Source organism: Populus trichocarpa, chromosome 7 (assembly GCF_000002775.5).
Source record: "Populus trichocarpa isolate Nisqually-1 chromosome 7, P.trichocarpa_v4.1, whole genome shotgun sequence".
NCBI lineage: Eukaryota > Viridiplantae > Streptophyta > Magnoliopsida > Malpighiales > Salicaceae > Populus > Populus trichocarpa.
In genome coordinates this window covers 3,393,897-3,465,985 of record NC_037291.2, presented here as the reverse complement: position 1 = coordinate 3,465,985, position 72,089 = coordinate 3,393,897, and the positions used below count along the sequence as shown (strand labels likewise).

At 32.1% G+C, this 72,089-nt stretch overlaps 3 protein-coding genes across 9 annotated transcripts; 2 read left to right on the top strand and 1 right to left on the bottom strand.

Annotated features, from left to right (window-relative positions):
• The first annotated feature begins 9,314 nt into the window (after positions 1-9,314).
• LOC7483128 (uncharacterized) lies at positions 9,315-16,918 on the top strand. 3 transcript variants are annotated; one of them, XM_024605509.2, is made up of 4 exons: positions 9,315-9,495; positions 10,234-12,088; positions 13,003-15,093; positions 16,472-16,918. In XM_024605509.2, exons 1-4 carry the CDS (start codon positions 9,422-9,424, stop codon positions 16,472-16,474), a joined length of 4,023 nt encoding a protein of 1,340 aa, XP_024461277.1. In that variant the 5' UTR covers positions 9,315-9,421; the 3' UTR covers positions 16,475-16,918. The 3 variants fall into 3 exon arrangements, with proteins under 3 accessions (XP_024461277.1, XP_024461275.1, XP_024461276.1); XM_024605507.2 differs by having other exon boundaries at positions 16,447-16,918; XM_024605508.2 differs by having other exon boundaries at positions 16,469-16,605.
• A 16,917-nt stretch (positions 16,919-33,835) lies between these two features.
• LOC7483129 (uncharacterized) lies at positions 33,836-38,288 on the top strand. 5 transcript variants are annotated; one of them, XM_052454532.1, is made up of 12 exons: positions 33,848-34,090; positions 34,385-34,461; positions 34,567-34,703; positions 35,105-35,209; positions 35,311-35,427; positions 35,581-36,117; positions 36,205-36,572; positions 36,649-36,748; positions 36,888-36,947; positions 37,311-37,394; positions 37,487-37,603; positions 37,789-38,288. In XM_052454532.1, exons 3-12 carry the CDS (start codon positions 34,638-34,640, stop codon positions 38,089-38,091), a joined length of 1,857 nt encoding a protein of 618 aa, XP_052310492.1. In that variant the 5' UTR covers positions 33,848-34,090; positions 34,385-34,461; positions 34,567-34,637; the 3' UTR covers positions 38,092-38,288. The 5 variants fall into 5 exon arrangements, with proteins under 5 accessions (XP_052310493.1, XP_052310492.1, XP_006380717.1 ...); XM_006380655.3 differs by having other exon boundaries at positions 33,849-34,090; positions 35,102-35,209; XM_006380654.3 differs by having other exon boundaries at positions 33,849-34,090; positions 34,379-34,461; positions 35,102-35,209.
• Positions 38,289-49,367: 11,079 nt separating this feature from the next.
• Positions 49,368-64,945, bottom strand: LOC18101185 (uncharacterized). The gene is made up of 24 exons (XM_006380657.3): positions 64,653-64,945; positions 64,443-64,552; positions 64,198-64,363; positions 64,010-64,110; positions 63,114-63,186; positions 62,875-63,010; positions 61,684-61,844; positions 60,994-61,118; positions 60,813-60,912; positions 58,203-58,299; positions 57,830-57,881; positions 57,184-57,285; positions 56,963-57,109; positions 56,662-56,824; positions 56,322-56,552; positions 56,082-56,236; positions 54,980-55,108; positions 54,756-54,873; positions 54,420-54,615; positions 54,115-54,226; positions 53,878-54,032; positions 51,106-52,525; positions 50,609-50,803; positions 49,368-50,211 (listed from the first exon to the last, which is right to left on the bottom strand). The coding sequence occupies exons 1-24, from the start codon at positions 64,786-64,788 to the stop codon at positions 49,741-49,743; spliced, it is 4,851 nt and encodes a 1,616-aa protein (XP_006380719.2). The 5' UTR covers positions 64,789-64,945; the 3' UTR covers positions 49,368-49,740.
• Positions 64,946-72,089: the final 7,144 nt, after the last annotated feature.

Sequence of the window (72,089 nt, the reverse complement as noted above, 5' to 3'; positions counted from 1 at the left end):
ATGACCCACTCTCAAGCTTTTACTAAGTTTCATAAAAAAATCATTTGGGAATGGGAAAGATATAAGAAAAATAAGGACAAAAAAAATTGGGTTCAAATTCTATAGCTAGTATTTAGAAAATATTATTAAAAAAAATAAATAAATGCTCTATATTAATAAGAATGTGCTTTTAAGATACGTTAGAAAAGAAAATTTATCTTGAATGATACGTAAAATGACCCAAGAATATTCTCTACAATCCAAACAAGAAAAAGAATACAAAAGTCATTGTTATTTGTGGCATATTAGTCAATGTATCTCAAATATCATTATATATATAAACTGGAATGTATGACAATTCATCCCAAATTAGATTAAATAACAAGATAATTCATCTTAAATAGGTTACCTTATGTAAGAACCCCATGGTCAAACCCACTTTGCCGATCTTGAAATTTTTTCATCTATGGGTCAAACCACTTGTTGGTAGCTCCGTTCTCAAAGCTATTACAGTCCTTGTTGTTACTGCTTGCTGCTGCAATTTCTTCAAGAGATGAATCAACCATGCATCACAACGACTTTTTTCATGCCGCTATTTGACTGATCATGCATCTGGTTTTCTAGAATCCCATAGTATGATCTAAAGAAATGAATGTTATTAAGTATATAAGTTTAGAGTTGATTAAGTCAACAAGTTTAGTTGTTGCAGATATAGTTTTAAAACTTAACCCAGTCTAGTGAGTTGATCTAGGATCTGGTTTGGTTTGGGACCGAAACCAAGCCGTTTAAAAAAAAAAATAGAGGAATGTCAGAATCTAGGTGACTTAGTCAAAAATCTAGGTTGACATGAAAAGACTCGGTCAAAAACCTAGTTACAATCCATTTATTATTTATTTTTTTAATAAAAATAACGTTATTTTATTTTATATAAAAGGAATCGGGAGTTGACCTGAGATAACCTAATAACCCAATCAAAACCTGCAACTCAAGTTTTGAGCTGGTTCAACCTTTAGCCGGATTTAGTTCCTGTTTATTTTTGCGTTTTAAAAATGTTTTTGAAAAAAATTAAAAAAAAATTATTTTTTTTTTAAATTAATATTTTTTTTAGAGTTTTTATATCATTTTGATAAATTGATGTTAAAAATAATTTTAATATATTTTTAAATTAAAAAATTCTTTAAAAAATAATTAGATAATCCAATAAAATACTGGGTTAGTAATCCAGTCCTGGTTTTAAGGATTACAAATCCATACACATAAATCCACGTGTCAAACCTACTGTGGAAAAGGAAAAACTTTTACAATTGGACATGCATAACAATTCTGAGCCGCTAGTCTAATCATGAAAGAAATAGGCATTTTTGGTCCTAATCAAATCTGTAGAAAAAGTAGGATAGATAACAACTTGAGATTAAAAGTTTGTTTTTTTTATAGTTTTAGGTTCGAGTTCTGTGGTTGCTCATATAATAATTACTGGAGATTTATATTGTTATTAACTTCAAGGCTGTCGCAAAATTTAAACAAATAAGAGACCATAAAGACCATTAACCATAAATATGTGATATGGAAAACAGCAAAGCATATATTTGTCGCCCTCTCTTACCAATATTCCACAAAATGAATCACTCCCTTTCTTAACAGGACTACTACTCATGGCCTTAACAAAAACATCTCAGCATTATAATCTGATAATGATTATTTTTTAAAGTATTTTTAAAAAATATATATTAAAAAAATATTTTTTATTTTAAAAAATTATTTTTAACATTAGCACATTAAAAACATCTAAAAATATCAAAAAATATAAATTTAAAACAAAAATAAATTAAATTTTTTTAAAATACAAAAAGAAACAAACCCCTCATATTATTGAATAAGCCGATGCCTCACATTGTTGATAAAAAGAATGTCACGCACCGTCCTTTTTCTTTCATCAACAAAATGGGTTGGCATCTTTGATGGAGGTTTATGGAATGAAATCAAAAGTAGAGGAGTAGGGGGATTCGATTCATTCTTCAATTAATTAAATGATCATAATACAGGGAAAATGTGTGTATTCCATCCCAAAATTAATTAAACTAATTATTTAACCTGCACTCCTGTAACGAGCTGTAAATATTTTTTAAAAAGAATCTGAATATACAACCTATTTTGATATATTTTTTACATGAAAAAATAATTAAAATATAAATTAAAAAATTTATACAAACATCTAATTAAATAAATCAATAATTATATATGTAAAAAAAATAAAAATAAAAAGTTTTTGCCAATAACTAAAAGAAAAACTAGAAAAATTAAGAGATGAATGTAGATCAAGATATTTGATCCTATAAAATGAGATATTTATTCGGTTGTGTCAGCTAAATTTTTTTATTAAAATCAATAAAAGATAATAAAAATAAAAACATACAAGAAATTGGTTGAATAAAATAAAAGGTAAAAAAAATATTAAACAATGCCCAATATATTAGAAATATTATTTGAAAATAACTATTTTAAAAAAATAAATTTCATCTGTATAAAATAAGAAAAAAATGTTCAAAAATAAAACACAAACACAATAATTTTTTAAAAAAACTTCTATTCAAAAAAGATTTGCAAAACATGTGACTAAGATAAACTGATATAAAAAAAATTAAAAATAAAAACAAAACCATTTTTTTAAAAAAATAAATAATGTAGAATGATAAAATCATATAAGAAAATAAGAGTGAACCGTATTAATTTTTCAAATCCTCTTGTTTGATTTAAATCATAGACTTAGTTGGGTAAACCATGAAAGATTAGATGAATAAAGAGTATGGAAAGTTTGATGGGTGTATTCTTGAATGTTTGGAGATGATGGGAAAGTCTAGGATGATTGGACCATTAAGTATAATATATGTATATATATATATATATATATATATATATGTATATATATATATATATATATATATATATATATATATATATATATATGGTTATTGATGTGAGATTGATTGATGATTATATTTGGATTGTTTAAAATACAAAAAAGACTCTGTTGAAATTTTAATAGAAATCTAAAATATAAAATGAGATAATGTGTGTGTACATAAAAAATTTCCTAAATTATGTTAACTTTAGAATTGAGATTAAGTTAAAATAGCTAATATTTTTATGAGATGTTGCAAGCCATATTTTTATGGGATGTTGCAAGAGGTAAATAAATAATTTTACTGTTTGATTTTTTTTAATGAATATGCTGTCTAATAATATTTTAAGTACTAATAAATCATTTGAAAAGACTAAAATGCTCAATCATTAAGGTTCTTGTTTTTTTTTTACTTAAGGATAGAATAATAATTTTATTATAACAATTTATGGTAAATTATATCCAGTGCTACAATAAAAGCCACATGCCTTATGTATCTTGTTAATTTAATTTATGTATGAATCCCCTCAATCTAGAATTGTAATAGTGTAGTATATGTGTTTAGTAACAAGATAAAGGTGTTTCATGAAAATATATTTGGATCGACGTTTTTCACGTGTTTTTTTTAAATATATTTTCAGCATTAATACCTTAAAATCATTCAAAAAAAATATTTTAAAAAAATCAAACACTGTATAATAGCAGGAAAAAGACGGAGATGAGGTGGGAGAAAAGAGGACTCTTTGTAAGTGGTCCATTTTCGTTCAACGGCTCCCTCTGCACTCCAAAGTGGGGTCACGTCTCTCCTAAGTCGTTAGATCTGATCAAAGCACTTTCGTCAGGTCCACCAAATGCCAAAAGGAGCGATCAAGACACAAGGGCAATATTATATAAAAATAAAAGGGAATGTGTGAGTGACTGTGAGGGTCATTCTCGATGCCCTTGGAATAGGTATTATTACGTGGCTGATGAGTTTCAAAATCCAACCGTGGATGATGAACATTTTCCAAATAGACGGCGCAAATTGTACGTCTTAGAATCTAGGGGACTATGACACCATCCCTAGGAAGAAGTGTCGTGTTTGTTGGTTGAAGTTGGCAGTTAAGTAGGCCATTGATTTTTTTAGCGTGCTTCGCGTTAGTTATTCAGTATTACGGCGATTTAAAATATATTTTTATTTAAAAATATATTTAAATAATTTTTTTTTATTTTTAAAAAATTATTTTTTACATCAACACATCAAAATATCAACACCTCAAAATACCTGAAATTACAATAAAATTAATTTTAAATAAAAATATAATTTTTAAAAAAATATAATTCCAACCGCATTTTCAAACACTGTGTTAATTATTTATAGTGGTGGTTTTTGTTTTCTCAATTTTTTTAATATATATTAAAATATATATATTTTTATATTTTTTAAAATTATTATAATAAAATAATTTGAAAATATAAAATAATAATAATAATAATAATAATTTAACCACAAAAGCAAACATCATATTTGTCAACGAGGAAAATTTTCTTGAAATGATTCACGTGCATCTTTATTTCCACCTGGCGGTAAGTGTGGGACACGTGTGGAGGCCTAGTAATGGGCATACAGCTTGTTACACATCCAACGATTTCTTCTGAACGATTTTACACGGCAGAAACAAAAGGTCCCCGTATTTCCAACTTTTGTTTAATTATTATTCACTATCCGTACAAATTTGTTTGGCAAAACTGTACTCATTTTTTAGTCAATTATTTATTTTTATTCTTAGATTCTTAATTTATCAATAGGCGCTCTGAAAATTCCAGTCACTATTGACACTCCCCTTAAATGTGTCTTTCTCCATAAGATAAAACCTTTATAGTTATTAAAATGACTTTGGCCTACAACATTATTTAAGATAGACCTCTTCTTCATTATATTAATGCAATTATCAATACCAGGTATTTAGCACTGGAATTCCCAACTCAGAAGAGAGTGGTCATAGTGTGAGAGAATCAAGTGACCTTAAGGTAATATGTCTCTATTTGCTTGAAGGGAAAAAAAAAAAAAAAAGGCTATGGTATTGGACCGACAATGGTCCTTTAATGAAAGTGAAGGTTAGAATTGAAGTTATAGAAGAATTAAGGATGTCCCTTTAGGAGAAAATGAGCAAGCCTTTACGGAAGTGGGATTCATCATGACACCAATACAATAACAATTACCGACAAATCTCCTCAATATTTAAAGGTTTAATTTTGCAATGGGCACCTCCAAAACTTCAGGAATCAGTCCTGAAATTACAACTCATCAGTTAAAGGTGGACCCAAATGGTTATTCAGTTCTTTAGAAGAAAATGATTTTGAGGGTGAGAGATAGAAAATAATAACACAAGAGGTAAATAAGCTTATGACTACTGATTTTATTAGGGAAGTGATGTGCCCTACTTGGTTGATTAATATGGTAATGGTCAAGAAAAACAATGGTAAATGGTAGATGTGTGTGAACTTTACAAATTTGAACAAAGCTTAACTCAGATCATGAACATATTGGATTGACTTGGGTTTTGCGTCTTAACTCGTCAAACATGCAACTCAAATTATGAACACCGCTGAATTTAAAAACTATTTTTTTAATATAATAAAAATATACGATTATAAAATTAAACATCAATCAAATATCAGGATGTTTGTTTGAGATTGTGATAACCTCATATAAACCAAATCAAAATAAATTATGATGACCACTTTAAAATCAACAAAATATTAAAGGGTAAAATTAAAAAAAAAAACATTCAATAGAAAAAACAAAAATTGGAAGATAGAATTAAAAGAAAAGGGAAAAGAAGAAGAAGAAGATAGAATTTAAAAAAAAGAAAAGAAAGAAAGGAACTATTCATATGAACAAGGAAGTAGGTAGAGAAAACCCCAATTTGTTTTTTATAGTATTTAATTTTTAATTAAATTGAAAATTTTATCTCATACAATTATACAATTGAAAAAAAAACAAATCAAATAAAAAAGAGAAGAATGTATAAGGATCAATTATCAAGAAAAGAAAAAAAAGGAGAAAAAAACACCAAATAAAAAAAGATCCAAGAATAAATTAAAAAAAAAAAGCAAAACAAAAGGAAAGAAGAAGTGAGGTGATATGAACAATGAAGCATCATCACATAATCCAAGTTGTTAGATATGTAAGGTAATATCAATATTGAATAATTTGTTTAGTGTATCAATGATAAATAAGCCTGCATAAGACCTCTAGATATTGTGGATTTTTTTTCCTTCCTAATGCATGACCCAATATTCCTCAATGTACTAGCATAGTTAAAAAATAATAATTAGATTGTGTTATTGAAAACATCTATATATATATATTAAAATTTAAAATAATATTTATCCTCTATAAATAAAAACAACTAATTATTAACATCATTTTATTCTTAAAATTATGATTATTATAAATAAAAAATTAATTGCAGTCAACTTAAATTTAAATAGAATTCCTTAACTTATTTGGATAATTAATAATTAGGAATGAAAATGATTGGTTATAATAAATTTAAATTTCAATAGGATTATTTAATTTAGTAGGTTAATTAATAAACACGAAAGAAGTTAGAAATAAAATTATCACTTAAAATAATTAGTTGTAGTCAATTTAAATTTAAATAGAATTCGTTAACTTATTAGGTTAATTAACAATTATGAGAATTATTCATGAAAATGATTAGTTATAGTGAATTTAAACTTTACTAGGATTCATTAATTTATTAAGTTAATTAATAAATAAAAAATGTAAATAAGATTATTAATGAAAATGATTAGTTGTAGTCAACTTAAATTTAAATAGAATTTCTTAACTTATTAGATTAATTAATAATTATAATAATAATTATCATTAAATAATCAGTTATAAGTCGATTTAAATTTCAATAGGTTCTTTAATTTAGTAGTTTAATTAATAAATATAAAAAAGTTAGAAATAAAATTATCAAACAAAATAATTAGTTGTAGACAGTTTAAATTTAAAAAGAGTTTAGCATTTTACCAATTCTCAAAAAAGAAAAAAAAAACACAGAGAGATATTTTTGGGTATCATTATTGGGGTTCTAAGTTCTAACTAATATCTTGGAGTACTGTCGTAATTTTTGTTCGCGTATCTTACATTGCATATGTCCTCTCTATGAGGATTTAGTTTTATCGTGCCATTCCAAAACTACCCTTGTTGGTGCCACTCAAAGGGACAGGGTCGACACCTCCTGGAGCCTTGAGCTCCGAACCGTGCGGTGCGGTCAGGCTCGGACCACGATGTTACCAGAGTGTACCCTTTTCATGCCAATTGCATCCATCTGCCATTCAATATCTTGGTCCACGTCAGCAGTACCAAGGGCAAAAACGACCGTTCATCCTTACTTAATTCTAGGATGATCAAGCACCGTTCATATGTCAACGAGCATAAAGCACTGTCCCATCATTAGATATTAAATTAGATTAGCCACATTTTAATTTTAAATATAAAATTAGCAATACACCCAAAGCCTTCTAACTCCTCTACGAAGCTATTTTTTTTCTCTCCCCAAATTACGATTTTACCTTACTATTTTAATTCAACAAATGTTTCATAAGACTTTAAAACTCAGTTTACTGAAGTTTTTTTTTAAAAAATTTAAATTTTAAGATTAATACTTAAATTTTTTTATTTAAATACATTTCAATCAACACACAAATTGATTTTTTTTATCAATAAATAATTTTTTTTAAAATACCACATAATCATAAGATTGAGATTAAAATAGTGTTTGATATTTTATTAGTGATTTTTTTTTACTTGAAAATGTATTAAAATAATATATATTTTTTTAAATTTAGTTTTAATATTAATATATCAAAACAATTAAAAAAAATAAAAAATAATTTAAAATAAAAAATTAAAATAAACACAAAGAAATCGCAATATCAAACATGCGCTAAGCATGACATCTATATTGGTATTGAAATAATAATAATTATTAAAATATAATATTAATATTAGCATATCCCAATCAAGAAATTTAGTAGAGTGGAACTATTATGTGAATATATACCAGGCATTAACCATTAAGCACCGATTCATAGTAAAGCTTAAAAATATTTATAAATTACACATAATTCTTGTTTATTACTCCTTTATACACAAAAATAATGCATTTTAATGAAATATATTATACTTAATTAGTCTTGTGATTCAATGACATTTTAATTTTCTTTCTAACCTTTTCCTTATAACAAAAATAAATTGGGTTTGTTTGAGAGTATGGTTACGGTTACTTTTCAAATTATTTTTATGTCGAAATACATTAAAATAATATTTTTTTATTTTTAAAAATAATTTTTGAAATCAACACATCACAACAATTCAAAACACATATAAAAAATAATTTTTAGTAAATTATTTTTTTGAATTTTTAAGTAACACCGCGTTTTCAAAAGAAGTTATGGAGAATTTTTCTTTGGAGACATTATATGGAGAAATTTAATACAACAATAGCGTTGATAATTTTCACTCAAGAAACTATACATGTATAATTGTGAGAGTTCTTCCATTATTATTATTTTATTATTATTATTATTTAAACATTCTTGAATTTCTTGCACGGTGATTGTTGAATTCTTGTTCTTCTTACCGCGAAAGGAAACTATGACTGTGCAAGATTAGCATGGCTGTAACTTTTTTTTTTTAATTAATTATATATATCAAATATGCTAGTATTTTATGTAATTATATTTTAAAATTCTATTTTTTTTATCATGTTATATATATACATATATATTTAAATAAAACTATTTTCACGATATTTATTTCACTTAAGAATGTCGTCTTTTACTTATAAAAATTAGAAATCGTTTTTAAAAGAAAATATCCTGACAGTAAATTCAAAGAGAGTATGATAAAAACATAAATAATAAAATATAATCATATATAATCATATAGTTAAAATAAACAAAAAACATTTAATAAATATTTATTTTACTTTTTGCATGTATATTATTATTTTCGCTCTATGTTAGAATAAAAGGTTATTAATAGATTAGATTTTCAAAAAAGTATATATATAATCATCTATTTATATTGTCGTTTTATTTATTTATTTTTAATTTAAAAATTATTTTTATAAAAATATTTATAAATGTTATATGAGTTTTAAAAAAAATCATACATTGCTTAATATAAATAAAATATATTTTTAGAATATTTTTAACATTTCAAATACTATTTTTAGCTTATAATATGGTACCGAACAACAGAGTACCAAAAACACCCTGGTCTCAGGTTTGGTTTTTGAAAGCTATTCATTCGTTCACTTTTTTTTTTTGTTATATATATTTTATTTGATACAATATAATTTAATTATATAAATTTTTCATAATATCAGGAGCTACTGCTCTTCTCCTCTTCTCTTCTCCTCTTTCGTCTTCTTACAACCAACCAACCTGTTTCTTTTCTTTTTTTTTTGGTTTTGGTTTTTGCTTTCTGAAAATCAGACCATAAAAAAAATCATCTGCTGATTCCTTGCCTTTCTGGACATGGATGACTTCCATACCTTAACAATCACACCTCGTCAACAACATAAGCACAACCTCTCCATGTTCTGCCTCGGGTAACTCTTTATCTCTTACTCCTTTTCACATTTTTAGTGTTTTTCAAAATCAGTTTTTGGTTTTCTCGTACTTTATATTCGTCTATTTTTTAATCGCCGATTTTTCTTACGCTGATTGTTGTTTCTGTTTTCAATATTCTTAAAAAATGGTTCTTTTTTAGTATTGTTGGATTTTTATTTTTAAGGCAAAGTTTGTGGCTTTGAGTGATAAAGATGAGTATTTGATGATTAATTTTTGTTACTAACTTTTTTTAGTAGTAATAGTTGCTATTGGGTTGTTAATATGAAGTTCTGGTTAAATATTTATTAGGATAAGTGTAGCTTCCAAATTTATGGGAACGAAAATGGTTAGTTGTTATTTAGTATTTTTATTTATGGTGAGTGTTTTTTTGTTGTTGTTCTGTTGGATTAATGTTTGATTTGGAAATTTTGAGTTGGTGTAATAAATTAAGGTTAGTTTTTTTTTTTTAATAGTAATATGTCGTATTGGGTCTGTTAGCTTGCTGAGAAAATGGTGGGAAGTGGGAAAAATGTCTTTTCTATGATTTTAAGGGAAAAGTTATGTGAAGTTAGTGTTTTACAATAATATGAACAGGTTGATTTTTGTATTTTATTTGTTTATAGTGCTTTCTTATGTTCTTTGTGTTTTTTTTTTTTAAAATCTTCCTGTGTTTGGAATGGCGTATTTACAGTTTTTCTTGAATTGCTAATGGCCTTTGATGTGGTGGTTGGTTTCAGGGGATTGTTTCACCAGGTCAAAGCATTTCATGTTATTCTGGTTCTGTCATGTACCCTTTTATGCTTTTCTATGTGCGGACCGTGCTTGACGAATGGATTGCAGAAACCAGCAGAATATGATTCATGTGGGTCCTATGGAGATAATGGTGCTGTGGGATTTCAAGATATTAGCGTTGGTGATACTAGTTTGGGCTATGCGGCAGGAAGTTCTATGGCCCTTCTAAATTTTGAGAATATTTGTACCAATTCTCATTCATTCTGCTTCCTTTCAACATTACCTGGTTTTTCATCAAAAGAGCACAATCTTAAAGTAGCTTCTTTAGAAGTTTCTGGGAGTCCGTCTGATGGTTCATTATTTGTAGGATCAATTCAGGGTAGCAGGTGGGCAGAGAACAAGAGCTGGTCATTGGATTATGGTATGTTCCAGTTATTAAATGGCCAGGCTGTTTCCTGTTCTATGAACTCTAGAGAAGATGTTGATGAGTTATCATCAATGCAAACCAATACTTGTGACCAATGCGATCCTTCTTCATGTAAAGGTCCTTTATTAAATCAGAAGAGAACAAGTGTCAGCCTGAGGAAAAAGTCTGAGATGATGAAATCTAGTTCTTTTGATGCTTCTCCTCCCAATGTAGAAATTAGCCCTCCTGTACTTGACTGGGGGCAGAGGCATTTATATTTTCCCTCAGTAGCATCCTTAACAGTGGCAAATACCTGTAATGACAGCATTTTACATGTCTACGAACCATTTAGCACTGATACACAATTCTATCCCTGCAATTTTAGTGAGGTTTTGTTAGGACCAGGCGAAGTAGCTTCAATTTGTTTTGTGTTTTTGCCCAGGTGGCTGGGTTTGTCCTCAGCTCATCTGATCTTGCAAACGAGCTCTGGTGGATTCCTGGTACAGGTTAAGGGCTATGCAGTTGAGTCGCCATACAATATTAGTCCTTTATCCAGCCTGGATGCTCCTTCTAGTGGACGGTTGAGGAAGAATTTTTCTTTGTTGAACCCTTTTGATGAAATCCTCTACGTGAAGGAAGTAAATGCATGGATATCAGTTTCTCAAGGGAATATTTCGCATAACACTGAAGCAACCTGCAGTTTAGAAAATTTGGGAGGTCCTGATGGGCTCAGCCACTTGGGTGTTAAGGATTGGTTGGTTGTTAGAAGCGCACAAAATGGTTTTCCATGGATGGCTATGAGGCCCCAAGAAAATTGGGAGATTGGTCCTCATAGCAGTGAAACCATTATGGAGATAGACTTCTCAGTTGAATCTGAAGGAAATGTTTTCGGTGCATTTTGTATGCAGTTGCTAAGGTCCTCTCAAGACAGGACCGACACTGTTATGTTTCCTCTTGAACTTGAACTGGATGGAAAAGTAGCATACAATGGCATTTCTGGTTCAGTTTCTTTTGAAACTCTGGTTCCATATGATGTTGGCAACACTGTTGTTGTTGCTATCGCACTGAGAAATAGAGCTCCTCATGTGTTAAGTGTTGTCAAAATCAGTGAAGTTGCAGCAGCAAAGGTTTTCCAGATCAAGTACATTGAAGGACTGTTGCTTTTCCCCAGCACTGTCACACAAGTTGCTACAGTTACATGTACTCAGCTACTTGTTGAATTACATGATTCTCCATCTGAAATGTCAAATATGAACAAAGACTGCAAACTAGTTTTACTGACAAATGACTCCAGTACTCAGATTGAAATTCCTTGCCAGGATATATTCCATGTTTGTTTGAAACGTCAAAAGGATTCATTCATTGGATACGACAATCACTCTGGCGGGGCTGAAACTGGAAATAGAAGGACAGGGTCATTGGGCAGTGGCAAGCAGTCGCTGTCAGAGATTAAGGTATGCTGATTCTGATTTATCCTTTCTAATCTGTGGTCTTCTTCATCTTTCGTATTGGCTTTGTATTATTCCACTGTTTCTCTTCAAATTGTCTGTATAATTTTTTATAAGCCTTGAATTCTTGTGATTTTCTTGTGATGGAAATAGTAATCACCGTAGCCAGTGATTTATGCATAAGCAGCTAACTAATGTGTTAAAACCCTTATGTGCATAGCATAAGAATATTAGAGAACAGCTAGTAATATAATAGCAGTGTCCTTTGTTTTCCTTGGCTAGATTAACTTTGACTGCTGTCCAAATTGGATGGGGCCTTAATTTATGTAAATTGCTTGCTTAGTGAACATCTGTTTTCGAATACTGCACGTATTCAATGAAATTTGTCTATTACATGTATGGCCTTACTAGATATTTGCTTCCTGTCCGTTACTATATGTTAATGTGACTTGTATATATATGCCTTGCATGTTTACTAAATTGTTAAATTTCATGTTTATGGTAAGTTAGCAGAGTTATTCAGGATCTAACAATTCCACTTTCTGAGTTCATTTGTCCAATCATTTATGGGAAGTGATGGTGATAAGAGAAAGTATATGGAGGAATTAAATAAAAATGGCATTTAGTTTCCTACTTTTCAAGGGCTTCAATCTCTGCTGTTTTTACGACTGTCAGAACGTAGAATGGATGGTCACTTTTTTGCTCCAGACACTCTCACTGCATGTTCTTGTGTCTAAGTGAATGTCTGTCTGTCTGCAAATGCACACATTCACACACATCCTAGAGCATCTTACCCTTTGTGTGACGCAGCTCCCCAAGGACATGCAAACAAGGGATTTCATTCTCTGTATTTTAGTATTTTTTCTCTCATTTCGATGTTATACCTGCTGGCTGATTAAAATGGTTATGTGAATTTATAGGCATTGGAGATAGCAGAAGCAGATGAATTTGTACTGGGTAATTGGAAATCTCAAGGTACCACAAGTGGCATGTCCGTGCTTGATGATCATGAGGTGTTGTTCCCAATGGTTCAGGTTGGAACTTATCACCCTAGGTGGATCACTGTAAAGAATCCTAGTGAACATCCAGTTGTAATGCAGCTCATTCTTAACTCAGGAGAAATTATTGATGAGTGTAGGGGCACAGATGGTTCTTTGGAGCCCCCTTCATCGAATATTTTTGTCCATACTGAATTGACTCCTCCTACTAGGTATGGATTCTCAATGGCAGAGAGTGCACTAACAGAAGCTTATGTTCACCCTTATGGTAAAGCATATTTTGGGCCAATATTCTTTTACCCTTCAAATCGCTGTGGGTGGAGAAGTTCAGCCCTGATAAGAAATAATCTCTCTGGTGTGGAGTGGTTATCTTTGAGAGGATTTGGAGGGTCACTTTCCCTAGTCCTGCTTGATGGTTCAGAGCCTGTTCAGAGCATAGAATTTAATCTGAACTTGCCAATGCCCCTAAATATCTCTCGTATGGATGGGCTGTTTAACATGGAAGAGACTACTTATATTTGTTCTGTGCCCTCGTCTAAAGAGCTGTATGCCAAGAACATGGGAGACTTGCCACTTGAGGTGAAAAGTATTGAAGTTTCTGGGTCTGAGTGTGGGTTGGATGGATTTATGGTTCATGCTTGTAAAGGATTTTCTCTTGAACCTGGGGAGTCAACAAAGCTTCTGATCTCATACCAGTCCGATTTTTCCGCAGCTATGGTGCACAGAGATCTTGAACTGGCCTTGGCTAGTGGAATTCTTGTGATACCCATAAAGGCAAGTCTTCCTTTGTACATGTACAATCTCTGTAAAAAATCAGTATTCTGGATGCGGTTGAAGAAATTCTCTGCAGCAGTCCTCCTCGCCGCTTCCTTAATGATTCTGATATTCTGTTGCATATTTCCCCAAGTGATTGCTTTTGGCTCCCAGGATTACTATTTTAACAGCAAGGAAAGCTCCTCTACTACTGTAGGAAGTGCAGGAAAAGCTTCTCATATGCATCGTAACCAGAGAAAGATTAAGTTCTCTGAGTCTAGGGGAATGGACAGTTTGTTATCGTCTGTGCATCGTAACCAGAGAAAGAGTAAGTTCTCTGAGTCTAGAGGAATGGACAGTTTGTTATCGTCTGTCGGGGAAGACAAGGCCTCTAATCAGGAATCTATTGGTAAATATGCTGATGGTCATGATGGAGCCTTAGAACAGGGGCTAACCATTAAGAATTTGGCATCAACTCTAGAAAATCACAAACAAGGTTACATTTTGTCATGTACTGAAGAGGACAAATCTGTAGCGGTTGAGAATTCTGATTCACTCAATGCTCCCCAACCTCCCAACCTTACAGTCAGGACCGGAAAAGATAAAGGAAGAAGGCGAAGAAAGAGGAAGGGTGTTAGTGCATGTTTAACAGGACTGCTTGAAGTTTCGAGTAGTCAAAGTGGAAATTCTACACCTTCATCTCCTTTGTCGCCTGTATCTGCAACACCCAATCGACTGTGGTCGCCATCTTCTGACGTGGAAAGTGTTGGGGTTAGAAATCCATTCACTCTAGCGGCATGCCAACAGTTTGAGAGGTTTCAAGTTTCGAAATCTTCTTCCAAGACGGTTGTCGTGGAGCCCAAGGGTTCAATTAAATACCACAGTTACAACTACTTTTCGGCTACTCAAGAGCGACCTTCAGTGCCCAACAAGACCTTTAATACACCTTCTGCTGCCTTTCCTTGTTCTGGTGGTGCTGCCCCCACTCTGCATTACTCTTCTCCCTTGTCATCAACATCAACAATTGCACCTATTGTGCGAGCTCCTGGGGCAAAACTTTTAAACCAAAGAAGTGTTGAAGTAGATGAAAAGGTGGGGGATGAATATACATATGATATCTGGGGTGACCATTTTTCTGGTCTCCATTTAGCGGGTAGTCCAAAGGATACAACAATGAAAACAATAGGAACAGAAGGCAATTCCGATACCTTCTTTGTAAGGGGTCCACAAACCCTCATGGAAAAATCTCAACCAAAATCTGTGAGTTCCTTTCACCAAGAGGGTTAATAAAATTTTATTAAATAATTAAAATACATTTGGCTCCCTTTAACTCTCTGAACTCTTTTTAAAAGGTTGGTTTGTTTGTTTGTTTTTTTTTGCAATTGGTAAATAAGAAATTGGAAAACTAACATATAAGTATGCTCACCTTTATATAGTGATAGATTATATATATTATATATTTCCAATTTTGCAGTTTTCAATTTTTTTTTAAAAATTTATTGAACTATTATTTTCAATCTCAATGTTTTGAAGAGAATTTCTCTTTATTTGCCTGTTGGAGGTCCTTTCCTAGACTGTTTTCAGTGAGAAAGAAGTATGCTCATATTGGCTTTGATAAATTGGAAATAATGATACTAAACATAAAACCTAGCAGCCAATGCATTGGACGGTGGTACTCTATTGTTCATTTAGAACTCCCTGTGCTTGCAAGTTGTAATGATCTAATATCATGATTACAGAAATGAAGCGTAAGTTAAATGAAACCTTCAACCTAGGATGCAATACCTGACTTCTGAGTCAGTTATCTTTGTGCATCTGCATCCATTTACATGCAATGTAGGAATGAGGAGTAAAGTCTGGATGTGATAAGTTTCCTTATATGAAACTATGAGATTGGGTATCCTTGATGTGATAAGGACGTGTTAGAATCAAATATGAAAACTTTATTTGATTGTATCATGTACTACATACTAAGTGATAATCATGCAGTTCCAAATATCAAAGGAATTGATTACAACAGTAGTTCTCAAAAGATGTGGGTAGATGGCCTTTTAGTTTCCTTATGATGCTAAATGACTAGTGTGTTGTTCCTGTGCATGCTGTTTTATTTCAAATACACTTGTATGTTTGTCACATGCGGTTACAAGGCACGCACACTTTCTTGATTTTATTATTACGAGGGATTATTGAGATTGTTGAGAAATTTGCAAGCAGTGCAAGAGCAGCAGCAACAGTTAAGGTGAGTGTATGCGAATTGAAAGCAGGGGAAAAGGATTCAGATTCTGGACTTGTATAGTTGCAGTGCTTGTGTTTATTTACAGAATATTTTTTCGACTTTTTTTTGTTTGTGTGCATGTATTTTGCGTATTAATGCCTCTTTCTCACTTTTGATAGTGATGTGTGTGTACTGGTGGATGAAATATTGTTGCAACATTTAGCCTCTTGTAGATGTTTGACTCAAGGATACCCAATCTGCAGAAAGAAAGAGTAATATAACTCTGTAATTTGATGAAAACGTGGATATTAGTTCTCATTAAACATGTATCAAGGATATAAGTTAAATATGATTGAGCTGTGTTCGCATGGTGTTAATGTTCTTGTTCATTATAATAGGAGTGTTCTTCATTTGTTGTAGCAGTAAGGGCACCTTTGGTTGACATGCTGTATGAAAGTGATCCGACACTGGAAGAAGTTCCCCCTCAAATCCATGTGCATGAGCATGGAAGGGTATGGTGTAGATGTAACAATTTGTCGAGACTTGAAACGTCAAGTATGCAATGCTTGTGATAAGGTAGCTGGAAGAACTGGAGGATATGTTGCTGTGGGTCTTACCTGACTTAACGGTACGCTAGGGACATCTGAGGATTTCTCAGATTTTAAGGACCTTCCTTGGGAACTTAAGGAAGTCCGTGGGTTAGAGGGTTGTAATCACCAGTAATGCAATACAAGTGCTGCAATTGATGCTTCGTTTTAAGAATTCTGTCCCCACAGAAAGTTTGCTTCTCGTGACAAAAGAATTTCCCACCATCTCTGTGAAACTGGCTGACTGTTCTCGCATATTTTGTAAGAGTGCAATTTGCCTGTCGATTTCTTACAGTATTCTACGAACTGTTAATGCATGTGCATACACAGGCGTGCACGCTTACAAGCCTATAATTAGCATGGTAGACCATTTTACTATAAAGATTGTTAGAAAGCTGTAACTTTCACAATAGAAGGGGCGAGCCCCAAGACTGATGCATGCCATTATTTGAAGTTAAAGCTGCGAGGACGTACAGATGAGACGGATTTTTGGTCCATGAAATGGTGATGTTGACGAGAGAGAAGAGAGCCCTGTGGAATTTATCACCAAAGAGACAGCAACCGAGAAAAGATAACAACAATCAGATTTCGAGTAATGGTTATTTGCTCCATACTTGATGGGACCAATTTTTTCTTAAAAATAGCTGGAAAAACGAATGGAAACAAGACAGTGACCTTGCTAACCAGACAGGACAGTGACCTTGCTAACCAGACAGCAGAATCCAATCTTCTTGTCATCATCAGTTGGTTATGGTCTCATGCTCTCATTTTATGTTATGGGGCTATACCATTCAATCCAATCCTTCCTAAATTCTTAGCTTAAAAAATAAATTGCTGGAACCGATCTGTGTGTTATTACTCATGCTAGAAGGGCTTAAAAGAAGGGGAGCCAATAGAAGTGGTCCGATTTCTTGTCTCTATTGGACCACATCTACAGCAAGTAATGACTGTGACTTATCGTTCTACGCGGGCTTTTTTCTTGGGTACCTTTCATATCCTAGCAATTTGTATGTAGCGAGAAGAAGGTAACTTTCTGTACATAGTTCAACTTGGTGACAGTGCACAATCCATCAAGTATACTCTCTCAAGATTGACATCATTTAATGAACTGATGGGACTCTGTTAAAAAAATTCTTTAATATTAAATAGGAATTGTTATGTTGTTGGTTTTCTAAAGTATTTTAAATTAAAAATATATTAAAATAATATATATTTTTTATTTTTAAAAATTATTTTTGATATTATTACATTAAAATAATTTAAAAATATAAAAAAATTACTTTTAAATAAAAATAAAATTAATTTTTTTAAAAACGCTGTTTGGAACACAATTCCAAACGACCTCGATTCAAATTAACTTTTAACAATTAAATTTACAAAAGAACAATTCTAGTAACTAATCATTTCATGTGAGAGGTGTGTCCTTAGTGGAGGACCTTGGGTCAATGTATGCTCGCTCAATATAATTGCCAACAAAGATACAAAACTACAGAGACACAAAAATCAAATAGCATTGATGGGTCTAGCATTTACACCAATAGCTCAGCCTCAAGGTGTAGCGTGTGAGGCGCGACCCTAGCCTGTAAGTTAATGGATTAGGGTATGCATCCAAGCGTATAAATTTGGATGTGATTCACATTTATTTTTAGGCCTATTATGTTGCATGACCTAACACATTACTGGATCTAGGTAGGATATCATGACTTTCAAGAGTCTATAAACCATTAAACTTCTTGATTGGTTTGGTGTGAGTTCGAGATCCCCTTAAGAAATTGAAGGTACGTATCTAGGTACACTTGCCCCAAGAACACTTAAGGTCAGACATAACATGTTAACCTTCGAGTATATTCACCTACCCTCCCTCTTTATAGTTGGTATCCAATATTAAATGCTCACATCTTTTTTCCATAACTAGGCCCATAAAATGGTATTTGACACACTTATGCATAATGTGTGGTCTATCATGACAAAATCTTTCCCACTTAACAGTACAACACCAATTATTAGGGTTTATAAACCCAAATGATTGCTATTAAATCAAGTATTATAGTCTTTTCTCCCCTTTGCCTTTATCATTATGCAAGTTCGCTAGTTTATGAATATATAAATGCCCATGAACCATGAGTAAAATATAACACAATTTTATACTTTCCAACATTCTTATTTTTATTATTATTCTCTATAAACACAAACAAAAATAAAAATACACATCACAACCTTTAAAGTCATGTTTCTTCTACAACCTTGCTAACTTAAACACGAATGGTTCCTTAAGTCCAACAAAGAACTTGTTTTGTAAGTGCTTGTGATCCTAAGAAATTAGTCTAATTGCACCATCTCAACCTATCTGTAAGTTTTTTGTAAGTTTGTTTTAGATCTATACCAGCTTACCAAGCAAGTAAAAAATGCTCATAAAGGCTCTTTTGTCCATATAAAAATGTTTGAGAGCCTTACCTTTTTCACAACAAGTGACTCCTTCATCAACTCCACCTCATAGAACTAGTGCATGCAAATAACTCTAATTTGAATAGAAGAAAAGCCAAAAAGAGCTGCAAAAGAGTTCCACTATTCTCTTAGTCCATATAAAAATTGCTTACACTATTATAAATATTCTTTAGTGCATGTTCCAAATATGGAAAGAAAGACTCAAATGATAAGTCAACATACAACCACTAAAATAACCATTGCCATCACCATTACCTTATATTTAGGTCTCTTTTGGACGTCCTAAATAGAAAAAAGATCCAAAAGAAAGTTAAGTCCATGGTGATAAGGGCTTTATATATAGCGGTATACAACCTTACTAGGTAAATGGTTCTCCATTGGCCAAATATATATTGGACACGCATCACTTTAGAAAGTTCATCTCTATTAAGATGAAACTAGATAACTTAGATAAGCTCATAAACCTAATAAAACATGTATAGAATATGCATAATAATCTAGAGTTGTTCATGCAAGACACAAATACTATATGCAATATTCTCCCAACTACGTTCTAAAGATCAATTCAAACATGATATCATAATTAGATCTAGGATCCAATCTTGGTTTTAAGAATCTTTGTGCAAAGCTCATAGTCTACTTTAACACAAGTATTCCAACCAAGAAAAGCTTGATCAAGTTGTTCCCCATTACCTATGAGGTGAATGAGAGCACTAAGGCTAACTTGAGTAGATTCAATTAAAAGATGTTAAAGGTAGAGAGCTTGTTAGAATAAGTTACCACAGAGGCCTTGGTAAATGGGTGGGTGATCAGGGCCTAAATAGGATCATTAAAAGAAATGAAGAAGATGTACTAAGGCTATATAAGAGTTATAAAAAGTTTAAATTTAATTAGACAAATACAAGTACTACCACTAATATAGGTTTTATCTTAGACCATTGATATGACCAAACCTTGATAAAGCTCCTCATTATCCAAAAAGATAACTTTACCTTAGGGCTGTTAGACATGCTTAACATCAGCTCAAACATGGTCATCTATAGATTGAATATGATCTATATTTCCCTCTTGTCCACTAGAATAAAATAAGTTTTATGGGAAGAAGATAAAAAGCCATATATTAGGAAATGGATAAACTTTTACATGTAGACCTTATTTGGGAGGTAATGTACCCAAAATGGTTGATCTATATGTATATGGTGATGATGAAGAAAGCCAATGAGAAGTGAAAAATATATGTGGACTTCACCGACCTCAACAAAGCATGGTTAAAAGACAACTTCTCTTTACCAAAGATAGACATGTTAGAGACTTTATGAGTAGGTTCAGATTTTTAACCTTATTGGATGTGAGCTTAGGTTACCATCAGATCTCCAAACAATCTAAAGATGATGAAAAGACATCATTTATTACAAATAAACAAACATTTTGTTACAAGGCCATGATTTTTGGGTTTAGAAATGCAAGAGCCACCTATCAAAAAAAAGTGATTCGGGTTTTTAAGGACTAACTATGCAGGAACATAAAAACCTATGTTGATAACATACCAGTGTAGATCATGATATTTGAATAACGCATCCATGATTTTTAAGAGACTTTCACTATTTTTTCCAGTACAAATTAAAGTTTGAATGTGTCTAAGTGTGTATTCACCATTCGGTGAAAGCCTTTTCCCTCTATTTGGGTGTGAGAGACATGATTAGAAGTTACAAGAGTTTGTTAGACATCCAGGAAAAGGGAAAACAGAAGAGAAGAACAGTCTCCTAATAGATTAAGGGCCAAAAATAGGAAATAATTTCTTATGACCTAGTTTTGAAAAACCACCTTTAAACCCACAAATAGTTTCACAACCACCTACCATCCGGGGGCTATAAAAAGAGAAGAAATCATTGAGAAATAGGGAGGAATCTAAAAGAGAAAAGCCATGAAAGAAAAAAGAAACCTTGAGAAAAAAACCAATTCAACAGTAAAAAAAGAAGAAATAAAGAAATAAATAAAAGAAAGAAGATATTATTGGATAAAAAGGTCAAAATCTGTTTGGAAAGGGCTATTAAAATATACTCAAATCAAGAAAAAGTGACAGAAAACCAGTTGTAATAATATTTTGAAGGTGAGATATTCAACTTGATGGTTAGGTATAACTCATTAAGAATACCCCTCTTTTCTGCATTGTAAGCTTTAATTTTCTTTCATTCAAGTATTTTTCATGATGTTTATGATATGATTTGACTATGTTTTGGTTTGTTTTTGCATATATTTTCAATTTGTTTTGAATACAAGTTTGTTATATATATGATTGTTTTGTTGTTAATCATGTGTTTTATGGTGTTTAATGGATGATTACTGATATGCTTTTGATGCTTGAATACTTGTTTTTTATGAATGAAAAGTGTATGTTATGATTTGATGATTATATATAAAAATGAGATATATAGCAATGCTTGCCTATTCAGGTGTTTTTGTTCAATTTTGAAAGTTCATATAAGACATTTTGATGTTGAATGAGTTTTTGAATTGATAAGAACATCATATGTGCATGTTTGTATATTAATAGCAGGTTATAAGCTTTGAATCCTATGCATTTTAATATTTACCTGTTTATTGTTGTTTCTGAAGGCTTAAATATATACACATGAGCGTATGTGATGTATTTGAATAGGTTTTAGGCCTTTATTCCGGGTTTTGTTTCATTTTTTGCATTTTGGCAGATTTTGGATTTCTAGGTTTCATGTTCATCTGTTGAAGATTGCATTGGGTCCATGATTTGCTTGTCTTTTTTATCAATTGTTAGTTCTTGTATATGCATATAAGTTTGTTGATAATTAATCTAGAGTCCTAATGACTTAAAAAATATTGAAATGTTGTCATTTGATATTCTGTTTTTTTATTTTTTATTTTGTATAAAATCAAATAATCATGATATTAGGTTGATTATTATGTTAATTTAATCTCAATATCTTGTTTGAATGATATTTTACATGTCTCTATGCCTTTAATTTGATTTGATTTATTCTATAATCAAATCCATTTTTTAGGTTTCATCATTATGTTCTTCGTGTTCATTGTCAATTTTAAGCCAAAAAACCTCGTTTGATTTTTTATTTTTTATTTATGTTTTTGGACTGTGTTTTTGGGCTTGGGCTAAGAAGCATAACCCATATGACTAAGGTTGTGTTTGGCAGACTTAAAATTCTCAAAGGAAAAAACATAATATTTTGTTCTTAAGGCGTGTTTGCCAAACACAACTTAAAGATATTTTTTAAGCCTCTGATTTTTAGTTTAGGGCATGTTTGGCAAACATGCCATACTGATTTTCCAACAAAGCTTATTTTTTTGTTTTGTTAAACAGACCTCAAATAATTTACAAAAAAATATTAAAAAATTCAAGAACCATTTCAAATTTATTTGTGAGTCCCTCACATGTTTTCCAATGAATTTTATTTAATATTTGGGTTTTAAAATTACACTGTAACATACTGACCCAACATTAAATATACTTGCTTTTTTCTTCAAAATTTCAGAAAAATACAAAAAATAAAAAAACTCCTTATTTGAAAAAAAATATAAAAACTTGTCTTTATCGTTGTTCATACAACCAAGTTCTAAAAAATTTCATGCATATTTTATAAAAAAAAAATGTATTTTTTTTCATAATTTGGAAAATTAAAAAAAATTCAATTAATAGTCACAACAAGTTTATGATTATCCATTAGGATTTAACCAAAATTTCAAAAATACCCAAAAAAATCAATCATTTTATTTAATTTTTATGATATGTATTTTACATAATTTTTTGAAGCTTTAGAATGGTTAGGTTTTTGTTTGATAAGATAAAAAACTCTTTACTGAGAATGATTTTTTTTTTTAACCTTAGATAGACCAACAAATAGAAACACGATCTTAGAAAACAAAATCAATAAATAATACAGCTTACCACAAGTAGGGTGTACTAGGGGTGATGCGTCTTCCCCATGCACAACTAGTCCTCTAACCCAAACTCTCGCGGACCATTAGGTTTCCCATTGACTATAATACGTACTAGGTGGCGACTCTTAAACCCTATTAATCATATCTTTATGATTAATTCCCAACACTTCCAAAACCCCCTTGATCTAGAAGGAAAACCTGTCATTTAACGTCGTGCATTATTTACGCCTAGTTGGAGGACGACCATCACAAGATCGTTTTCACTTAACAGTACACCATCAACTATTAATGTCTATAAACCTAATTGATTTAAATTACATCAGGTGTCACACCTTTTTCTCCCTATTTCCTTTATCAGTATGAAAGTTAATGTGGTTCATAGATATATAAATATCCATTAAACATTAGTTGGAGGACGACCATCACAAGATCGTTTTCACTTAACAGTACACCATCAACTATTAATGTCTATAAACCTAATTGATTTAAATTACATCAGGTGTCACACCTTTTTCTCCCTATTTCCTTTATCAGTATGAAAGTTAATGTGGTTCATAGATATATAAATATCCATTAAACATATCAGTTTAAAGATTTAAATTTAAACTTTCTAGCACTCTTATTTTCTTCATTAAACACAAACACAAACACAAACACAAACACATATCACAATCTCTAAGAATTTAAATCTTATTAAAAGAATCAATGACTATGGTGTTGTGAACAACATGATTTGATAGAGCAGATACACTCTATACTTCTGTCACACTAAATATCGCGATGACCTTTAAAATTTTCTATGAAAAAGAACTGATATCTGGCATCTTGTTTTTTACAGGGGAAAAAAAGTCTTGTTTAAGGAGTCACCGCCTATTATTATGGTCATTAGGAACCTTAAGTGATCAACAAAGATTCTATGGTACAAGACTAATTACGCGAAAGAGAAGATACTATCAACCTTTAAGCCTCCTACCTAAGATAGTATGCATTGCTGCTTTTGTTTTAAATTACTAAGGGTTTGTTTTGTTTTGTTTTTGGTGGTCTTCTTATAGTATTTCTGACTCTGATGCCAATGAATATTCATCTACGAATACTTCCAACTTTAGCATTGATAAATATTACGTAACCAAAAAAAGTGTGGTATTTTTAATTCTGATGCCAGTGAATAAATTAGTAAAATTTAGATTGAAAGTAAAAACCTATTTTTTATTTTTTATTTTTTTTTTAGAACTGGATCTAGCCCAGTTATACAGGTTGTCCAGCCTGATCACTGCCCAAGCCATTGTCAGCGAGCACGTGTGAATTAATTCACCTGTGCATGCGTAGTAGAAAGGTAATTAAAATTCAAGGGGAGGGAAACGAGACTTACTTGGTTTGGTTGTTGTGGGAGATGAAGACAAAGCTTGAGAGCGATGGTGGTGGCTGATGGCTGAGCAACTTTCTGAACGTCCCTCCTCTGTCTTTTCTTTTGTTCTTATATGTTTCTTTTTTCTCTCTGGTCTCTGTTGTAGTACCCCTATCTCTCTACGTGTCTGTCTCTCTTCTGTTTTTTTCATTTTTGTGTTTGGTTGATCCCAATGATTTGCTGTTTAGGGGGCAACCAAGATGACAATGAAACATCAGGGAAGGGTTGTGTGGTTGGCGTGGTTTATGCTTAGAGGTGATCCCCTGATTATTGTTGCTGGAGTTTTGAAGGAAATTCTATAGTCCCTCTCCCCTGTCTCTCTTTATTTTCGTTCATTTTTTTTCATGGTGATCTTTTGTCTGGCTTTTATAGCACCAAACCCCTGGTTGTTCCTCAACAAACTTCTCTTCTCTCCTAAGAAGAGGATAAACGTGGTTGGGGAGTGTTAGTTTTTTGCTGGGATTAGGACACTAACAATCCTGCCATGGTTGGACTGTTGGTGATGGGTTTTATCCCGGACACCAGAGGCGTGTCGTGGGACGAAGGAGATTGGATTGACTCGGGATTTGTGGTAGACCATTTGGTCTACATTCTGCCTAGATTGAGATGATGGGATCTTGGCACACCGATGTTTTTTTTTCTTTTGCAGGTGGCTTCCTCTATTCTAGGAGAGGAAGGGGATGAACAGTGGGTTTGTAACGACGCCGTTTTCTCGACCAAAATGGCTATCTTTAATTTGCCCCTTGAAATTCTGACATTTAGCAATTAGACCTTTATTCATGGAAATCTTCCTTTTTGTTTATAATTTTGTCCTTAGATCAAATGCAATTGGACCCCTGGATTTCAGTGTCATTTACAAAAACAGTCCTTGGTTTTTAATTTAATTAATTCAGTCCTTAATTGACTCTTCAACTTTTAATTTTTTTAAAATTACTCCTAAAAAAATCAATTACCCCCATAGTATCATTGCCTATTCGCTTTGATCATTGGACTTTAATTTCTTGCAATTTTGACCCAAATCAGCCTCGAATTTTGATATTTCTTCAATTAAACCTTTAATTTCATTAATTAAACTAAATCAAAATTTAATTAAGTCCCTAAGCTTATCAATTCTTCCACTTTTCAGCTAAATTGACTTCCAAATCTATAATTTCCTCCTTATTAGTCCCCGGACCTTCAATTTGTATGGTCTTGACCCAATTCTCAAATTATTTTTCATTCATTCATTTTTTATTTTTGTGGAAATTTAAAAAATAGGTTATGACAACTTCAATGTATAAATCAAAACATTCTTGATGAATGAATAATAGACTTAGAAACTAGTTATTGAAAGGTTAAGTCGAATTACTTATGAATTCTCTAAAATTTGAGGGATCATAACATGTTGCTAGACATTGCACTTAATATTCAAATATAAATCAATTAATTTTTGAATTGGTAATAAGTTGAATTATTTAACTTATTTAATCTTACATTGTTTAGGATTGTGATTTTTATTTGGGCCAACATATTAAAGAATATAATGGGTCACACGTATTAAGATCATTAATAAGAAATTAAACTATGATTATTAATCAAGTGTGATTTGATTGCAAATGAATTTTAGAATTGTGGTCTAAAATATAATTTAAATGAGGGATTAAAATTCTAGACTTAAAAAAATTAAGTAGGGACTTGATTGAATAAATTTCTAAATGTGATATTTTTCATAGGGAAAAGTGATATTTTATCATTTCTAGGGTCATCATGTATTCTCTATAATAAAATGTTATGTCATATATTTTCTAATGACTTCATAATGAAAAATCTTATGTGATCAAATACACATGAAAACACCAAATACACACACACACACACTAACACTCAAGACATAGCATTCCTTTTTTTTTTTTTTTCTAAAAAGGTTTTAGGATATTTATTACTAGTAGTTCATGTGAATTATTATTAAAGGTCAAACAATTAGATAACTTGTTGTTTGCAACAACTTAACCTTGAAAAGTTAATTAAACCTCATTAAAAGAATTGATCTTCCGATAATCTTCAGTCAGACCCTAAACTAGCTTAGATTATCTAATAAGATTCTGAGACTCCCAAATTTTTTTTAAAAAATTATTGTTTTCATTGTATTTATGTATTTCAGGAAATCCAACAAGCATATATATATTGAGCAACTTATGCATGCTGGGTTTCAACTTATAAAGAATGTGTTTGCAATTGTGTATTAATATTAAGTTAATTGACATGCTGAATATGATGCCCTTAAAACTAAGTTATATACCTGAGAATTTGCTGGAAATATAGGAACATTATTTTAATTTAATATTTTTACTTCCTTTAGATACTTATTCTCTTCCTTGTCGTCAAGCTTAAAAATTTCGACTTACATACAAAGGTAGCCTACTATTCTGTATTTTTTTAGTCTTTTGGTGATGGTGTGATGCTTGAAATTTTATTTGTCCATATTGGTATAAAATATAAAGAATTTCAGATATTGTACAGTACAGACAAGCACTTTATACCAATCGCAAATAAGAAGCCCCTGGATATAGAATAAATGCTACGAGAGTGTGCTTTATACCAATGACTGGAGAAGTTTAAGTAGGGATCATAGAGCCTTTTTTTTTTTTTTCCTTCAAAACGTAAGAATATAGAGCCTTTCTTTGCATGTGGCTGTGTCTGCCCTTTTCCCTCAGTTTTACATCAAAGATTGCCAATCCAGCATTCCTCCCACCTTTTTGCTTTTGGCATCACCTCACACTTTTACTCACATAGCATTGAGCCCTGAATTCCATGGTGGGTCACTGGCCTCATATTTGGGACCATGCATAGCAGCTTGGGACCGTACCAAGGCTTTATTATAGGAATTTTCCTAGAATTATCTGACTCATTATTTATAAGTTTAATTACTTATATCCAGCGAGTATAATAAAACACAAACACACACACGTATAGAAAGGATACATGCATTGAAGAATAACGCAATAATCAGATAAAACTCTGATATTTCTGAAAAAAATTGTAATTTGATAAAATAACATATTAATTGTTAATATGGAAGTAAAAACTCACATAACCAAAAGAATCTAAAATAAAAAAGGAAAAGTAATTAAAATTTAAAATTAACAAGAAAAATAATTAAAACAACGAAAATAACATCTTGTAACTCTTATTTATATACAAGCTTTTTAGATCTCGACTAGTTATTGCTAGCCGATCTTTTTAAAAATATAAGCCTAAAGAATGATTTTGTAAAATTTAAACATAATACAACTATCAAATATGAAGTTGATAATAAATAAATTGACCTAAACAAAACAATTAACAATGATTAACCGAAAAAAATGAAACGTGTGCCAATATTATAGAAAGATATTCTCTCAATATTCATAAAAAGATCTTCATGATCTTATTTTGATAACAAAGAGAAAATTAAATGAGAACGAGATAACCTTATAAAAAATAAAATACAAAAACAAATTCAAAGTTCAATTCCCAGTAAATCAAATGTTGAAAGACAAAGTAAAAAAAATCAATTTAAAAAAAGATAAAAAAGGACTCAGGTCCACCAAGTTAACCTGCTAAATCCGTGACCTGATGGTGAGATCGAGATAATCCCGTTGAAAGAAAATTGAATAAAATTAGGAAACTCAATTCTCAAACCAACCTAATGTTGAAGGACGAATCTAGAAAAAAAAAACTATTTTAAAAAAAAAACCCAAGTCAACTTAGATTAACCTGCTAAGTTCGCAATCTGGACATGAGATCAGGATAATTCTATAAAAAAATAGAAAAAAATCACGAAGCAAAATCCTAACCAATCCAATGTTGAAGGATAAATTAAAAAAAAATCAATTTTAAAATAGGACCTAAAAAAGACCGAAGTGAGCTTGGGCTAATCTTTTAAACTTGTGATTTGGTCATGAGATTGAGATTACCCTATAGAAGATGTCATAGCCCAATTTCGACCTCGATTTCTAAAATATTTTTCAAAAATTCAAAAAAAAGAGAAAAAATAATATCTTTTCAATGCATTCAGCCATTCATAAGCCCATTTCATTATTTTTTTCACTATTTTTCTCTTGTTAACATATTTTTGAAAAAACAAAAGTCAAAATACAAAAAATAATTTACTTTTTATAGTAGGAGCATTTTTTCACATCAAACAAAAAGGAAAAAAAACATAAAAAATATAAAAAATGATTGCATGCTATTTTGATGAATTGTGATTTTGTTAAATATGAATATGAATTAGTGAGTTGAAAGGAGGCTTTGACAATACCCTCTCGATTTACTTTTTGCATCGTACAGTAAACCACTATCCTACTAGTAATGTCACTCTCAAAGTGACAACATATGATTTAAAAACAAAAACAAAAACAAAAATTATAATGTTCTTTATGTCATCTTTATTTGTAAATATACATATTCAAAAGAATGGGGTCAAATCTTAATTTTTACTATTCCTATAGGTCCAACGTATTTTTTTTTAGAAATGATCAATTCAACAAGTTATCTATTTTTAGGGACATATGTTCAATTTTTTTTTCTCGATAACCCAATCAACAAGTCTTTTATTTTTAGGGATGGACATCAGATTTGTGTTAATCGCCAAATTAATGAGTATCCTAATTTTAGGGGTGGACATCAAATTTTTCATGAATGACCTAATTTAGGAGTTTACTATTTTTAGGGATCGTGAATAGCATAATTAACGAGTCTTCTATTTTTTAGGACATACATCAATTTTTTTTGAATGACCTAATTGACGAGTTTCCTATTTTTAGTTATGGACGTTATTTTTTTTTTATGAATGACCCAATCAATGAGTCTTTTATTTTTAGGGACGGGTGCCAATTGTTTTTGCAAATAACCTAACAGACGAGTTTTCTATTTCTAAGGATGAACATCGAATTTTCTTGCAAATCATTAGAAATAAATTAAAATAAATTGCAAATAATCTAATAAAATAATTTAGATAGCTAATGACATAAATATAATAATATTTTGGAAAAAAACACAAAAAACATAACCTTTTATTTGAAAAGATACGGTAAGGGTGATGTCTTTTAAGTACAATCAACCCTTTATCTGAATCTTTGAAACTAATGCATACTTTAGGATTCGTAGTTTCCTTTAGTTATTAGGTGGTAATTCCATTATCCCATTTTTTCCTTTGATTTAGGAGGTCCAAACATCGTGTCAGGTGCGATAGAAGACAAACCCAAAAAAAATCATGAAATCAAATTATCAATCAACCAAATAATAAGGGTTGAAATTTAAAAAGAAATTCAATAAAAAAAAGATCCAAAACAAAACAAATAGCAATAAAAAGAACAACGATAAAATTTGATATAAAAGAATGAAATCAAATGTTGAGGGATAAAATTGAAAAAATGATTAATTGAAAAAATGATTCAAAACAAAATAAATAAAAAGTAAAAGAACGAGGACCGAAGTTGATAAAAAAAAATGACAGGACACATTCTAATTTTGGTAGACTAGTGTAAATCTCAAGAAGAAAAGAAAGAAAATAATTAGAAGAAGAAAGAAAAGTTTATAGAGTTGATTTGCAAATCTGTTGTTAACACACGAAGGACCATCAAAAAGATCTTGGTGCACTACTTTGAAACCAGTTGTGGGTAGCAGTGTTACGCCTTCGAACAAAGCCTCACACTTGCACATGCCTTCAAAGTTGTCTTGCCCAAACTTTTCAGTTCCTGTAATTGTTTTGATGTCAAATTGGATCCGTCAAACCTCAATTGTTTTAGATCAATACAATTTTATTATGCAAAACCAGGAATCAAATACATGTCAGAATTATTCCATCACATCATGGAATCCTCATATAAATAGGTAACGGAAAACAACTATCAAGTCTAATCTAAAAAAAATGTATTGAAAAGCAGCGAAGAAGCTCAAGTTCGCAACTGTGGAAAAGAATATGTGAATGTCTGCATCTTTATTTGATGATGAAGAAGAAAAAAAAGGCAATGAAGGGTAGAACCAATTAAAAAGAAACAGAGAGAGAGATCAATTATTATATATAATAAGATTAGCTAGAAAAGTTGATGATTTTGGTGGCATGACGCATGGCATACATTTCATCACCGCAGCTCGTCCTTAAAGGTGGATATGTGAAGAAGAAGGTTGTCTCCCACTAACACACTCACTTCAGCTTTTACAGTGACAGATCCACCACTCTGATATAATGCTCTCATGGCCACAGGGGGTAAGAACTCACAAATAATTAATTAGTTATTAAATTTTGAAAAAGGTTTTTTCAAAATTTATCGATCAAGGATATGATTTGTGCAAGTAATTAACCCATGAAAACACTTCCTTTTACCTCAACCAAAAGGTATGCATTAATGTTCCACTTTATAAGAAAGGCAAAGTATATGGATGTTGGTTCATATGAAATGCGGCTCACGTGCTTTGGCTAATAGAAAATTCAACATCTAATCAATGCTCCTAATCTTGCTTCTTGCAGATTAGTTTATCATTGTAATCTCATTTGGAACATTTTAGTTTTATCTCCTCCGCACCCTTTCCTTCAAAACAAATAATTCTAGTTGAAACCCTAACTGGGTTTTAAGATATTTTTAAGTACGATGGTTGATTATTAAAAAAAATAAAAATTATTCTAAAATATCTAAGATAAATTCCATTGTTATTTGATTTTATGATAAAAATATATATTATACATGTATGCTAATATTTTTTCTAAACTAAATGCTTGTATTTATTAGAAGTAATAATTCCTGTAATAGTGATTTGGGATTTACTAGTAACAACAAACCCTAATCCTCGCAGTTTAGATTACACAGGAAGAGATTAATTTAAGATAATAGTAAATAAAGAATTGGGTTTTGATTTGGTTCCTTTGATTACCCAATTTAAATTAATCTACTGTAAATTAATTATTTCACCAAGCATGTCTACAATAAATAACTATAAATATTCTAACTATTTCAATTAATACGAGTATAAACAGAAAAAAAAAATCATGTTCTCATCACAAATTTATTTAAAATAACATACAAATTAATACACGTTCACTAGTTAAAAATTAACGAAACAAATCACAAGTTGTTTTAAAAAGAATATATCACACATGGAGAATCAAGATTAACCTTTAGGAGTTGTTGGAGTGGGTTGGAGCTGTACTAGAGTGGCTGGAATAGTAGAAACAATACTAACACATATTATTCACGTCACCAGCAACGAGCAGTCAACTTTTGAGTGTTGATTCCATGCGCTTGCAGGTCAGGTTGCGCATGGACCACTCCGCCAACTACTCCTATTCTCCTTCTTGCTTCCTACACCTACGGTGTATATCATCCTCGTTCATGGTGGGAGATCGGAGGCTGCAAAGTTCCGGTTTGTTATTTACGCATTACATGGCAAGCTATAAAAATAAAATGAAAAAACCACAAATTGATTAGCCACTAAGACGAGAATCTCTTGTCCAATATATATCATGATTGTGTTTCGAAATGGAGGACTCGTGGGGGTCTTACAATACTATGTCCGAGAGGATAAATTCGAATTCTATCCAACTCAAAAAGAAGAAAGAAATCTTCATTTATTTTTTTGCAATTTCTAATTGGGTAAGAAAAAATAAAGAGCTATTTAATCTGACGTTCTGCTTCAAATATTCAACAACAGATTGTTGGAAAATGCCATGCATATATATGTACGTCTAAAGCCAGCATAATTTCATTTTCTGAACTCCAAATTATGTTTTAGCTTCGTATAGCCTAGGACAACGTTAATTAAGAATCTGTCTTTACTGGCTGTTAATATAATAGCCTCTATAGGTTTATATATAATCGTTAATTTCAGGATCCGTGAAATTAGTAGAGGTGCGTGTAAGTTAGCCCGGACACCCATGTTAATCAAAATAAATAAATAAAAAGAAGAAAAGAATCGTCTTTGACTATAGATGCAAGGAGTAGACAATTTTTTATATATATATTTAATGATGCAAAAGTTAAAGATGATAAATTGGGCACAACATGAAATAATGTAAGAATCAAGAAATGTCATCAGAAAACAAATTAACAATGGCAATCGTGGTAGAGCTGGTTAGTGTCTAATGTTGTCTATTATTAAGTAGCACGTTGCCTTGCTTGCCTTGGACGTTCCTTTCCTCTTGTTTTTTTCTCTCTTTCTTTTGGGTTAAAGCACGATCGATCAATCAACTGAAGATTTTGGGATCCGAGGTGCATTAACACTAAAATTAATCTATCAATGATCTATTAATTATGATTATATATTATCATTAATCTTCTCTGCAGCTGGACTAATCAATCAAAGTGGTTGAAAATAAAAAGGTGTAAATCAAGTTGTTATAACATGTGCTAAGAGCTACTAACTTGTTTTTTGTTTTTGTTTTTTTCTTTCTTTCTTTCTTCCAAATGATAGCACAGGCAGCGAGCCAAAGCTAAAAAGGAGAAGAACGCATAACAAAGGGAAGCTGCTATGCATAGATGTTTGATTTAATTTTTTTTTATATATATATAATAAGTGCATAGCTTTTACTCGTGGACATAATTATGCAAGCATATTTTGTTTTTCTTGTAAAAAAAAAAACTAATATTTTTATTCATGAATAGATTGATTAGTAGATTTTAGGTTGTACAATCACAATGATAGTTATATTTCAATTGAAACAACAAGTTTCAAATCTCAATCTTATGCTTAGATCTAACGTTGGAATTCTCATTAAATAGCTACCATAAGTTGAAAAATAAAATAACATGAACATCATTCATAAAAATATATGCCTGTGGATCCTAAAATTTAAAGCGATAAGTGAGGATTAAAAATATTTCGTGCTATCTTATTCTTATATGATATTACTAATTTTTCTTTTTATTAATGTGGGTGTCCAGGCCAGCTTGTGCTCATCTCAACTAATCTCACGGGTCCTAAATTTAACGACCATGTAAATCTCCAGTAACCCTGAGGTTTGTGAGACTCGAACTGGTGATCTCTAGAGAGCAAACTTATTATTAATTAATTATAAATGTTCTATATCATATTAAATATTACATATGAAAATGGTTATTCACTAATAACATGATCATTAATTTAACTTATATTTAATTTATTCATCTTGCCTATTACTTTTAACTTCTAAGAATTTAGATTTAACAAGAATAGCAGTAATTAACATGTTCCACACATTAGAACTCATATTTATAAGGTTTTAGATTCAATTTTTTATTTTTTAAAACTATTATTATGACCATCACAAGGTCATAAACTTGCATTCTCTGGCTGTTTTTATTTATGTAGATTTGTTTTCTGGACAAATAGCAGATTCCTTGTGTATAAAACATTGAAAAAAATAAAACAATAACAACAACATATGAATGGACACTTAAATGAAGAGACAATCACAATTCACAACCACAGGTTTTGCTATACGATAAAAGTGAGTAAAAGAAAGAAAGAAGAGATGAAGAGGCACGTTAGCTAATGATGAATAGAGCGGATTTCCACACCCACCCATGGCTGAAAGATAGTCACTCACCATCTCTCCCTCTCGCCATCTCTACTCTTTCCCCTTTTCTCTCTCTCTCACAGCTTTATACTACTACAGTACACTACATGCAATGGAATCAAAGATGAACGAACTAAACTAAACTCCAACAACGAATGAGTCTAGAAGTAAGTGTCTGTCTCTCAAACGTATATATACATTAAATTATTAGTTTTTGTTTGTTTGTTTTGATTAATAATAGGAGGAGGGTTTTGTTTGTGTCCTAAAATTTGTTACCCTTTTCTTGGGGATTGGATGACCAGTTTCAAGATTCTCGTCGTCGTTTTCTACCTTCTTCTCTGCTCTGTGTACTCTTTTGTTTGCTTGCTTTCTTTCTTTCACACTGTTTGAGATAATAATAAAAAAAACTACTACTAATACTAAACAAATGCTTCTCTCCTTACTATGACGCCTAGCTGCAGCCATTTCTGTTTCTGGGCCTCTTTGCTTTCATGTTTTCCCGCTCTCTGTAAAAAGAAAAAAAACAGAGCTTGGCTAGGTACTTTTTTTGTATTATTTTCCCTCTCTCAGTGTTTTCCTTTTCTTTCTTAACATGTGATAGCTAGTGAGTTGGTGTATATATGATTTGCTTTTGTTTTTGCAGGTTAATATAATTGATATAGAGAACGTTGGTTCCATTGTTATCTTGTTTTCAAGTGGGGATCAATCCAAAAGATGAACACTAGAGTCCGCACTGCTCTTCAGGCTATGAAAGCTCCTTTAAACCATGATACTAATAAAGTAACCTCCTCCTCCTCCTCCTTCTTCGCTATATGTATTTCAAGACTTGGAAGATTTTTACTGAATTGGTTTTTTTTTTCTTTCTATTTTTCAAATGGTTTAATATGGGCTTAATTTTACAAATCCTTGAAATTTAGTTTTTTCTGTCCACTTAATTTTCAGCCACTTTTTATAAGAAACTGGATTAAAGATAGATAGATAGATAAGCTTCTAGCTCTTACAGACCAGAAAAAGTAAGTGCTTTAGATCCAGCAATCTGCATTGGATTCTTTCACTCATCTCAAGAAAAGAATATATATGGCTTCTTCTTTTGCTTCCTTTCTTTATAATACTCTTTTTCTCTCTTTTACTTCGAGTTTGATTCTTTATTTGTTGTAATTGATACTGAATTTATCAAGAAGGAGAAGATGGAGGCTCAAGGGAGGAGCAGAGCAGTTGGTGGCCATAAATCTGCTATGAATTGGCGTAAAGCAAACAAAGAAAGGAAATTGGCCTTGCTACAAGATGTACTTGAAATGTTTCTCAACAAAACCATTCAATTCTGTTTATTACAATAAGAGCTGAGTTGTTTTAAACTCGAATGTTGCTTTGGTTTCAAAATTTGCAGGTTGATAAGTTGAAAAAGAAACTTAGACATGAAGAGAATGTTCATAGAGCTTTGGAGAGAGCTTTTACTAGGCCTTTGGGAGCTCTGCCTCGCTTACCTCCTTATCTGCCTCCTTATGTTAGTGTAAATTCGCTATATTCTATCAATTAGATCTCTATCTATCTACACTCCCTCTAATTTAGTCAAGAGAATTAGCCAATCCAATGTTTAATTTTTGCATGTTTTTCTATAAACAGTAATTAATGTGGGTTCTTATTTGGTTTGGTTTAGATCTTAGAGCTACTTGCTGAAGTGGCTGTTCTCGAAGAGGAAGTTGTTCGGCTTGAAGAGCAAGTTGTGAATTTTAGACAAGGACTCTATCAAGAAGCTGTCTACGTCTCCTCCAAGAAGAATGTGGAGAATTCAAAGGATGCAATTGATCAACAACCATCAACTACAAGATCGAAACACGCGAGATCAAAATCACTCTCGCTTAATGAGACCAATTCAGCAACTTTTGCAGCAAGGCCTCAACCTTCTCTTGCTAGGTGCACTTCGAGTAGAAGGCTGTTTTCCACTGACCCCATTATTGAGCGATCAGGGCAGTGTTCTAATAGGCCATCAAATAGAGGAAAATATGCTTCTGGTAAACCCAATTCTTCTTCATCTCTTGTGGATGATGGACGGGGAAAGGAGAATCGATCGTGTATTAATTATGTAAAGGATAAGCAATCTCCAGATAAGATGGCAAAAATCACAACTCCCGTGAAGAGAACTCCAAACAAGCGTGAATCAGAGGAGAAGAGTTTGGAGCCTTCTAAGTTGCAGGTACGTAATTGCTCACTAATTTTTACAGGGAGCCAGCCTTTCATTATTTTATGGTCTTCGAATCGGTGATCATTTTTGTATTGCCAGCTAGAATGCAGGTTAATAGAGCAGGAAAGAGCACAGGAAAGCACTTCTGCTTACATGAATGATAGAATATGCGAAAATAACATCACACCAAACAAGTTAACTGAGGATATTGTGAAGTGCTTGTCCAGCATTTTCTTGAGGATGAGCACGTTGAAGGACAAAGTAGTTGAATTAGGAACTTTCTCATCACGAGCGACTTTGACATCTCCTGAAGGTGATAGAGGAAATGAAATTCGAGATCCTTATGGCATGTCTGCAGAGTTCAAGATTAGAGATATTGGTTCTTATAAGCATCTTTATGCAATTGAAGCTAGCTCAATTGATCTCAACCGTACGACAAGTGCCTTGTTTTTGCTCCAGAGACTAAGGTAAGTTTTGTACGGCACTTCATTCGAACTTCAAGCAGCTATGGTTTGTATTTACTGTATTTTCAATAATGTTCAGGTTTCTACTAGGGAAGCTTGCCGCTGCAAATTTAGAGGGTCTTACCCATCAGCAGAAGCTTGCTTTCTGGATAAACACTTATAATTCATGCATGATGAATGTAAGATCTGAATGCTAGTCTCTTGTTGTTACCGATGTCGGCTCCATGGGCTTTGTCTTTCTCAAAACAAAAATGATATGCCCAGTATTAAAATACAAACTTGTAAAACATTTATAGAGCCAGAATGTTAATCTTTCAGGCAATTTTGGAGCATGGGATACCCGAGACTCCTGAAATGGTTGTTGCTCTAATGCAAAAGGTAGGATATATTTATAATTCGCTCTATCCATTTTCAGTTTCTTCTATTCTTTATGTTGTCTCCATATTATTGATAGTGCGTTTTCATTTTGTGTATGCTTAAGAGGTCAGAACTTGTACTATATTTCAATACCTAGCAGACTAGCACCGTCGCAGGGATCGGGTGCATCTGTATGCCTAGGCTTTAACTCTCTTAAAGCTGTGTCATGAGTTTCTTGGAATCATTTAAAGTACATGTATGATCTGCTAAATGGTCATTGCTTTCAAACACAGTCACTGACCAAGTGTTTCTAAGATTCTGTAACACTAGCTTTCGATGAAAACAAATTTGAGATTGACTTAATTCAAACTATGATTCCCTTAGGCAACAATAACTGTTGGCGGACACTTGCTAAATGCAATTACAATTGAGCATTTCATCTTGAGGCTTCCTTATCACTTAAAATTTGTAAGCCGCTTTCCTTGGAGCTTCATTGTTCTCTTTATTTGGTAATTTTTAGCATTGAATTGCTAACTGGGTGGTTTTCTTCAATATGATAGACCTGTCCAAAAGCAGTAAAAAATGATGAGATGAAGGCACGCAGCATTTTCGGATTCGAGTGGTCTGAGCCTTTGGTTACTTTTGCACTCTGTTGTGGAAGCTGGTCGTCCCCTGCTGTAAGTTTCTACATAGATGAGGCTCCTTGAATTTGTTGCACAGGCTAGGTCACCTCACCATTTTCGTTTACACTTCTTTCCCAAACTACCAGGAAGTGCATCATTATAAAAATAAATAAATCTTTGATGATGCAATCCAAATATTACTTGTAAACGTTCTAATGTTGATCTCTACAAAAATGCAGGTAAGAGTTTACACAGCCTCTCGAGTTGAAGAAGAGCTAGAAGTAGCAAAGCGAGACTATTTACAAGCGACAGTTGGGATTTCAAGAACGAACAAGTTAATAATTCCAAAGCTGTTGGACTGGTATCTACTAGATTTTGCGAAAGACATGGAATCTTTACTTGATTGGATATGCCTGCAGCTACCGAATGAACTCAGGAATGAAGCAGTCAAATGCCTTGAGAGAAGGGGAAGAGATCCCCTTTCGCAGATAGTACAAGTAATGCCGTATGATTTTAGTTTCAGGTTGCTCTTACATCGGTGAAATATTCTCCCCATTTTTATACTTGATCCTTCCTAGATCCTGGCCTGCTATCAACTTTGGGACGGTACAGGGATATTACAGACATGGTAAAAGTACATGTATATGCGAACATCATGGGCTTTGGTTGTGCTGATTGTTTCGTAAACCTTGATTGATACCAGAGAATGGATAAAATAATCTCCAGTTGATTCAGTGTATGTTCATAACTCCTGTCAGTCTACTCTATATTCTATAAGCTTGAGATGAAATCACTGAACAGTTCTTGTTGATGACGCAGTTACAGTTAGTGAGGGTCCCTGGTTTTAGTCTTTTTGGTCCCAATGGTAAGGCTGCTTTTGGATTGTATCGTGTGATAAAAGAGACCAATATAAAAGATATAAAAACGTTGAAAAAATAAGGATATAAAAATAATTTTTTAATTTTTTATTGGATTTTTGTCATTTTAGAACAGGAAAAACAGGAAGGACAGAAGACCAATCCTTTCTTTCTTAACAATCATCGTCTTTTTTTGTCTCGATTCAATACCAGAACAAGCACGGATGGATCACGAAGGCCCTGTTTCAAGGTTTTATTTGTTTTTTAATTTTAAAAATATTTTTAATTTTTTTTTGTTTTTAATTAATAGTTTTTGATGTTTTTAGATGATTTTAATGTATTGATATAAAAAATAATTTTTTAAAAAATAAAAAAAATATTATTTTGATATATTTTTGAATAATATATATTTTAAAAAACAATCGCAACTATATTTTCAAACATACTTTCAAACACGCTTGAAGGAAATCCCAAACTAATAGCAACACGCATTCTTAGAAAATTCAATGTGATCACAATAAAATTAGCTTTGTTGTTAAGGGGAACAGTTGATTCTTGATTAGTAAGCTTCTCAATGTAACAGTGGCCGTGTTTAAATTTGGAATAGGTTTCTCTTCACTAGGAATAAAGTAATTTATGTGCTGGTAATTGAGGAAAGTAAGGAATTAGTAAAAAGATTATATAAGAATTACAATTACATTACGTTACAATTACCATTATAATTACAATTACAAAAAACACTAAAAATCTTTTGGTTTCACTGTATTTCTACAAAGAAAAATTATTGTGCATTTCTTGATAAATAGGTTTAATAATTTGTATCATTTTTTTTTTCATTAGGTTATCATGGTGTTAAAAGAAGTCTCAACATTGATTCATGCTGGATTTTACAAAAAAAACAAAATCAATTTTATTGCTTATAAAAAATTAAAAATTCTAGGATCAAATTGAGTTTGAGAGAGGATAGAGAAAATAATTGGCAAGCTAGATTCCACAAATAAAAAAAAATGCATGTTTAGTGATGTTTCTTTTGACAAGATGAATGTTATTAAGGTGTTTTTCACATTACACATTGTTGAAAAAGTAGATTGGGTTGGGAAAAAAATTACAATTGATTTTGTGTTTTTTAACTAATTTAGGTTGTTTTTATTTAAGGAATTAGTTTATTGAGGTTCTAAGGGTTCTTATTAGAAATTTTTATTTGAAAATATGTTTAAAATAGTTTTTAGATTAAAAAAAAACTTTAACCTAATTTTCTAGTCATCTTTCTAGTGGTTGAAATATGACTAAGCAAATGGCATATCGTCTGCTTTATAGTCTACTCTTGAAAGAAAAAAAATATTAAAAAAAGAGGAGCCAAGTGTTCGGGTCTAGCCTTCTAAGCCCACACATTTTTTTATGTTTGGCTAGGCATGCAAGGCCCATCTTTTTGGCACAAATGTCTAACCTCTTTCTATTTCTTATAATGTTTTTGGATTTTGATTGAAATGCGCTTTAAATCATTATTTAATTTTTTTATGATTCTTAAATAATATTATATATTTTATGGGAATGATAACAATTTTTTTTCAATCATTATGTACCTAATATAAAAAAATAAAAAATTAATCATGAATATTCAATGAAAAATAAATTTCATTTCTTTTTTTTTAATGGATTTTTTACATGATTTTATTTCAGTTATTTTTTTTCTTAAATCACATATAAAATATTGAGGAATTGTTTTAATATTTTATTTTTAAACTTGCTTTTAAAATTATGATAGGTTTTTATTAAATACAGTGCTTATAGTTAAAGAAAATGCTTCTGTTAAAATAATAAAAAAATGAATTTTATATTGAAAAAATAAATTTCTTCATCATAGTTTTTTTTTTTTGGTAGTCTTTCATATAGATTGTAATAACTCCAAAATTTTTTTTATCATGTTTATAGGAACATATAGTATTATCATTTAAAGTACAAGATATATATATATATTTCTATCAAAATTTTAGCAAAGTTTTCTTTATATTTTTCAATACCAAATTATCAACTCAATCAATTTTCATAGCCTACAAATAAAAATTTCAACATATTTTCATCATTCGGGACTTCTATATTTATGTATTACCATCAACACAAGAATAACTTTTTATTTTTTCCATATTTCCTCAAATAAATCAATTATTATATTATTTCAAAATATTTCATGTTATGGGATGATTAACTTAGTTACAACATAAAACTAACACATATTCATATTAAAGCAAATTAAACCTGAAACTCGGTCTGCAGAATTACAGTCATATGGCTTAAAAAGAACTAATTAAGATACATTATCCATATTTAATTTAGATTCATGTACTACTTGGTTACAAAATTATATTACATAACAAAACATCATTGATTTCACCAAAATTACATATGCGATATTCATTACTCATCATGACATTGTGAAGTACCTGAAATTTATATAATACTCAGCATAATTAGTTTATATACAAAGAATATTTACTATTATTACTTTTATATGAAATTATTCTCAATTCGTATAATTTAATAACACAACATCTTATCTTGCCAAACCAGTACTTGTTTCATTTCTACATTATGAATTTCTTCAATTTTCCATTAACCAAGTTTCAGTAATTACAAAGACTAGTTTCTCCAATTTCCCATTAATAACGGAATTATCTCATTTACCAAGGAGTCAAAATCTTCATCTACCAATTAACCAGGACACTAATCTCATTAACTAGTGAATCAATATATTCATCTTCCCATTTATCAGGGCATTAACCCCATTAACTAGGGAATCGATATCTTCATCTGTCCATTTACCAGGGCACTAGTCTCATTTACCAAGGTAATTATTTTTTCAACAATTTATCGTTTATCAAATAAGATTACTATACATTTAAAGAAAAATTACAAACACAATTAAATAATGCTTAAATTTTAAGATGTCAAGCACCTACCTGACGTCTGGACGCGTGAAATGACCCCCTACTACTGAGCGGGTCCTACGACCTCTCTTGTACCAATAAGAACAAAGTCATTTAATCCTCAATTTATTTCAAAATTTGACTATATGGATTGTCATTTTGCTCTTGACTTAAAATGACTTACTACGTGTCCATATCACTTAAGTTAATCATCATTAACTATTTAACCCATTTTAGCTATTTTATTCTTATAGTTTCCATCATTTTAAATTTTACATTAAGAGCAATTCTAAATGAATTTTTAAAGTTAGCTAATTCTAGCCAACTTAACCTAACTTACTCACTTAAAATACTGGTTAACATTTTAACCATATCCTAAGTTATAAAATTCAATTTCGTACATCGTTTATTTCTTTCAAAAGATTATATATATGACTACAACTTTATTAAAGGGAAGAAAACTTAATTTTATCATTTACACCTCCTAAATTAATCGTTAATGCAACATCTAAAAGTTGTCAAGTATAAATTTAATCCGACCCTCCGTCTATTTCTAACTCGTATCTGGAGTTTTAGAACTCCGATTTAAACGAAGTCAATTTCATTGGATAGCTAATATTTCTAAATTGAACTTTTTTGAAGAAATTTATTCTAGTTTCCATCATTCTCAAGCCCTAAACCCTGAGTGATGGTGATGTCCAATTTTCTAATCTTTGTTTTAAACATACAACAAAGTATTTTCATTCATTTTTTCATCATTCAAAGCAATTATTTCTCCTCCATATATTTCATAATATTCCTTCATCAATAATACTACAAGATTAAGTATAATTCCATAATTCCTCGTAGCTTAAATATTCACAATTCAAGCTTAACCAAGTCTTTCCATTACAATTAAACATAAAATTTCTATTTCTTTTCAATTCATTCTTCACATTTCAACACATGCTACAATAATCATGACCTAATAATGTTCATTCATTGGTTTAAAAAAAATTCCAATTTTCTCTCCTTATGGCCGACACTAATTTTTTCACAACACTAGGATTTTTTCTTTAATTACTCATTATTCTAAGTTGTTTTCATCCTTTACTATTCTAATTTTATCAAACAAGATAAATTTCTTAATTTTTCTCATGAACCCTGACCTAGAATTTATAATTTAGACATCAATTATTAATCAAATTCAATATAACTTACATAATTGAGTTTAAAACCACTTACTTGGTGATAAAGTGAACTTTGATCCTTAACTAGTAAAAAATGTTAGGCACTCCCTATTTCCCCCCTCTTAGTCAATTCTAACGCTCTTCAAATTTCAAAATTCTTTTCACTTATTCTCTTTTGATTCTTGATCCTTAACCAGTCAAATCTTTTAACATTTATAATTTGACCCCATTTTGCTTAATTATTATATTTTGACCCTATATTTTCTTCTTTTCTAACAACAATGTCATACTTTCTTTTATTTCTTTTAATTGCATCCTTTGTTATTTAATTCTAAATCCTTAATTTAATTTAACTCATTCTATTCCCGGGTTAAAATTTAAGATTTCAAAAAAAAAATAACTGGGGTTTTACATAGATGTTTATTTTTATAATAATTTAATTAAATAAAAAATGGATTCCAATAAGCAAGGTTATTAAACTTGGCTAAGGTCATGACTTAGATCGCGGGTTGGACGAAATAACCTGAGTCAATCTAAAACATCATTTTTTTAGTAATTTTTTTAATAAAAAAATAACATCAATGTTGTTTTTATTTTTATTTTTAAAAAAAGTCAACCTAGATTTTAATTAGGTCGACTGAAACGCGGACAAAGAGTTGACCCATACTGAGTCAACTCTCACTCGGTTTGCTTTGAAACTCGACCCACTCAAAGACTGACTCAATGGGTCACCATGTTGACCTGCTGGGCTCAGTTGAGTTTAATAACATTGTCAAAAAGTTCATTGTAGTAGTAGACAGACAACTAACTAGTTACAACTAATTTACTAAAGGCATAATAATCAATTAGTTTTTATTCTTGATCTTGTGTATATATAAGGACTAGATGAACATACTCAAATGAATTAAGAAAAAATATTGAGAATTTAATTGATGCGTGTGTGTGTGTGGAAGGACAAGATAGTTGGTATATCTAAACTGAGGGACCAAAATGAATTATGATCCCTATAAAGCCAATGTAGCAACTACTTCCCACAAAATATTATAATACTTGTATAGATGTCCTTGGATGCCAATTAGCAATCTCTGGCGAGAGACCTAATTACCTAGGGACATTGGATATGTAATCTTGTTTTTCAACCTATTTGAAATGGTCCTCCACACCGTAGTGAAAGAGACAATGTTGTTGGAAGAAAAATTTAGTGTGGTAAGAGTTTAAGGACAACAATACAACATGCAAAACTAAAGAACACAAAGAAAATTTGAGAAGAAGGAATGTTTCATTAAGTGTTTTCTCTTCAATACATATTTTCTCTCTATTACACTTATGCTTTATGCTTCTGATTACAAACTTATTTATAGGCCTAAAGTTCTAGACAATCAAGGAATTAAACTAATAAAAGGAAAGCCTATTTTGAACAGGAAAAGTAATTTTGCTGACTTAACCGGTCGACCGGTAAACCAGTTCATTTAACTCAACTGGTTGATCAGTTCCTAACTAGTAGACCGATTCATCTATTTTTCAGAAAAAAAAACTAGAAAATCATGTTTACTTTTCAACATCCTTCTTTAAACTTAATTTCTCATAACTCCCAGCATATCCCTCATCTTGGCAAAAACATCATGTTTGAGTGGCTTAGAGAAATTGTTTGCAACTTGGTCTTAGGTCTTCACATACTTGACTTCAACTTTCTTGTTTGTAGTGCAATCTCATAGGAAATGAAATCTTGTGTCAATGTGCTAACTTCTATCATAAAACACAGGATTCTTTGCTAAGATAATAGCTAATGAGTTGTCCATATAAATTTTTATAGGCTTCTTTTGTGACATTCACAACTCCTTCAATAATCTTCTTAGCCAAATGGAATGACAAACAAATGTTGTAGTGGCTACATATTCAACTTCACAAGTGATTGTAGATGATATGAGTATAGATTGCTTCTTCAAACTCCATATAAATGTTATATCTCTAATATAGAAGACAAAACTTGTAATGCTCTTTTTATCATCGATGTCTTTAGCCCAATCATTATCGTTATAACCCACAAGATCAAAGTTGTTAGAGTAACCATAGAAGAAGCCAAAATCTATGGTACTTTTGATATATCAAAATATTCACTTCAAAGCTTTGAGATGTGTCATAGTTGGTGTTTTCATGAACCTGCTTACAAGTCCTACTCCAAAGAGAATATATGAACGAGTACATATCAAATATCTCAAACTCCCAACTAGGCTTTTGAATGCTATATAGTTTATCTTCTCTATTTCATCATTTTTTAACATCTTCACTCTACACTCAACTGGAGTATTTGCTTTTGCATAATCCTCAATCTTAAACTTCTTGAGAATCTCTTTTACAAACTTCTTTTTATTCACAAAGATTTCATCTTCTCCTTGTTTGATCTCAATCCTTAGGTAGTAACTCATAAGACCAATATATGTCATCTCAAACTCCTTGACCATTGCTTGCTTGAAGTCTTCAAACATCTTTAGGTTATTGCCTGTAAAGATCAAGTCATCAACATACAAGCATACAATAAGAGTATCACAACTCCCCTTTATCTTTACATATATAACATATTCATAAGGGCATTTTACAAATTCATTCTTTAAGAAATAATTATTAATGCGACTATACTAAGCTCATAGGGTTTGCTTCAATCCATACACGACTTTGTTTCACTTTAATACCTTGTTTTTATGTCCCTTCACTTCATAACCCATAGGTTACTTAATATAGACCTCCTTTTCAAGAAAGCCATTTAGAAGGCTAACTTGACATCTATTTGGTAGATCTTTTATCTATGTTGCGCAGCGGTGACAATTATCAATCGAATGATTTTCAATCTAGCAACTAAGGAAAAAACTTCATTATAATCAATCCTTTGCTTTTGAATATAGCCTTTTGCTACCAATCTCGCCTTGTACACTTCTTTTTTGGCATTTTTTTTTCTTTGTAGATCCACTTGACATCTATTGGCTTCTTTCCTTTCGGTCTAGGAACCAATTTTCATGTGTCATTCTTCTAAATTAATGCAATATCCTTATCCATATCAATTCTCTATTTTTCTTTCTTTATTGTCTTTTTTAAACATGCGACAAGATGAAAATATAGTGTTAGATCATCATCAATTGGATTACTTACCCCATACAAGTCATTAAGACTCCTCATCTTTCTTAGTGGACTAGGTAAGCTACTTTTACTTAAACTATCATTAGCTAAAAGTGAAGTTGAGTTCATTGGTGATTGTGGAGGTATAATAAGTTTTTGATGCTCTTCATATCTCTTATAATCTTCATCAATAACTAGAAGAAAGTCATATTTCTCATCATCATCATAAGGATTATATCTCATGCTCTTTCTTCATCAAATTCAACATCTCTACTAATCACCATATTTTCTTCATTGAGGTTGTAAAACTTATATCCTTTGGATTTTTTATCATAACCCATAATATCATTTTTTTTTCTCTTGTTTTCTAGCTTGGTCATTACTTGATCATCTATATGCATATAGTCAATGCTCTCAAACACCTTAAAGTGAGTAGCATTTGACTTTCTTCCATTTCATGCCTCTTATGGAGTCATGTCATTCAAGCCTCTCACAAGACACTTATTTGACAAGTAACATCACAATCTACAACTTCATTCCAAAACCCCATCAGCATCTTCTTGGTTTTTAGTATGCTTCTCTCCATAAGGATGCTTCTATTCTTTCTCTTCACCATGTCGTTTTGTTACAGGGATCTAGGAATTGTTATGAGTCTTTTTATACCATGATCTTCACAAAACTCATTAGAACAAAATTCACCCCTTATCTATTCTAAGTGATTTTATAGAATAAACACTTTTTTTTTCAACTAATGCATTTAACTTCTTAAAACAATTAAATACATTAGACTTTTGTTTTAAGAAGTATACCCATGTTCTTTTACTAAATCTTTAATAAAAAGTAAAAAATACAATTTTTTACCAAATGAGCATGGTTAAATAGGACCATATATACCTGCATGTATCTCTTATAAAGGTTGACTTCTTCTAGATGTAGAGTCCTTTGGAAAGCTGTTGCGGAATTGTTTGCCCATAAAAATCCTTCACACAAGTAATTTGGATGTATAATGGATGGTAGACCCTTCAACATCTTCTTTTGTGTCATCATCTCCAAGTTATCAAAGTTTGCATGCCTAAGTCTCATATGTCAAAGCCAAGTCTCATCTTTCACACGTGTCTTTACGCATTTAGGCATGTCCATCTCTATGTTTAGCAAAAACTTTTTATTATTTTTCATGGTTACTTTTGCAACCATAGATTCATGAGTATCAAGTAATATCAAAGTACGATCTTTCATCTTAATCTCATAACCCTTCTCCAATCATTGTCCCAGACTCAATATATCGCTTTTTACAGTTGTGATATAATAAATATCACCAATAAATTGATGACTACTATTTTTCAATCTAATGAGAATCTTACATTTCTCTTTGATGGAAACCTTTGAATGATCCATGAAGGTGACATTACCTTTAATCAATTCATCAAGCTCTATAAACTTGTCTTATCTCCACACATGTGATTGTTGGCACCATTGTCTAGATATCACATGTGTTTCTTTGGCTTGTATTTGTTCATCATGGATTAATAATAGGTTGGTTTCTTTCTCCTCTTTTACAACAAAATTGACATTCTCTTCAACCTTTCTGGTTAAATTCTAGCAATCCCTGGTATAATGACCCATCTTTTCATAATTGTAACATTTAACTTTTGTTTTGTCAACCTTGGGTCTCGGATTGCCGTTGTCAGTTAAATTGGTTGATCAGTTTGCTTCATTTAGTTGACTAGTTGACTTGTTGAGACTGCCCCAACCTCCTCTTCCAAATATGTCTATTCCACCTTTTCATCTGCCTTGTTTATGTCTTTTATCCCCTTGAGTATATCCAAAACCATCTTGCTTCTCTTTTGGATAGTTTTTTTTTTTAAGTGTTTGTGCACTTATGTCTTCTTGAATGTCATTGACTCTTTCTTAATGGGCTTGTAGTTTTTCCATGAGTCCTTGAATTGTCAAAAAGTCCATATTTTAGGGTTCTTTTATCGCAACTGCCATTTAATAGAACTTCTTTTGCAGCAAGCATATAATCTTTTCTACCACACGTATTTCCTTCATCTTCTCTCAATATCTCTTCATTTGATTGTATATGGCTCATACTTTAGCAAAGTAGTTTGAAATACTTTCTGATTCAAGCAAATGTAGCTTTTTGAAGCCACCTCATAACTTTTGTAGACGTACCTTTCTAACATTGTCAGCTCATTAATTAGATTGTTGCAAAATTTATCATACTTGTTTGGCGGTTGCTATGTTGTCTACTATCTCAAAAGTGGTATCATCCAGATATTGGTGGATGATTGTAAGTGCTTGTTGATTATTCCTTTGTGCCTTTTGCACGGCCTCCTTTTGGGCTGAAGTCAACGTTACTCTTTTTATAAGCTCCTCAAAGCTTTTTTTTTTCAACTGTTTCTCACACATCTTAGAAACCTAGCCAAGCTTTCACATGGAAACATCTAATTTCATAATTGTTCTTTGTCAAACGAGGACATTGAAGTGAGAAGTTTGTATTGGTCATGTCAAACAATAATAATAAAAAAAACTATGATAAAACTTGTTGGAAGAAAAATTAGTGTGGTATAAGTTTATCGTTAACAATGCAACAAGCAAAACTAAAGAATAAGAAGAAAATTTAAGAGGAATGAATGTTTCATCAAGTGTTTTCTCTCCTATATACATTTTCTCTCTATTACACTTATACTTATGTTTCTGATTACAAGTCTATTTATAAACCTAAAGTCCTAGATAATTAAGGAATTAAATTAATCAAAGGAAAACATATTCTAAACAAGAAAATTAATTCTGCCAACTTAACCAGTCGATCAATTATTAAATTATCAATTCTTTTAATTTAACTAAGACCAATTCCTCTATTTTTTTCATAAATACCAAATTATGTTTACTTTTCAACAAATTAAAATGGACAAAAGTTACTGAAAGCCTAAAACGGCTGCGCCAGTGGTAAAGCATTTTAGGGCCGGTGGCACGAGTCACCAACAAATGGGGGGTTCACTGATGTGCTAGGGAATTAGAATATGTTGTAACATAATGTGCCTCTATAAGATTATAATATTATGATTGTATTTGTTTATTTGGGTATATAAGTATACACAAATTATTCAAGATATATATAAATGGTGTCATTATAATTCTTATATTTTTCTAATACTTACCATTAAATATCATCCCCTCGCCACAAATTGTTTTTCCATGTTCCATCAATACTTTTATTTTTGGCTGTCTTGAAATATTTATCTAGTCATTCATATTATGAAGTATTTAGTTTTCCCATTATATCTTTAACTGAAACAATATTTATGGTATTTCTCTCGTCTTCATAAAAATGTATATATAAAAAAAAGAAAATACAACTTCGAATGATGTATCATTTTTGGATATACCTCATGAACATAATATTTATTGTATTTCTTATTATTTATGAAAAATCAAAGAGAACAAACAAATTAGAACAGAGGGAGTTGACAAGTGTTCCTATCCCTCTGTTAAGAAGCCAGAACTAGATAAACCAAAACACAAAATGAGACTGAAAAATATATTAAAATAATAATTTTTTTATTTTAAAAAAATCATTTTTGATGGTATAGAAACATTAAAAACAATAATTTTAAATTAAAAAAAAAATAAACTTTTTAAGAAACGCCGTTATTACAAACGGCACCAAAGAAGCTGAGGCAGGAAGAACATTTTGGTTATTGGTTGCCATAGTCTCTGAGATGATGCACATTTAGTGACCCGTAAAAGACTCACATTTCAGCGAAGAAACTCATCAACATTTTCAATCTTATGCTCAATGCCTATATATTACAAACCACATGGAACTATATCATATTCTACAAAACTACTTACATAGAATATGTTCCATGACACAAACCGGCTATAACATCACAGTAAAAAAAACGGGATGATGATTGTACAAAAAATTGAACAACGTAAAAGAAGAATTTAAACTCAAATACAAACAGATCAATCACACTTACATGCGGTCACTTGCGCTGCTAGTTCCCTCCTGAGGATGTAGTGCGGAGGTTCTTCGAAGAACATTTCCATTACAACTTTGTTGGTGAAGGACCCGATAATTTTTAAGGCCGGATTTCCTGAGCCAAAATCTCCTCATTTAAACATCAGCCAAATGGTGAAGGAACAGGCCCTGCGAGGGCATCTGATCTCTTAATACTTCCCATTCCACAGATGATGCATCCAGGTGCAGAGAGAGCTGAAAATTTGGCTCCACAGAGATCGCAAACATCATATCCGATTGTTGAAAGACGGCTGAGTGTGGCAGCACAGAAATGGGAAGGATCTTCCAAAGGATCAATAGACTTGTTGGATGAACCCCTCTGAACACACATGTCAATCAGGCTTCTCAACTCATCCTGCTTACTTGATGGAGCTTTGGAAATGAGGAGCTCAAGCATCTGCTTGCCATAAGCAAAGTTCTGCACTTCCATGTTTCGCTTAATGGCAGTTCGGATGCAATTTATTCGGTGCTTTGCCAGAAGAGGCAAAGAACCCAGATGCCGTGACAATCTTGCCATCTCATCTTTTGCACTGAGTGCACTTGGCCCTTGTACTTTCTGCAGCCGTGCTATTTCCTGCCCAGATGATTACTAAAGCATTATTTTTGCTGGCATTAGGAAAGGGACCTTGAATGCGAATACTAATTGATGGAAAATAATTTTATACATGCATTGCTGGAGCATAACTTGACAAAAGGTATCCATGAGAGAAAAAAATAGTGTTAAGTAGAACTGAAGTTCAATTTCTTTTAATCATCATTAATAAATGTACAGCAATCACAGATCTTATTTTAACAGGCTCAAGGGAATGCCATGATTATATTCCTGTTCATTTGTTTCAATTTAAACCCATCTAGCATTACTTAAGCTTGAACTTGTCAGCTGGTTAGGCCAGTCAAGGCCTATAACAATTCATATTTTTTACTAACAAACTTAGTTTTTTGGGTCCAAGATTTAAATGACATCTAAGTACCTTGAGAAGAGTAACTGCTATCTTGTACTGAGCACAGATGGTTGCTTGAGCTTTAATATCAGCACCACGAGAGTTATCCTTAGCTAGTGCCAGGAAAGCTTCATCAAAACATGACAAGGCATCAGGAAGTTGATTCTGTTCAAGGTGTGCAAGTCCAGTCTTGAAACATACTGGTGCAGCTGCTCCTCGGGGAACCTATAATGAGCCAAGCCACAAGGGTAAAGAAAGAGAGCAGGATAAGGCAAGCTAGACTACAAACATGTCAACTGAGCATAGCCAATACACATAGCAGTAAGTTATACAGCATGGGGGAGTACAATCAAATGCCTGCAAATCAATAACCTCTCAAGTGCCACCACTCTCTTATATACCCCACCCATAGTTGGGTGAAATACTTGGTTACTCTAATATTCTATGAGAAGCAATAGCATACCCTGGCAGAAAAAGGAAAAAAAAATCAAATATAGGAAACTAAAGCCATAAAAAGGCAGATTCACCTGTCCAGGTCTCACAGATGATGGCAGAGATGCAGGGGCAGGAGTTTTTCCTGAATCTGTAACTCCAAGAACACTAAGATCAAGAGGTTGTGTGGAAAGGGGAACCTGAGGCGCTTGAACTTGTGGCTGAGGTGGAATACCAGCCTGAATGGAAGCTTGAGGTGGGACACCACCATCAGCAAGTCCAATGGACGCAAGTGGGGCAGCTAGTTGAGTTGCTTGTGGTGGAATACCACCATCAGGAAGACCAATATCACTCACAGAAGCAGCACCTGGGTTGGGAATACCACCTGCATTGTTGCTTCCAACCCCTTGAGAAACTTGATCCAATTTTGCAAGGTAAGTTCCTGGAGGTGGCAGAGATGCTGCAACTTGCAGGGAGGGTATTGTGTTCTGGAAGAAGTCCTCTGGGATGGGTCTAGCTGTAACTCCTCCACCCATAACCATAGGACCTGGTTGTGATACTGGCGCAGGTTGCATTAATGAATCAGTAACAAACATATCAGCAGAGGCAGAAACTGGGGCAGTGGTTGCAGGAGGTTGGGATAAAATTTGACCAAGGTCCTGGGAACCAGTTAATGACTTTGTCCTCATGGGTGGGCCTAAACCATCACCAAGTTTAAACTGTCTTGTGGCTTCTTTGATCTTATTGACATCCACGGTAGTAGATGAAACTGGCTTATCCCGAATTCTAATTTGCAGCTTCTTTGTTTTTGACACTCCTTCCTCGTCACTGCTGCTACCATCATTAGCAGTTCCATACATAGTTTTCTTGAATTCCTCTTCTGCTTTTGCCTGTTCATCAGCAGCAGATGTACCTGCGTTTTGCTTGGTCAGAGTTTCCAGACCCAACAAAGAATCAAGCTTCATGTGACCATCAGGCAGCCCATTTGACTTATTGGATATGGATTTGGCTAAAGCATTTGGAAGCCCATTTGGCTTATTGTCACCAGCAGGGATAAATGCTTTGACCAAACTGTCTTCCCTTACTTCAACAACATTCCCTCTTCCTTTAATTGAACCCAGGTAAACACCAATATGATCTGTAATGATGGCCGGGATGGTACCATCATCAGTCTTCATGTATGGCATCACTTCTCCAGCCAGCTCCCACTGAGGTATACTCTTCAAATTAGTAGGAGTTTTAATTTCCCAGTTCCCACCACCCCATTCAGGACCTTTGGGAACCATGCTCTCAGCAGCAAAGTTGGCAAAAATGCCTTGTGTCCACCCAGTAGAGCGAACTCTTAATATCCTCTCACAGTACCGTCTCAATTGTGAATCCAAACCTTCTTCTTCCAGTTTCTGAGCAAGGCGCCGCATGGCACTGGGGTTAAGGTGGCATATAAACAAATCAAGCATGCCTTCGTAATCTGCAATGACTTCAAAAGTTTCTTTTGCACTATCGAACTGGCCATACCTGCAATTTGATATTTATCAGTAGTTTAAGAAAAAAAAGTGGGCTATTTAACAAGAACTATACAACCACAACAGGTAACCATCATTGCATCTTAAATCACAACAAATCTGCACTTCAAGAAAATGAGAATCTTAGTTGTAAGATGGAACATAAAACCACCTATTTCTAAAAACTAAACTTGTATTCCACAAACAAAGACAAAGCAACAATACTCATAGATCTAATGTTTTAGGTAACCCATATTTCAATCTGCAAAAAGAAAACCATGAAATGTTCAGAAGAGAGAATAATATTGGCTACAGATTTTTTCCAGCAATTTAACTTTATATTCATTCTACATCGCATGCAACACTAATTATTCCAATTCTCTGTTATGCTCATGTGGAGGGAGAAGAAAACAAGAATGAGAGAACAAAAACCAGCTGTTTTATCATGAAAGTTGTGGGGAGATGCAGTGAAAGACTAATACAGTTAGAAAAATGTGAAGGAATCTTTAAAATAATGTTCTTCGCTCAAAAGAATGACCAAGAAATACAATTCCTCACATGAATGTACTTGGTAGATGACTCAAAACTCAAACCTGTCATCAAAGACTATTTTAAGATGAATGGAAAGATTAAAAGCATGCCAGCATCCATGTTTTGTAGGATGGCATATTGGGTGGCTAAAAGTGTTCCATAAAACAGTTTGGAGGAGATCCTTGAAATGTTATATTAAAGTTACAGAAACTAGCATGCAGGCAATATAAAAGTTGCTTAAGTTACCAAGAAGGAAATAATAACCCAGAGAACTGAGATGGATTTACCAAAAAAAGGTTCAAATGATAAAAGAACAAACAAAAAATAAAATATAAGAGTATTGACCTCTATCCAAAAATTGAAAATTAATATATTTCTAAATATCCTCACATGAATGTATTTTCTCTAGATGACCTTAAGACTTGAATTTTGTAAAATTAATTTAGGAAAAAGAGGAGAAAGTAAGGTGAAACCAAAAATCTTGTTGACACATGCAGAGAATGCCAAAAAAGCTATTGGAGTGAGATAGGAAATTGCAGAAAGTTGCAAAAGGGAGAAAGAATGAATGATAAGAATGTTACAGGAGTTTAGAGAAAATCAACAGCAAGAAAGTGTGGTGATTGGCATAATTAGGTCTATAAATGAGCTACAGCCTACAGCCTCTCGTAGGTTGTCCACCGAAACATGACTTGATAAATGACATTACACCTAAACAGTTTCACCTCACAAACATACATAACAATCACACAGTAAGTACCAATCATTGTACGGATAAGAGATAGATGCAAGAGGTGTATAAACACGCACAGGCAAAGATATTTTTCATTTGCTTACTTGATGCAGGCATATCCCAACTGTCGAAATCGGTGGAATAAGTGTGATGTTGGAGGACATTTTGGATAATCTCTAGAACGCAAGAACTCATCCTTCAAAACATCTAAAGCAGTAGAAAAACGGAGAGCTTCGATAGCATAAACACCCCGCAACACCTGTGTTTGCCACCCAACATCTTCAGAAACTATTCAGATGAAAAACAAAAAAGTGGGGAGTACTGCATCAGATTTCACTCACCTGAGTGAACTGTGGACCAGCTTGGGATAATGAAACTGCAAGATCTCCACAAACAGGAGGACCTCTAGCAAGAATATCAAGAGATCTTGGTGTAATACGCAAGCTGTCAAACCTTCACTCAGATAACACATTAGAGAAGTCAGAAGCCTAGCATTCATGTGCAGCAACAAACTGGTATCGCAGAAAAGTGTATGGAAAGTGCAAAAGGTCCTTAATTAATATAGCGTTGGGAACAAGGTTTTGTTTCATAATGCAGTGAAATTCCAGTGGACACAAAAGATAGCTTGTGCAAAAGAGAGGAAGACCTTGATGTTATTTGGTACAGTATTTCTGACAGGTCAAGCTTCTGCTCAAAAGTGTGTTGCATTGTGGCAAATCCGATAAGAAGAGGTTCAAGGAGTCCAACAAGACAGCTCTTAATCTCAACCCCTTTCTTTTGTCTGGGATTAACATCTGTTGGGTTAGCAAGCACCAATCTATCGTTCAGAGCACCAACCAAAACTGCACAGAGAGAGTTAGTATCAATCACCAGGAAGATGATAGTGCATGCTAGAGTTGTAATTAATGCCATAAACAACTTCTGAGAACACCAAGCTATGAAGTAAAAAGACTAACCATTCAAAATATAATAAGATATGTACCTGCATAGGGCAAGCTAACAGAAAGAATTGTCCTCACAATTCCATCCCAACCAAGCACACTAATCGCAGTGGCAGTAGAAAAAAGAAGAGCAGGTCCAAGCCACAAAAGGGATCTAAAGTGCAAATAAGTTAAGTGTTCCAAGAAATATGTATAATTCAATAAAATCATTGAAATCATCATTAAAAGGGACAAGTTTCATCCAAGAAATTTTCTGTTAGGATATTGAAGGAAGTCCTTTATCAAATTTTGTGGAACTGCTTGCCAGTATATCAAGATCCGCTGAAACCATAAGCACCCTGTGTGTGGTTAATATCCCTGCAACATAGCCTCGAAGAGTTTCTTGCCAATGCACCTGTAGCAGCAATTGACAGTGCAATGTTTTCAGAAAATAAATTCAAAATTTAAAACATCAAACCAAATAACATATTACATCTCAATGGTCAGTGATTAGAAAATTTAGACTCAGGTTTAATTATACAGTGAGTTAAAAGTCTATTTTCTTGATGCAACTATATATACATATTTATCATATGACAGGCGCAACATATATTAGCAATGAAGGTGATAACACACTACTCTCTTTATTACTTTGGCTTATGCGTGATAGAACTTGAAGGTGGCAGTTTGTTCACAACGATAATGGTATTTTATTCTTGGTTTCCCTTTAATTGATGCTTGTAGAAAAGAGAAAATGCATGAGAGACTACAACAATATTCATTACATTCATTAAATACAACACAAAGTTCCAAAAGCACGAGTCGGTATGTAAAATATTGTCTTATATTCCATCAAACTAAGCACTCAATCAAATGCAGTATGCCTGAGCCACTGCAATGACCGAGCATGTATTTAGCCAACCATAGGCAGTAACTAGAATTAAAACTGCATATCCTATTATAAAACCTACTAATAGTTATGGACTGCAACCTGAACAAATCTACTACAGAAACATGTATCAACCATTGGCCCATATGCACACAGTTAAGTCAGGCCACCATGTCAAAATAATGTGTTTTAGGACAATACAATTCTATAGGTTTTTAGCAATGTACACAAAGGATCTTTTAACTGTAAACAGCTACGATCCAGCTTTCACAGAAGCACCGCTACTGTTTGACATTTTGCTTCAGAAAGCACTCCATGTGGGGCACAGTTCAGTAATCACGATAAAAAGGAGTGGTAAAGAGGTTTACTTGTTGGGGTATAGGAACACGAATTGCTTCTCAATTAAGACTCAACTCTATAGCATGGTCCGTTTTTATTCTTTGCCATTTTGTTTTTAAACATCAAATATATGTATTGCTTGGAAAATTAACCTATTTACCTGGAGGACAATCTCATTCACTTTCAACTTGATTGACTTTTTCCCTTCAGTTTTTGTTGATATATAATTACCATCTGAAGTTGAGAGCCGGTATCCTTGCACCATCTTTGCAAAGCCAATATGGCTCCCGGTAGAAGCAAACATCAAAGTTGACTCTGCAACAAAGTGTGATTTCTGTAAATATCATATTCCATTAATGAACATGATATCAAATAAGAATGATCTCATTTCCTCAAACACCTAGTGGCGTGGTAAAGATACGATCAACTTCGCTTTCAAACAGGAACTGCATAGGACCCCGAAGAGAGGCACCATTTGTTTCAGCAAAATGGTTTTCTTCGAGTAATAAGTTTTTTTCACCAGCTTCTTTTGAAGCTCCTCCTGGCAGAATATACAGAGCCACTCCAGTCTTGTCTTCATCAAGAATTGCAAATTGACTTTCACTTGGACCAATAAATGCTGCATCTCGACCTAGAAAAGTCGAAATGCAGTGAAGTTAGTCATTGGCGGATTGTTATACCTTCACGTGCACAAAAACAGTGGGCAATATCAGCCACAAACAAATTTGACAGATGCATACCTTTGATTGTGCTTCCTTTGTTGTTGGCTGGCTGAGCATTAGTATTTTCCCAATATAGTACTACTTCATTTGCAGAGCCACTGAATTCATAAACAACAAGAAATAAATGTTGTTTTATACTGTACACCATGTGCTTCGCTTGGTATTCCACGTTTCCAGGAATCTGAAAGAAAAACTTGATTTAGCAGCTCAAATTATGAAATTAGCTTGCAAAAAGGATCTGATAATTGAAATTCAAGTTGCAATACATTGCCTCCCAATATCACTAGCAAAAAATAATAGCACTTAGTTTTAACATTACCGATGTGTAGAGTTTCTTGTATATATTATCCACACCAGAGCAGAAATTATATGCCATGAGGTTTAAGCCATCAAGATAAAACGCCCTGACAGGATAATGAAGTACTCTGTTCTCTTTGTTAAAGAAATTTAGCTCCAAATGAATAGGCTGTCAATGAAGCCAACATAGTCAGATGCAAGATCAGGCAAACGCAAATCAAAATAAATAATTAATTCAGTTACCTGGCAAACAGGAATGTCCCTCAGATGATGTTTGGTATCCAAAATAGTGATGAGAGGCAGCCGAGATATGGGAGCACTTTTGGCATGGCCTTCCATGAAATGCTGTGATTCATGAGTCAGCATTAGAGCAGATTGGAGATACAGTTTATGACCCAAAAAAGGATATTTGTAGAGACATTTCTGGCCTATGCAATAAAGATATGCAGATGGATAGCATAGAATAAAAAAAGTAATATCGAGCATATAAATTCTGATTCACTTGAAGGAAGTGTTATAAACCAATAGGACAATGGTTATGGACTCAAATATGAACTGAAGGAGATCTGACACATAAAAACACAAGTCACAGTCATGCAATTTTAGTTAAAACTTTTAACATCCCATCACAGCTAGGCCCAATGATAATTACATAATGCCTTCTACAAATTATGAATTCAATCATTTACTTAATGATAGTCATAACACAGCAAAGAGGAAGGGAGATAATTAGGTAGAATGTAAGTCATGTAAAGGCCAGGTTCTGGGAGCAGTGACCTTTCTTTTCTAAATGAAGAACTGACGATGGTCCAATTATTCAACATTTATAAAAGAAGGGAAAAAGAGAATGACTGGATAATAGCATTAGTGTGGTAGGGAAGCAACATACACTGTAAAGGAATGCCTTCCTTGCAATGTCTGAAATTGTCAGCTGACTTTGGCTGCCACGAAGGATAATAATTTGTCATTAATCATACAACAAAATAAAAAGAATAATAAGTGTTTTTATTATTATTTTACATAGTAGAGAAGATTGCATGCTAAGTATTGATAGCATAGCACAGAAATAAAAGGAAGCCATGATGAACAAATGCTAGCTCAAAATGAATTCTGAAAATTCCAAACAATCACCATCAATGTGGCCCCTTTAAAACCATTTTCACTAACCCACCTAAGGGTGGAGCCAACTATTCTAGAAATCTACATGACCAGCCTCCCTTCTGTTGGTCAGAACCAATAACTAGGTAATTGTTCACACTTACCCCTTGAGGTGATGCTCTTGCAGTTGTGCTTGAAGTTGATGGTCTGCCAGAATTCCTGATGAGCCCAATGATGAGAGCTTTTCTTTCAAAACAGAAGCTGCAAGTCACCTCTACCATTAGCATATCAAGATAATAATCACAAATCTACTATATCCACAATATGATAATATGATGGTGGCAAGATGGTATCAAAAAATTAATCATCCACTCTTAAAAACAGAAGTTATTGCAAAAGAACATAACTATCATAATGAAAGAAATAAAATTTCATTAACTGTTGTTGTTCCCATTAAACAACAACCAGGGAAGATTCTGGATAGGGTTATTACTTTCAAGATTTAGGAATCACTATTATATATAGTTAAGAACCTGTGGTGCCTGTCGTAAATATAAATCAATATTTTAACCGTACATTCGCACCATGTTTCCCACCATGGGTGATAATGACTGCCCTGCCAATACAAGCAATTCCATGTTGTTGCTGTTCTTGTAAACAACAAAATTCCATTTATTGTTCCAAGAGATGCATATGACTATTGGCGGGCTCAGGGATGGAACAAGCTAAAGTGGCACTAGGACTAAATGGCAGGCAACTTAATTCTTAAAACAATGGAATGAAGCAACAAACAACACTGAACTACAAGCAAAGATTTAACAGTCGTCTAAGTTGCAGAAACCCTATGAAGTTAGATTAGAAGTTCCCACAAAGAGACCTAAAAATATTTTAAAAATTGTCATTTCGGAACAAACAGGAAGCCTCCAAAATAAGACAACAGATATTTGTTGAATTAATTCAAGGCATCAAGGGGTGAGCGCCCGCTGTAGCTCTTAGGCTGCTCCTGTTAAACCAGGAATGCATGTTCTGTGTCAGGAAAAAATTAGCAACTTCTAGCACATCAAAGTGGGTAAAAGCTTTTTCATAGTCCTGGAGGCTTCCACTCCATGAATGTCTACAGGCTTCAGGACAAATTATTATAATTTGGGAATAAGTAAAAAGAGAAAAGAAAAATTAGAACAGTTGTTTGATGTGGAAAGAAACAGTGAAGTTCAGGTCATTGATTTGTTAAGGAAGAAGCCACAGGCGTTAGATATTAGATGATAAAACACAAAAATTAGCATCCAGGTCCCACAAAGCAACATTCTCCAATACTTGGACATCAAAGAGATAAAACAATATCATCTATATGGATGTACAAAAATGTTTCTACCATTTTGCATTATTGTGACCTTTTCCAGTGCTAGGGTTCTGATTGTGCATTCCTGTCACTTATCAAATTCTGTCCAGTTCAAATGACAACTGTACTTCAAATAGTAACTGTAGTTAGACTCAAAATCACTAGGCTTAGTCCAGTGACCCCTGCCCCTCTTAATAGATGGAGACCTCACGTTTGAACCTGAGACTGGGTCGGATGGATGAGTTAGGGGAAAAGGATTTACTGCTAGGCTAAAGACACTGAAGAACAAATAAAAATTAGCCCCTTGTATACGTCACTCAACTTTTATATTTTTCTTTAAATAATTCAACAGAGACAAAAGTCTTCTCGCTTAACCTTCCTACAAGGATTTGGATCTAAAACGAGGCACAACTCTGACTATAACTTTCCAAATGTTAATAAATCAGTGACTTTTATACACACACATAACACCCTGCAAAAAGAAATGAAACAACTTGAGATAGAATCTCATCCCAATGAAAATCAACCCACAAAACACCTCACAAAGCCCCCAAAGTCTTCTCACTTAACCTTCCTACAAGGATTTGGATCTAAAAAGAGGCACAACTCTAACTATAACTTTCAAAATGTTAATAATCAGTGACTTTTATACACACATAACACCCTGCAAAAAGAAATGAAACAACAACTTGAGATAGAATCTCATCCCAATGAAAATCAACCCACAAAACACCTCACAAAGCCCCTAAAGCATCACACAGTAAAAGGGAAAAACTATCCCATTCTAGAAAATGATCATGAAGATAAATCATTCTATTCCACCATATAACTGAAGAAACAGCTGATCTCTACAATAATCTTACAATCTGCCAAAATTCCATTAAAAATGTGTTTGTTTACTCAGTACATCTCCCTCCCACCTATAATAAACTCTTGTCCTCTTCATTTTTCAGCTTTCCTGGTCATTGCACACTAATTTCCATACTTCTACATCTCTAAATTTTATTGAAGCGTTATCCTTGTCCATAAAAATAAAAATTCTCTGAAATTCATATATTAAAACTACATTGTTTGCAGCTAGCTAACCCTGCAACTGGCACCTAGAACTCAACCCACCTAATATCTGTTGAATTACTGTCAAATCACAAATGTTCAACCCCATTTCAATAAACAATTAACAAAACCTAAATCCATTGCTGTCCACCACATGTCAGTACTCCTATGTATCATCTTTCATAAAACACATAAAAATTAAAATCAGAATAGGCTATTGAATAAAGAGTATTAGCAAGATCATTTTGCAACTTTGAAGAATAAATATCCCAATGTGCTAAGAAAATCAGTTGAAATAAATTGAAAGAACCGATTTTCAAACAAAAAAAGATGGAAGAGTTTCCAGACAGATCCAGGATTCCAGATTGAACAAATCATTCACCTGATGATCCCCTTGCACTTTGCAGAACAGCAAAAAGCTGTTTCCTTCCATCCCTAGTGTAAGCAGTCCTACTTTTTACATTGTCAACACCAGTCATATTCTGTCACGAAGAAAAACAAATCCACTTTAAGCTTCTGGTATAAGAATTTGAATTTGACGAACAAAGATGGTTGTGCTTAACTGCAAATAAAAGAGCTGCTAAATTTAGTTTGGGGTGAGCTTCTAAGGCTTTAATTTTCGGTAAAGGGTAAATTGCTTCTCCACCCTGTTGAGATAAAATACGCGGGATGTCAATTGATTCAATTCCTGTACAGCAGCATTCATAAAGAAGAATCAGTCTCTGACTACAATTAACATTACAAGAAAAATGAACAAATTAAAAATATTGAAACATCAGTCAAAATTCATCTGAAATCTCTAGATCTTAGGTGTCTTTTCATGACCTTTCAACTCTTCCATTACTTAAGCCTCATCCCCTGAAAATTTTATAGATGACATCCATTTCTAGCCCACAAGAACAATTTATCTTGTTTAAAAAATGTACAGAATATTTAAAGAAGCAAAACATTCCACTAACTCCATCACATTGCGACAAATAACAAAGAAACAAAACATGCTGCAGAAGTGACCTTCCTCGCTAGCATCAAAAACTAAATTCAGACCTTGGGCATTAGCTCAAATGTATGATGGTGGGATGGGAATGAGATATGTCTAATGTTTAACTTTTACCTCTACCACCAGCAAGAATTAAATAACTTTCAAGTACAACTAAGAGAAGTTTATGAAACCATATAGAAAAAACAACATGGATATATCAGTGTATTCTTTTGATATTGAAGCAGAATGGTTGTTCGAAAAGACAGCGACTAACCAGCAGGCTCGAAAAAATTTGCTTGCATTGGAGGTCTATTGGGATTCAGTATCACTCGTGTTTTCCACGTTTGTAAAGTCCCATCCTTGGAAACAGTAACAAGTAACCGCAACGCTGGAAGCCAAGCAATTGATGTGATTGGTTGGGAGCCCACTTGTGTTCTGCAATTGCACACAAAGCAGATCATTAGAAATGAAGTCAAATAGAACAATCAGCTGAAAAATGGAAGAATCAAAAGCTTCTTGAACAATTCATTAGCTTATTTCCAATTATGGCCAAAGCAGAGTAGGGTTTGGAAGAGAATCAGTAATAGATATGGCCATTTAGCACTCTGCATCAAGTAACTACTCTGGAAACTCAAACCCATCGTCACACCCTAGCAATACCAATTCAAAACTTCTTCCTTTGCACCAACTAATAGCCTAAGGTCATATGCAATATGAGACTATACATTTAAATTATATGCACTTTTGGCTTTTAGTTTTTTCTTGAAAATAAATGTATGCTTCTTGTATTGACAAACTATGATGAGGCTATTGCCTTTTGGAAGATGGAATTATGGTATAAAACTTAAGAAAGCTGAAAGCATCATGATTAAATAGAGCTGCAAGTGTACCTCCATCGTCTGGGAAGGTCCACTCATCACTGAAGTGATTTTATTAGATACCTATATGTTCATTTAGAGGTGCCGCATTCAGGCATTTGATTTTCCACTTTGATAAAGGTTAACTTTTCTAGTTATATTGTAATATTTTCAAGCCCTATCTTTTAAAATCACAAGAACAACGAGGGTCTAGCTTTCCCAACCCTTCATTGCAAGACAAAAAAAAACTGATAGTTGCAATTTATAGTTTACAAAAGAAAGGTAATGGATTGCATTTTTATTAGCTAGTCCAAAATAGATCCAGGTGTTGTGCATTCACCACAACTATACTAAGAAATTTCCAATGAGTGAAGTCACTAACTTCCAATCAATGAACTACCAGCAACTGGAAGATACCAAAATTCTCTTAGCAGTAATTTCTATACATATTAGTAAAGGGAGAATCAGTAGTCTCTCCATTAACAATTTCTATTAGCAAAACCAAACAACAAAAATTAGGATAGAAAGAAAGATGAAATGCATGTCAAAACATGTTGGTATAGCCTGTTAAACATACAAGAAAACAGAATAACTGCAGAACAACTAACATTCCAATCATACTAGGTCTCTCTGTTGAGACATCCCATGCCAGAAGGGTACCACGTCTATCACCAACAAAAATCCATTCCAACGTTGGATGAAAAGCAAATGCACCAGCACCAATTAGCTTAATGGAATTATCAACTGCAATGTTGAACCAAAGAAAGAAAAGGTGAGTGTAATGTGTTTGAAGAAGGCTAAATAATGAATCCTCTAAAATAAATACTGGTATTATCAATAATCTTACGTTGTAATGTGTAATGAACAGCATATGAGTGAATATTGTAAGCTCGAATCAAACCATCTGCATAAGCAACATACTGGAAGAAATAATGCAAAATTAAACCAAACAGTTGGTAGAACTTCTACTGAACATGAAGTAAGTAAGCTTAAAGCTTAGACACAGCATTCAGTAGGCAGACACAAGCAGTAATCAGGACTTGCACTGGATCAGACCTCAGCAATGTCTGAATCCAATTTGATCTGATAATATAGATTTGATTGAGAAGATTTTATCCATTAATTTCTTTACAATCCAAATGTGAATGATCTGATTGTTAATAAAAATCAAATGTGAACTTCGTAATACAGCCCTCCCCCTTTTCTAATGGAAACATTTGAGATGTAGACTGTCCCCACAACTTATATATTATGCAAGTCCATGTACAGCTATCTTCACCATCCGCCAATATAATAGAACAAATCAACAGAAACATATACATAGCTACTACACATTCAAACACAAGCTGGCATCTCAAAGTCTCTAAGCTCCATCAGTATTTGTCTCTACTCCATGTCTAAAAGGACTATGCAAAGCAGTTGCTCTTATATGGTCAACTACTTCTGCTCAAACCATGACTCTGTGTACTTCTATCATATTTACTATTCTCCCTCGCTAGCACCATCAGCAGGATTGAGAAATATATGCTTATTTTCATGTTTGATAAACAAAGAGTATACTGCTCTTCTCCATCACTTTATTCTTGGGGTCATCAAATAACTAGTGTTGAATGTGAGAATCAATCCATGGATGATCCCTAAGCTTATAATGTGAATGTTCATAGATCCTCTTCACTGATTCATTGGATTACCAGATAAAATGGGATTTATTTTATTTTATTGCATAAACTATAAATAAATTACCAGGACAGGATGGCGCGTATGGCAAGCAAGATTTACAATAGGCTTCTTCAGATCAGTCTTTATTTTTGTGGGTGCTCTTCCTCCATCAACCGTTCCAACCACTTAACACAAAACATTTTCACAATTACAAAATTGCTGCAACTTATAACAAACAATAAGGAAATAAAGAGTGAACAACATGAACCAACCAGTTACGCTCATCCTGCGGTGGAAGCCGAAAAAAACAACAGGTTGCAATGGGGTCAAAGCCATATGAACTTCCGTATCAAAAGATAAGGGTTCCATTTTCTTTTCAGGCGAATGCAAAACCCAACTTTGCTCCGTATCAAAATCACACGACCGAATCGTACCATCCTAAGATTAAACAAATCACAAATCATCACTAAATGCTCTCAAAATGCTAAACGCGAAAATGCGTGCGATTTGGACCAACCTCAACCATAACAATAACAGCATGGCTAGTATTAGGACTGTAAGCCATGCGAAGAACGGATGCACCAATGTCAATGGAAGATAATTTGCTTCCTGTTACTGCATCAAATTCTAAGGAAAAAGAAAAACACTAAATTATTATTATTATTATTATTATTATTATTATTATTATTATTAAAAAAGCATGAAAAATAAAAACCTAACAAATTACCGATGATGTAAGTTCCGATCGCGGCGGCAATGAGAGTTTGAGTAGGGTGAAAAGCAGCAGCATGAGGTTGTAATGGTCTGTGAAAACCACGAGCGACATGTCGTAGATCCAGATGCTGCACAGTTGTCCACTCCATTCTCTTAGCTTTCTGGTGTTTCTCTTCACTGTTTGTATAATTATAATAGTATCAGCATCATTAGACTTCAAAATTTTATATCTGCTTAGATCTGAATATTGAATTACAACTTTGTAAATGGTGAGAGAGGAGAGAGAGCAGTTGAAACTTGAAAGAAGAAGACCATAATAATAGGCCGGCTATAGACTTTAGTTTGGGCTTATAAGAAGTTTTCATGTTTGGGCCTATCGTGGGCTCTAGTCTAGCCCTCTAAGATTACTGGTGTGTGATATCCCTTTTATTCAATATCCTTTCCTTCCTGTGAAAACGTTGAAATGGTATTGGTGTAATAGTGTGGTGTAGGAAGTATTTTAAAGTGTATTTTATTTAAAATATATTAAAATAATTTTTTTATTTTTTAAAAATTATCTTTAACATCAATACATCAAAATAATAAAAAACACAAAAAAATTAATGGCAAAACAAACAACCATAACGTTAAGTAGGTACTTAGAGTATATTTGGGAGTATGATAGTGATTTCGGTTCAAAGTGTTTTTTGCTCAATAATAAATCAAAATAATTTTTTTTATTTTAAAAAATTATTTTTGATTTCAGCAAATCAAAACAATCTGAAAATATAAAAAAATAATTTTAAAAAATAAAAATAAAATTTTTTAAAAATACAGTTTCAACTGTATTTCTAAACACCGTTTTAGTATCTTTGCATGGATTTTATTTTTTTTTTTGGTTTAGTGGGGACTTGAGTATACAGTATGATGCAATCCTCCATCAATATATATAATTATAAATATAAATATAAATAATAAAAGTTACTTGAGATTTGAGTTTTATTTTACTGAAAAAAGCTATTAAAAATATTAAATCTGCTTAGGTCTCAAGAGAGAATGAATTACGAGGCAATCTTTTTTTATTATTATTTTAATATGAGTATTCGGCCTAATTTGCGCGCACTTTAACTAATTTCACAGACCTTAAAGTTAACGATCATATAAACCTCTAGTAACCCTGAAGTTTGTAGAATTCAAACTATTGACTTTTAAACAGCAAATCTAAAACCTGACCAATTAAACTACATCACTCAAAACTAACCATACTGATTTGATATAAAGATAACTATTAATGCAACTAGATTGATAACAATTGAACTACATCTCGCACGCAATTGAAAAATAATAATAATCAATGAACTCTGTTTACAAGAGGATAGAAGAAGATTTTCCATCTTTAAAATCTTACAAAGTTTCAACTTTTCCAATTAATGAATGCTGTTGTCGCTACATGTATGGGAACTTATTAAAAAAATTGAATAAAAAGATTGAAGTGGAAATATAAAAAAAGGATAAAATAAATGGTATATTCAATTTTATTTAAAAAGTACATTTCAATCCTCAATTCTTTTTAATTATTAAGTAATTGGTTCCTTTAGTTCTAGAAAATTAATTTTAATACTAAACTTTATTTTCATTGTTTTTCAATTCTTATTGGGTAAAAGAAAAGAGAGACAGAATCATCATATTCTAATATAGAAAGAGAAAGATATAATTTCTATGATTTTAGCAATCAAAATAATAGATTTTTGTTTCAAATGGTTCTATATGATGAGGAGAGATTGAATTATGTATTTTTTTTTATCTTAAAAGTGTCTAAAAACATATATGAGCTCAGGAAAAAATCGGGTTTCGAGTTGATTTTGGGGTTTAAAGGGGTTTTTTGCACTTTTGAAGGTTAAGGGTTGTTTAACAAGGTTATTATGATGTTTTCTATGTGTGTTTGGGTGGAAAATAGGTTTTAGAATAAAAAACCAACCAAACCAATTTTTTACCACCATTATAGTTGGAATTTGGGGATTTCAGAAGATATGTCGTCTATTTTTTTTCAAATTTAATTAAGACAGACAACATGTTGTCCGCTCCATTATCTTATAAAAAAATATTAAGGTCCATGCACGGGCTCTTTATTCATGGGTCAGACGTTTGGCTTGGCCTCATTCTTTTTATATATATATATAGTTTTGATTTTTTTTAATTTGAAGCTTTTTATATTTTTTAAATAATTTTTTAGTTTGTATTTTACTTTGGGGTTTTTTTTCTTCTTTATCCTTTTTGAAATAGTGATTATTTTTTAATTATATAGGATATGTTTAATTTTTAAAGAGATTAGTATGATTCATATTTTTTTTATATTGAATTTATTTTTAGAAATAAAAAATATTTATTTCTTATAATATTTTTAATATTTGCAGCCATGCATAATATGTCTTTTCTTTTTATTTTATTCAATAAATCTTATGTGTGTGTTGATTTCTATTTCAAATTGATATTAATAAAAAAAATTTAATTAAACATAACAAAGTAAATAACTCATATTACGATATTAAATATCTTAATCTATTTTTGTCTCCTAATTTTTCCAATTTTGTTTTTGTTTAAGAAAACAATTATGAAACCAAAATGGGTTTGTTGGGGTTTTTTTTTAATTGAACTTGACTTTTTTTTTCATCTATTTTTTTCCATATTGTAAAAAAAAATAGTTTTAGAGAAAAGCCATCCATTAAACTTTTATAAAGTTCATGAACGTGTTCACATGTTTGGTTGGTTAACACGGTTCGCAGATCAAGCAAGTTTAATTTTTATTTCTTTTTTTAATTATTTTTTTGACATCTCAGTATTGGGTTGATATTTGATTTTACGATCGTCTATTTCTATTATCATATAGTTAAATAAAAAATAATTAAAAAAAACAAATTATAATCCAGTTCACATGTTTAGCGTGCTAACCTGGGTTACTCGGTTCATAAGTTTGACGAGTTCACCTACTAGCCAGATATACTTTTTTTGTTTTTGATCTTTTAATTGTTTTAAATTTTTGTTGTTTTATCCTTCAATATTATATTGTTTAGGAAATAAACTGCATGATTTATTTTTGTTTGTTTTCTATAGGGTTATTACTGTCTCAAATAAGTTTTTATTTTTGGGTTGGTGTTCAATTTTATGATCATATAATTAAAAAAAATATTTTATAAAAAACAAATTATTAAATCCAATGGAGTCCATGAAACTGTTTGCTAGGGGACTGAGATCGATCTAATCTATCATTGTCTCAATACTATTTGTGAAAAAAATATCATCTTTAAGTTTTGTTAAAAGTTAAGCCATGTTTTTACTAATCATCAAGATTGCATTTTGATCTATGAAATCAATCAATTTAATTCGGGCTAGCTCCTACGCGATTTAGTTAGAAACTCAAGTTAGACAGATAGGTTATGAGATTTCAAGATTGATCCATTAAGATAGGTTTAATAACATAGTCAAAAAATTATCAATGCTCTTAATGTATTTTTTTCTTGCATTTTAAAAAATTAGTCCGACTCGCAGCGGATTGCGGACCAATAAACTAGTGTGTTTGATACCATGTAGCTTATGTGGTTACATTTTTAAGTTTTTTTTTTAAAAAAACTATAAACTATAAATATTCTTATCTAAATTTTTGAGATAAAGTTTTCAATAAGATTCATGAAAAATTGTCATATGTGTTAATTAATTAAACACTTTTTAATTTATGATTGGAGCAAAATGCAAACTATACCACAAAAACAAACAAAACCTTATTAGTAGCCCACGCAGAATTAAAAGGGAAAGAGAAGAAAAACACATACACAAATAAACATCCACACAAACTTTGTTATTAAAACCAGTCCAATAGGTCAAGTCGGCTCAACTCAAGACCTAGTTGGGGTTGGATTTCAAAAAAATCATGTGCAAGTTGATGTGGTCACATTCGAATGGTTCGGTTAACCCATTCAAAACATGGTTTGATTTTTTCTAAAAAAATAATATTTAAAATGATGTCATCTAACTTTTTTTAAAAAATAAAATAATGTCATTTTAATTGATCGAATCAACTCATATTAACTCACCCAACTGATAAACCAGATCATGGACTGAGCCGGGTCTAATAACTTATCATATGCATAGTTTTGAAATTAGGCCCAGAGGGCCGACCCGAGACTCGGGCGACCTGGGGCTGGAACCGGGCCGGGTTGATGAAAAAATAGGAAAAGTCATGACCCGGTGTGACCCGACCAACCCGACGGGTTGATCCGGCAAAACCCGGTTGCAACCCGTCGACTTTTTTTTTAATAAAACGACGTCGTTTTGAATTTTTTTAAAATAGGAATTGACCCGGCCGACCCGGTCAAAACCCGGAACTCGGGCCTTGGACCGGGCCGGGTTTAAAAACTATGATCATATGTTTCCATAAACTCTTTCTAAATAAATAAATGTGTTATAATTAATTGAAGCATCTTTAGCATATATTATCCAATTACGCATCCAAGTTTTTATATATATATATATATATATATATATATATATATATATATATATATATAATGAATGGAGTTGAGAGCATATTTGACATCCGAATTTTCTTGATCATCGTATGTACTTTTGCAATGGAGAGATAATTTCCTGGTGAAAAAAAAAATTGAGATATAATGCAATGCCTTGGCTGCTCGTGAATCGGAAAAGAAAGGCCCGAGACCTAATTAAAATCTTGCCTCCAAAAATATCAAATGCCTAAGTAACTGATTATTGTAGCTTTCTCTGTAGGTTTTTTTTTTCATTTTTTTTTAATCTTTTTTTTTCTCATTTTTTTTAATCTTTTTTTTTCTCATTTTTTTCGGGTTTTGCATTTTTTTTCCAAGATTGTCCTTTTTTTTTTATTCTGTTTTTGTTTTTGTATTTTTTTAAAAATTATCTTTGTTGATTTTTTTAATATTGAACTGGTTGAAAATTTAGTTTTGTAGTTTTTTCTTTAAAATATTATGGATTGTTACAATGTTTCCCTACATGGTTTTTTTATTTTTTTATGAATTTGTTTTTCCAAAATGGTCTTTGTCGATTTTATTTTTTTCATATTGAGCTGGTTGAGAATTTTGCTTTGTAGTTTTTTTTTAAAACACTGTGGATTGTTACAATGTTTACCCACATGATTTTTGTTTTGCTACAGTATTTTCTAATATATTTTTTTTTCAAAATTATCTTTGTCGATTTTTTTTTAATATTGAACTGGTTGAGAATTTAGCTTTAACTTTCCCCACATGTTTTTTTTTTCATTTTTGTTTTTGCTTTTTTTTTCCAAAATTGTCTTCTTCTTCTTCTTCTTCTTTTTTTCATTTTTTTGTGTTTTTTTTTTCAGAATTGTTTTTGTTGATTTTATTTTTTTAATATGAAGCTGGTTGAGAATTTAGTTTTGTAGTTTTTTCTTTAAAACACTGTAGATTGCTACAGTGTTTCCCCGCATGATTTTTTTTTCTTTTTTATGATTTTTTGTTTTTTTTCCAGAATTGTCTTTGTCGATTTTATTTTTTTAATATTAAGCTGGTTGAGAATTTAACTTCGTAGTTTTTTTTTTCTTTAAAACACTATGGATTGCTACAGTGTTCCCCTATATGATTTTTTTTGTTATGATTTTTTTCAAAATTGTCTTTATCGATTTTATTATTTTTAATATTGAACTGGTTAAAAATTACAATTGTAGATTTTCTCATGAAACACTATAGATTACTACAGTGTTTCCCTAAATGGTTTTTTTTTCCTTTCGTTATGATTTTTTTCAAAATTTTCTTTGTTTATTTTTTTTAATATTAAGTTAGTCAATAATTTAGCTTTATGGTTTTACCCTTGAAAACATTGTGAATTGCAATAATTTTTCTCCATATAATTTTTTTTTAATTTTTTCTATAAATCCACAATAACGCACAAACATGCTACAAACCCGCGACATCGCATGAGTATGACATCTAGTAGTATCTATAAGCCCCGCCAAGGCTATAAACTTTCTCTTATATATTATATAATTTTATAAATTAATAACCTTAATTAAATCATATTTAATTCCAATTTAAAGTTTAAATAATATCTCAATTAATTAATAAAATTTTATTATCCCAGAAATATTAATCGGTTTAGCTGTCAGTTCTTAAAATTTGAATCGAATAATTTATGTCATCCTTAACAAAGACTCCCAACAATTTGGTCCCAACTCACCGACCCTCTAAAGCCTAAGGCCTAAATTAAGATATTGAAAATGAATTATTCTATGGGCTAGTTATGTGCCAGCCTCCACCACCTGCCATTGTTTTGTTTTAGATTAACATGGTTGTTGGGTTAGTTTGAAAGTATCTCGATTAATTTTACGGGCTTCAAAATTAATGATCATGTAAACCTCTAGTGACTCTAGATTTATAAAACTCGAATTGATAGTATTTAAAAAGCAAATTGATAATATTTAAAAAACAAATTGACGAGTTAAACTACACCCTCAACCCTCAATATTAACACCCCGTCATTATTGCTGCTACGTATCCATGTCATTGATGAGAAGATTGTTGCCATTGCTCATTTAAGGCTATGTACAGTGACGTTCATGCACTTGCCTCCAATCCAAATTCAGCCACTGAGTTATTTTACAGGGACCATGCCATTGCAGCTTGGATGACAGGATTTAAAGCCCTGTTTGTCTTCATCTCTTTTCTCTATCAATTGGGATTTCTCTTGTGATTTATAGGAAGGAGCCACATATCCTAGAAGAAATATTGGTTTAAATAAGGTAGAATGTAGTGAAAATGACCACATGCCACCATCCTTGTCCATCTGCAAACAAGAAATTACTATCAGTATAAATGCTACTATATTTTGTAGCATTTACCCTAATTAGTTAATGCTTGATAACATTTTAGCAACATTTGCTATAACCTAGAAAGTTTTGCTAAAAACAATTGATATAGGGAAGTTTATTTGTTGCTCTTCTTCTTCTTCCAAACACAAATAAATAGGTTTAATTATGGTAATTTTATCTCCTTGAAATTGGATTTATGACTCATGATACCTTTACTATCATTTTGATCAATTTTATTCTTGAATTATCCTATTTGGATAAATATTGTCGCTATGTTTGATTTGATCATTATCATTGACCAAAAATCCCCAAAAAATCAGTTTTTTTAAATATTTTAAACTGCAGTTTTCCTTATATCCTAATAAAAATTCAATCTACTTTTAAAAAAATTAAGGTGAAGAAAGATTTCTTAATGTTTCTTAAATGTTAAAGATTATCAGAATTTTATAAAAATAAAAATAATTTGGAAGGTGCTAAATTTTGTTGGGGGCCTAAAAAATCATTTAAATTTATTTATTTAGTCTTAGTATGATTTTCAAGTATATATTTTGGGAACCACAAATGCAAAAATCTTGAGAGCCACTCTAAATTTACTTATGTAAATTCATATACCTCTTG

What these genes read in the sequence shown, in the direction of transcription:
- LOC7483128 (XM_024605507.2), top strand. Translation starts at nt 9,422, where the DNA reads ATGGATGACTTCCATACCTTAACAATCACACCTCGTCAACAACATAAG. An exon ending in AGTCGCTGTCAGAGATTAAG is followed by an intron (nt 12,089 to 13,002) that starts GTATGCTGATTC and finishes GTGAATTTATAG; the next exon opens with GCATTGGAGATAGCAGAAGC. An exon ending in AAAAATCTCAACCAAAATCT is followed by an intron (nt 15,094 to 16,446) that starts GTGAGTTCCTTT and finishes TCATTATAATAG; the next exon opens with GAGTGTTCTTCATTTGTTGT.
- LOC7483129 (XM_002310120.4), top strand. Translation starts at nt 34,638, where the DNA reads ATGAACACTAGAGTCCGCACTGCTCTTCAGGCTATGAAAGCTCCTTTA. An exon ending in TTCCTTATCACTTAAAATTT is followed by an intron (nt 37,395 to 37,486) that starts GTAAGCCGCTTT and finishes TCAATATGATAG; the next exon opens with ACCTGTCCAAAAGCAGTAAA. An exon ending in GAAGCTGGTCGTCCCCTGCT is followed by an intron (nt 37,604 to 37,788) that starts GTAAGTTTCTAC and finishes ACAAAAATGCAG; the next exon opens with GTAAGAGTTTACACAGCCTC.
- LOC18101185 (XM_006380657.3), bottom strand. Translation starts at nt 64,788, where the DNA reads ATGGAGTGGACAACTGTGCAGCATCTGGATCTACGACATGTCGCTCGT. An exon ending in TATCTTTACCACGCCACTAG is followed by an intron (nt 56,237 to 56,321) that starts GTGTTTGAGGAA and finishes ACTTTGTTGCAG; the next exon opens with AGTCAACTTTGATGTTTGCT. An exon ending in CATCTGTGAGACCTGGACAG is followed by an intron (nt 50,804 to 51,105) that starts GTGAATCTGCCT and finishes GGCTCATTATAG; the next exon opens with GTTCCCCGAGGAGCAGCTGC.